Source organism: Aquila chrysaetos, chromosome 4 (genome assembly GCF_900496995.4).
Source record: "Aquila chrysaetos chrysaetos chromosome 4, bAquChr1.4, whole genome shotgun sequence".
In the NCBI taxonomy this organism is placed as follows: Eukaryota; Metazoa; Chordata; class Aves; order Accipitriformes; family Accipitridae; genus Aquila; species Aquila chrysaetos.
The window spans coordinates 7880099-7952187 of NC_044007.1; the positions used below are offsets into that span (position 1 = coordinate 7880099).

The 72089-nt window shown below is 41.2% G+C and overlaps 1 long non-coding RNA gene across 5 annotated transcripts; it reads left to right on the forward strand.

Annotated features, from left to right (window-relative positions):
- Nucleotides 1-29745: 29745 nt before the first annotated feature.
- On the forward strand, nt 29746-54293 carry LOC115340564. 5 transcript variants are annotated; one of them, XR_005932218.1, is made up of 4 exons: nt 29746-32519; nt 34740-41666; nt 46651-46834; nt 49154-50596. It is a non-coding gene; the product is annotated as an uncharacterized LOC115340564 (long non-coding RNA). The 5 variants fall into 5 exon arrangements; XR_005932220.1 differs by having other exon boundaries at nt 29746-30371; XR_005932219.1 differs by lacking the exon at nt 29746-32519 and adding an exon at nt 52258-54293 and having other exon boundaries at nt 33060-41666; nt 49154-49219.
- Nucleotides 54294-72089: the final 17796 nt, after the last annotated feature.

A 72089-nucleotide genomic window follows, 5' to 3' on the forward strand; every position in this document is an offset into this window, starting at 1 on the left:
AACAAAGCTGCTACTCAAAAGGAGAATTGGAATGAGGGTGAAAGACTGGAGCGTGTTTCCAAAAATTGAAAAGGGACATGTGCCAAAAGCTATCAAAAGGTGGGTCCTTGCCGTCAAAGAGGTGGTCCGTCTGGAAAAGCCTGCCAATTGGGGCTCTTTTCCTAAGATATTGAGGCTCATGCAACACTTATACAAAAAGAAAGACCCCAAAAGGTTTCCCCAAAAAGACAGCACAAACCAGAAGAACCAGCCAATGGGTTCATGAATCTTGAACTTCGAGTTAAGTTTCACACAGAAATGGTAGGTGGTGTGGAGCTCCCTTTCTCCACGGCTAAGGGGAGCTTCCAGCTGCCTGTTAGGACCATGACAGGGTACAGACTAGGGCTAGGTGTGTTTCCTTATCTTTAGGTCAATGTCCTTGTAGAAAGTTGCAACACTCTCTAGCTGAATGGTAGAAGAAGGAGAGGACAGGTGCGTGCCACGATCCGGTTGTGTCCCTGTCTAAGGATTTAGCTGTCAAAGACAGGAACATCAAAGAACAGAGCAGCCACCCCCCATTGCCACAGGCAGCCGCTGCCTTCCTTCCCAGGGCTCTCCCAGCCTCACATCAAGGCTGTCTATCCCATGTCTCCCTGATGGAAAGGAGACACTTGTCCTGGGCCAACCATGTCACCAACCCCACTGCAACATGGGCTACCACCAGTGTTTTCCCTGCTGTAACCTGGACGCTAGGGCTGGTGCCAGGAGCTCACGTGTGGCCAAGCCCTTGGCTACCTGGGGAAAAAGGTTACGTGGCTTTGCCATGGCTGGAGGGAGCTCCCAGCAAGGGAGCAGGGTATAGGTTGAGGTTATCTTATCTGTCCTGTAGCATGCTGGCAGCTCTCTGGCTGAGTGTTGGAGGAGGGAGAGAACGGGAATGTGCCATGGTCTGGTCAGGTCCCTATCCAGGCGTCCGGCTGTAATAGACAGGAGAAGCAACAGAGAAGGAGCAGCCACCCTCCATCGCCATGGACAGCCCCTGCCCTCCCCTCTCAGCCCTTGGTCATCTGGCTTCTTGTATGCCAGCCTGGTCTGGAGCAGCCCTTTTTACACCTATCCTGCACCACCCATATCACCAACTCACCCTGTGACACGGCCACCACCAATATTCTCTCTTCTGCAACATAGCCATGACATCATCAGGGCTGGTGCCTGGAGTTAGTGCTGTATTACTGTGACATGGCTATTATCTTCCACCATTCAGCACAGAAGAAAAAAATAAATAATAAAAATTAATTAATTTAATTCAATAAAGAACAACTGGCAATACTGGGGTGGGAAATTAGGTACTTGTAGCAGCTATTTAAATAACAGGACTTCAGCAAAGGTTAGAAAAGAATTAAAAGCAGCAAGTCCTACCTAATTTTAAAGATTGTGTGGTACTTTGTGCTGAGATTTGTGGGTCTGAAGACTAAATTCTGGAAGAAAAATGCTTGTCAAGTTGACTGAAGGCAATATTTCATACCTTTGGAATTAAAGACATGTCTGGTGCCAAACCATGCATCCACAAGTGGCTGACAGTGCTGAGCATGGTTCAGCATGAACTGCAAGACTCACATCTTTCTTGCTCTGAAACAAACCAAAGATTTTGCCAGGGACTGTCCTGTGCTACACACTTCAGTTGGACACTAGAATGAAATACATGAATTAGCTTCTATCATCTGCTTGGTTCGCTGCAGGCTGTTACATACAATCTCTTTAACTGACAGCACCAGAGGCAGTGGGCACAAACTGAAACACAGGAGTTCAGTTCCAGCTGAACATCAGGAAACGCTTTTTTACTGGGAGGGTGGCTGAGCACTGGCACAGGTTGCCCAGGGAGGTTGTGGAGTCTCCATCCCTGGAGATATTCCAAAGCCATCTGGACATCGTCCTGGGCAACCAGTTTTAGGTGGCGCTGCTTGAGCAGGGGGATTGGACCAGATGACCTCCAGAAGTCACGTCCAACCTCAACCATTCTGTGATTCTGTGATTAAGGCACATGGAGACTTACTGCAAATCAGCTGACACACGGTAACTGGTTAAACCCCATTAACCTTCTTTCAAGTTTGGCCCAAATACAGCCACTCCAGTAACTGACTGATACAGTCAGTTTGCACGATGCCACAGCTAGTGGGCTCACGATGAGCAGTCAGGGACCACATCCTCTGTGTGCAAACCTTCCTTTGGAGACCACCAAAATGGCAGATAATTTACAGTTATCAGATTATCAGATTATAATTTTCCAGGCAAGTGGACCTGTTAGCTGTGTAGTCTTCAACTGGGAGAAATTAAGATCCCAAAAGGTTCACTGGTTCTATATGTTTTGGACTTAAACCAAGAAAGTTGTCTAAGGCAGCTCATCTGCTGCCTTCAGTAGCCATATTGCCCTCGAGGAAAGCAGGTGTTTTCTAGACATTGGTAAAGCTGCTGGGATGAGAACCAGACTGCGCAGCTCTGAACAGTTCGTTATCCATTTCTGTGCCTGTGTGTGAAAGAAGGTGCTGAAATGCTGTAATCCTCTAGCATTTTGCACCTTCTTTGCTTTCAGGCTTTGCAGAGAGAAGTGGTTAGATGGGGTGCAAAGCAGTGATGACTCAAGCCTGCGGTGTTTCCAGGTAGGATGAGCAGCACCGGTGCCTGGGAGACCTCATGAGAGCCCCTGCCTGCATTTGCAGACACTAGGAGTTCATATACCTCAGCTAAGCTCCAGATAAGCATGTGGACTTTGTGATGCTCTTCTGAATCCAGCACAAGTTCTGAACTATTTAAAGCTTTTGTTCACTCATCGTTTCTTATTTCCTCCTTTTACCCAGAAATCTTAATCCCTTTGAGAAGATACTGTTTAAACTCTCTCAGCAACTAAACACATACAATGTAAGAAAAGGAGTAAGCGTACCTTGGCCAGGTTTACATGCTGCAGGAGGTGCTGCAGTTTAGAGATGACAGAGCAAGTCAATAGTAAATAAATCCTGGCTGCATGGTTTTTTTCACCTGTTTCCTCTATAATGAATCCTTTGGAAATCTGGCACAGCTGGGACTTGAGTAGGGGGCTCTTTGGCTCCCTGTTTAGCTGCTCCATCATGAAATGTAGTGATAGTCAGAAAAATAACTGCGTAAAAATGGCACCTAGGTGCTGTAAATATGTGTTCTCTGTGGGTCTCCTGGGGCATATGTGCCGAGTTTAAGGACTGTTTGTTTTCTTACTCTTTCTCTTTTTCCTGTAGGTAGGGATGTGCTAGCCATGTCATGCCCAGCCCTCCTGCCTCTCCCACAGTATTGCCAGTTAATGTCTGATTCCAGAAGCTTTGCAGTTAGCAATGTTTTAATAAGCAGAAAGAACACAGCTTGATTCTCAGGTAACAGGCTGAGCTAGCTGTGCTGGCAGTCAGAGAAAAAAACATGGTATTGACTTGAAGACTGAGTGAATTTGGAATAGAAATTGCGGAGGAGGAATAAATGTGGCATACCAGGATGTCACTTTTACACTTTCCAGATGATAACTGCACTTTAAAGTGGAGAATCTCTGACAGTGACATCCTCTTTTAAGCATCCAACATCTATGCCCGTACTTGGTCCTCCTGCAAAACCCCCTGCTTTTCCAGCTCTGTCTGACTCATATTGTGTATTTTTCACAAAATGTACTGACATAGGCTCTGTTTATGAGAGTTACTCAAGTTTGTTTCCAAGTTAGAATTACCGTTTTATGAGGAGGTGGCTGGGTTAAGAGAGGAGAAGTCTGCACTTGTTGGGCAAGGACATTGAAAAGCACTCACCGGGAATAAAAGTTGCAAGCTAAGTAGCACACATCTGACTGCGTTGCATAAAAAAGTGCCTGGAAACTCTTTTCTTGCCCCTCACTGCAATATCTTTCAGGGCACCCGTGAAATGAGCATCCAAGAGAAGTTTATTTCATCACCTTCTGCTACACCATTGGCCAGGGTATTTATTCCTAGGAAATTAGTAGATCACCTGGAATCTGTCAATTGGCTGAGATATTTGGGATGTCACCAAGTGGTACCACAGAGGGAACAGATGCCTTCGGCAGGGCAAGGCCACATCTGGGCGTGTGACAGCAGCGTGCCCACAGTGCCCTGGTACAGAGGGGAAGGGGAGCCGTGGCAAAAAGGCAAGCCAAAGGCTAAAAGTAGCTAGTGTCCTTTTGCGTGGCAGGATCACTCCTTGCTGGCAGACCCTGTGGCACTGAAATATCTAATTTATTTTCAGAAAAGTGTGAAAAAGGATTAAAAGCAAGAAATCAGGCTTTTTACTTTTCTGGAAGAGAGAGGCAGTTTGATAATAAGCCGCTTTCCTGTCGGCAGCTTGGGGTGATGCACTTCCAAGAGCCACATCCCTCAGGACAACACCCTTGGTGAGTGTGGTCGACCCTCTAGAAATCTTGTTAGAGTGTGAAAGCGAATGTCTGTGTGCGAAGGATGCTAAAGCCTCTTTCAGAGGGCGAGGAGCTGACCCTGCAGGGATGGATGTTTCACAAACCGACCTGCACCGGGATGCTTCCACCCCCACGAGAAAAACACGCTCCCCTCTGTCCACTGCATCTGCTCCCAGAGGCAACCTCTCTCTTCCAGGGCTCCAAAGACATGTCAGAAGAAGTGTCTCTAAAATCCATCAAATCACTGTTTTGTCGGGACACATTTGGCACCAAAGATCAAAATCAAGCCCACGTAAAAATCATTAGCAATATGTGATTCAGGGAAAAGTCAAAAGCACAGTGAAAACAGTCATTTGTTTGCCTCTCAAAAGTATGTTTGCAGCCTGATTATAATAGTCCTGGAGAACCAAAATATGAAAATAACTATAAAGAAAGCTCTGAATATCATACTCCACTGTCCAGACCTTGCATAATGTAAACAGTGAATAAATGTTCCTAATGGAAAAAAGGTAAATGAGTTATTTTTAAAATTTATTTTAATGGTTACTGTGTTATTAATAATATATTTAGAGAATTATTTTCAGCTATGTCCCTAGATCCAGTAGAATAATTACATGCTCCAGGATAGCAGTAGAGATGAGGAACTACATATATCTTAGTGACCAGTTCTATAAATATGCTACTAAAAATTAGTAATCATTGTCATAGCTGGCTCAAGAGAGACTTGTTAACTAATTATAGATCAAGCTGTGCATTAAAATTAAAGCCATTTGCAAGATATTAGAGCAAATGTAATGTTCCCGAGAGATAATAAATTGACAATCTTGGAACCTTAAGTGCTGCATAACCTCTGCAGCTTGGTCAGCGCAAAAACAAGTTTTCAAACATTATTCCCCTGTCACACCTCAAATCAGACTAGGTAGAAATACTACCTAGGATGGGTCATTCCTTGGCCATGGAGCCTGTGACCTCTCGAGACACTGCCAGCTGGGGTGAACACGTGTCTGGTGAGGTCTGGTCTGAGATCACACCACATGCTGCAGAGTCCACCAGGACGTTTTCACATTTTAACAGCCCTGGACTAGTTGCCAGATTGAAAAAGCACTTAGGCACTCTTTTCAGCCAGTCCTGTTTGGGATCTCACTCAAGATAATGCCTGTCCTAACCCATTTCAGAATTTCTTGATCTGAAGACCCTATAGAAGATGTACTAATCACAACACAAACCGCCCTAGTAAACTACTTAGATATTGTAAGATCTTGGCCGTTATTGTCTGGTTTTGTGTTTTACAGTACTTTATGTGATGGGATCTCGGTTCATGATTAGTAGCCCTGCCATAATATAAAACACACAGAATACCAGAGGCATTATGTTCCTCAAAGCTGTATTTCAAGAATGTGAAATTTATTTCTTGCTTTCATGCTGCCACAGTCAAGCAGATTTGGTGCATTACATGGGCCTAATAAGAAGACTTCGTAAGTGTTTTAAAATTGTGGATAACTTGAGAAAGAGGAGAAAGTATATTGGCAAGTAAACCACACTTTCTTGTAAATCATACACAGAATTTCCAGGATTTTATCCTGTAACAAAATCTGGGGCTGAGCGGCTAACAAAAGCTAAAGCTGAATGAGCACAGACAGGGAGTCTTTACCACCTTGCACTGCAGCTTGATCACTGAAAATAAAAAAAAAAAAGAAAAAAAAAGAAAAAAGCAATACACAGTGCAACCTTGAATATCAAAAGGACCAAGCAGGCTGCCAGAGAGGAGTGGGTTACTTCCACTTGCTTGATCTTTTTGCTCTGGCTAAAGTATTATTAATATTTCAGTATATTGACTGCTGCATACTTTTCTGGAGCAACACCTTTAAAAACCAAGCCTGTGCAATACAGAGATGAACCTGGATGCTCACTGACTGAGATCAACTGCAAGAGACAACACTGTAAAAAAATGGACAAAAATATAGACTGAAGCTAAGCCTTCTTTTTTTTTAATTTCGATTAAATTTTCCATTTACCTGTACAGAACAGAGCATCTAGTTGCAAAGAAGCTGGTAGGTGGACTGCAGCATTCAATTATAAGTAATCTGCATCACTAGATACTTTTAATGTGCCTGAAAACTATTTTGATCCAACCGTAATTGGTTTACTGTATGCATTTACAGGTACACAAAGAAAACAAAGATTATGACTGAGCTAAAATTCAGCTCATTATTTGCTATTATGGCATTAATTATTGACCAGATTCTTATATTACTCTACAATTTAAATCTGCCACTAGCAGTAGCCATTCTTCTGAACAACATGTTGGAAGCTGGGGTATGAGACAAGAAACCTTAAAAAGTAGAGTAATAGCACAGCCCAGTGGCTTAGCAAAGAATAAACCATCACTTAGAGATCTAGTGATCTGGACAAAGTACTGTTGTATTTTATTAAAAAGTCTGGAAAATGTGAAGACGGGAAATTATTCTAGGGTCGGGTAGAAGTAAGAAGTCTTTATTCAAATCCCTTTTCTTTATCCAAAATCACTCTGAAAAACTACTTTCGGTTATGCTGGCTATAAAGCCCAGCTGTCACTCTCATGCCATTTTATGTAGAATTATTTAAGATTATTATTCAAAACCATATTTAGAGTAATATTTTTATTTAGAATAATTTATACTCTAAATTATTTTATTATTATAATTCTATTGTTATAAAGAATTATTCTGTATCTCATTATTCCCTTACATACTTGCTTGGATTTGCTTTTATTCTCTCGTACAATTCGCATATATCCCAGCAGTCATCGGAAATCTACCTACACTGGCTTATGTCCACCTATTTATTCCAGGAGATAGTTGGTGTCTGACAAAAACATACCCACCACCACCCCCAGATTAGTCCTGGGTGTCTTATACTGTGTTACAGCAACAGGTTAGAGGAAGGGAGCGACTTTTTGTTGCTGCATGGGCACCAGTTTGTACGCTGGGAGTTTCAAAAACACCCACAGACCAATGCACGGTACGTGGTGGGGAGGTATCTTGTAGGACCAGTTGCAGCTCTGGTCTTCGGCTGTGCAACCTGAGGGTCTTCTTGGTGCCCTTCTGGCCCACACACGCAGGTTTCCTCCCATGAGCAGGAGGGGTGGGAGGATGTTGTGTGCCCATGTCTCATCCCATTAGGAAGATGGGATGCATTTGGGGGTACCATGGACACAGGCCAGGGAAGGGGTCTCCAATTCCTCACAAACAGTGCTTGGCTGGCCCAGTCCATGGGAGAAGGGTCCAAACAGGGCTGTTGGACACCTGAAAATGGAGCTTATGCACATGGGGAAGGGAAATATCTGGCCAAGTCACCAGGAAATACAGTGGAAAGTGCTGTGCTTTAGGTCTGGCTCCCCTAAGTAAACAGAAATACCTTAATGTAGGAAGCGCTGCTCTTTCACCTGGGATGAAGTACTGACCCCATCCCTTCACAGGCAACACAGCTTATCGCAAAACCTGAACAGAGTCCGGAGCTGGAGTATGGATATGCCGGCTGGGAGAGGGGATGGGAACCCATATTGTTAGTGAAAACTTTTGAAAGGAAAAAAAAAAAAAATATCATGTAGCGATCAAACAAGATAAAAAACCCTGCCAGAGAAGTGGCAAATGAAAAACAATGAGAAAAAGCCTTTGAGGTATGCCACTTGAACCAGAAGTCAGGTCAAAGAGCCCGTGTTGATAGTGAGCAAACATGGGTCTCCAGTAGCTAGACAGGCATAGATTTCCCTGTATTGACTGGGGGAAACAATGTACCTGTCCTAGATAATTCCCTAAATTAATTCTACCAGAAGATGCTACAGATAAGAGGTGACCTTGCACACTGAATCAGTTTGTTAGACAGGGTATAGCTGACATAGCTAAGTCCTGCATACCACAAGTCTCTGAATCTGAATTTTAGCATTGTGTGTGGTTTAGATATGTCAATTCAAGTTTCTATCATCGCTAGTCCCATGGGTAGCAAAGAACGGGATTAAAATAATAATTACTAATAAAGCTAAAAAAAAAAAAAGAGTCAGACTCTGAGCTGTATTTAGTGCTTTTAAATTTCTGTACAGCCTCAGAGAAAAAGAAATGTAATCTGCTGGCATTTTGTCCAGCAAAAAAACCAAAGGTACACCTCGCTAGTAACAAAGTCCCTGGGGGATTTAAGGATGCATGAAGAGACAGATACAGTCAAAGGAAAAACTCAGCACCACTCTGGGCTCCAGGTGCTGATGACTGCAAGCAGCGTTGGTTTCACAAGGTGTAACCTAAAGGCCACATGACATTGTAACTCTGGAAGAGTGATATCACCTCTGAATTGTGGTATGGTGCTAGCAAAGAGAGTCTCAGCTGCACATTATGCATGAGAAATTCCCAGACAGTGACCCAGCAGCTGGAGAAATGAGTACGTCAGAATTTATAACATCTTTGATGGTGGTGATGGTGACATGAGTCAGAGAGAACTTCAGAATGAGGGAAATGTCAGAGATCAGCTGGACACCGAACCCTGGATGGTTTCCAGTTGGTAAGCTGGATGTGGTCCCCTGTTTTGAAGGTGTGTGGGGATGCTTATCTGTATTAATGTTGCCATGACACTTGCCTTCGGGACCAAAGTGTGGTTCCTGAATGGTTTTAGTTGTTAGGAAAGCCATGAAGCAGTAACCTGGTGCACTGCCCTTGCATGGAGGTGATACAATCCAAAACTGGAGACCTGGCAGACAGTTGCTTAGAAATCCCTCGGGACTGGAAGGCAGTCAAGTACGAAAGTGCCTACTGTAGGGCTTCAGCTCAATGTAGCCACCTAAAATCAGGGGCAAAGATAAAGGGAAGAAGTTCTTATCACACACATGTCCTTGGCAGCACCGTTTTCAGACTGTGTGAAGCAGCCATGCCATGCACATTCTTTTACTCGTCTAAAGCCCTAATGTTGCCTTGCCCAAAATCCAAAGAAGTGTGGTTCCCAGCAATCCTTCTTAGTTACAACCAAATGTCAAAGATGCCTAAATTTGGTGCGCCTTATTGCTTGAATTTACAATCCTCCAGGAGGCTGCAGTGACACCTCATGCTGCCGAAAACTTCCCCAGACGCAGCACGGTTTAGCAGAGCATCCTTCCAAAAGCAGGATCTCTTTCACCTATTTTCTCTTAGACCCAATCCAGTAGGTGCTGCCAGAGGATCTCTTGCATGCATGTTCCCTGGGTGACAGAGAAGGGACCTCAAAAACTGGAGAAAGTCCACAAGTGTGGAGCCCAGCTCCATCGAGATGCTTCCCAGCAAGCCTTCATGTGGCACTGTGTGCTGCAATGGAGGACTTGCCCTGTCCTAAGTATTGTCCTGTTGATCAGCTGTGGGCAAAATCTTACTGAGTAGGATAATTTTTTGTGGCTCTCTGTTCAGCAGCTCTCGTTTTCTTCTGTGTATCACATTCTCACTGTAGGTCTCAGTGTCTGATTAGGGTTGATGTTGTCTCTTCTCCTCTTTTGGCAGGGCACAGTGTTAGTTTTCCTTCTCCAACCTTTCAGGCACCAAGTCTGTTTGTCTATCCATGTTTTCCCACTTGGGTTTGTCTCTGCAAACTCTTGAGTTGTCTGTACAGCCTTCCCTCATTCTGGAATCCACCTCTGGACCCCGTGTTTTCTCCACTTGCTTCCCTGTAACCTCTTCCATGAGTTCTCTTAACCTTCCCTTTGGGCAGAGAAAGCCACCACCAGGAACCTCCTCAAGAATCATGTCCACAATTTAAGCACCCATACACAGATCACAACCAAAGCCCAGAGCCTCCAAACCAGTCACCAAATGACAAGAAAACAAACATTCCACTCACCTTTTAAGGAGTTAGGGATCTTCTTTCATCAACACCACAAACCATCCTGTATATTTTTCTCTGTTTAGCGGCTGTGGGATGTTAGCAGTGCACGCGGCTCTGCTACACTTGAACGATGTTTCCACTGATACTATCTTCTTGGTCCCAGTTGAATATGGGATTTTTCAGAGGGTCCTGTACACTGGAACAAAGCCATCAATGCTCTTCTAGAAAATTAAACATGTGAAGATCTTTTGATCCAAAATCCCAAGGGATTCACCTAAGCATTCACATTCCACCTTATAAATTAATTGTTCTTGATGAAATATAGGTTAAAACACCAATATTTTTATGTGTAAATTTGATAACTATTATAATATCATCCCTTCTCAGAGACTTCATAGAGGAAATATGCAGAACATCTTTGCTTATTGTTTGTGCATTGTTCTGCTATTGTAGACTATTTCCATTCTCTTATTTATGATAAACTCATTCAAAGTTGTCACTAAAGCATTGCCATATGTTGTCCTTTGTCTTGGGAGGACTGTTACCTGAAGGTCTTATTTTACAAAGTAATATCGTATCTGTGCTTCTCCTGCCTAATTTTAGCATTTGCTATAGTTTCTTGAAGAATGTCGTGATTTCCGATGGTGAGTGTGTGGTGCTGGAAGTTGCAGATCCCAGAAGCTTTTTCTACTCAGGAAAAACAGCAGGATGTCCTTCAAAATACAGTTCAGCTTCTCAGAGATCTAATCCCGTTCCTTGTTTTTTCTTCCTTTTCCTTTTGCCCAACCACTTATCACAGGAAGGAAGATTATTTCACTCTATTCCTTGCTTCATCCTCATGAACTTTGTCTTTTCCATGTGTATATTATGCTCGATTTTTGTCTTCCTCTCTCAGCATCTGAATTTATACAATTGAGGGCTTGTAATAGTTTCAGATGGATAGAATATGTCATTCACGAACGGCTTGGACTGGTCTTGATGTGCTTCCCTTCCTCACTCGGAAGGTGAAGAGTTTCAATAAAATGATGTCCTTTTTGTCTAATTTCCTGCTTTGACTTGGTCTTTTCACTCTCCTTGAAAGCAGAGTGAGTAAGTACTTGGGGACTATGTAATTCACTTATAATTGAAACAATAGACCATAAAGGCTCCTTGAGAGCAATTACATCTATCGAGCCAACAAGTCGGTTGTGCATTTGCACTAAGTCCAAGTAGTAAAATATATTTATGATTTTTTTTTTAATGAAAGTTACTGCTCACTTAGTCTTTAGAGGCAGCACAATGCATCATGAGACAGGGAGGCTTAAATGTGAATCTACATGAGCAGTGTGCGTGACCCATCATGAAAAAAGAGAGCAATATGCTTTGTCTGGGCATGCTGCATCCAACCAAAGAGTTAGTACGTGTGTGATTAGAACCAGCCTGAGACATAATAGTTGATCTATAAAAACTAAAGTAAAAATTAAAGTAAATTTGAGATCACGGTGCTCAAGACTAGATAGTGAGAAGGGGATAAACTGCATATTACTAAAATTAGAAGTGCCTCAATTCCTTTGTTTGCTTTTATCCTCAACTACATCATAGGCTGACTCTGCTAACAAGCTTAGTTGAGGGCAGAAAAAAGCAATTAGACTGTATTAAGCCATCCATCCAAGAAGGATTCTTGACAAATCAAATCCCATGCAAGGCACTGGACTACAAATGAAGGAGCCTGGGATCAGCTGCTAACTGTGTCAGAAACACAGTTGTGTGTATGCTCCAGCTGTGTCTGTGCCCTGTAACCCTCTGTGATCCTGGGCAAGCCACTTTTAGTGGGTACCAATACCCAAATGATGTTCTCCACAAAATGGAGAGCAAAGTGCTCTTTTTTTTCCCTCTGCCTTTTTTGGGGTCACCAATAGGACACCTGCTCCTTCATTAGGCAGTGCAGAGACTGTAAACTCCATGGGGGCTTTGCACAGGTCTAGCAGCCCAACCCAACCACAATCTGTAGGAATTTAGCCTTAGGCTGAAGGAATACATCCCCCCCGTGCAAGACAGAGCCAAGGAAAAAACATATTCAGGGCCTCACTGAGCTGGGGTCTAGCAGCTGTATGGTCTCACCAGCTTGAAATCTACCCAAACTAGGTAGCTCCATGGAGTACCTGCGGATTAGTGTAGTAAGAGTTTTGCACTAACATGGCTGCGCTGCTTCCAGCATCTGAGCCAACAGCCCGTGTCTTCAGCACCATATAAACACAGCAGCCCATCTGAAAGCTGCTCAGATATCTCTGCTGTACCTCTACAGTGTGGCTTTGCAAGAAATACGTGCTTTATATGCTTTATGTGATGAGGCTTGTTCTCTGCTCTGCAAATATGCTCTTTCCCACGGCGAGTGTTTCAGCTCCCTTTTAAAAGTAAGCATGCGTTAAAGTGCTTTTCACAATGGAGATAATTGAGTACATGTACGACATCTATCACAATAAAAGCCAAATCTCAGACAGATACTAGGGCACTGTCAAAGACAAAAAAATAATAAATAAGAATTGATAAGGCTTTCAGTCCAACACTTTCTCCCAGCACTAAATCCATTTAAAAAGATTCAAGTGTTTGTACAGCACCTAATTCTACAGAGTATATGGGCACTACTGCAATACAAATAAAACTTACAGCTATTACTACTAAAAATAATTAACAGTCTTGCCATTTGTAGATTATTCCCTCTTTTTTAAAACTGCCTTTCTTTTTTGCTTTCTGAAACCTTTTATATTTTTCTATTTTAAAAATTATCAAGTCATTAAAAAGAAAATTCAATGTTTTTATAAGAAATGCCAAGTAACAGCAAATGTGCACATCCAGGTTATAAAAATGAGGTTTATAATGGCAATGCTGATAGATCGTTCCTGTTACCACATCAGCAGGGCATCACCAGAACATAGTGCTCCACAAAAATGACATACCGAGCAGTACTGAAAATAACAAGAAATTTCTCAGTAGGTCCGATTTTTTTTTACTGTTACATCAATGAGCCAGCAACCTTGGTTTTCTTAGTTTGCTTTTTTGGTTTGGTTGGTTTGTTTGGTGATTTTTCAGAGGTGGGGAGGAGGTTCTAGAAAATGTGGCTGCTTTTATCTGCACCATTTTAATTTTTATATTTCCCCTGAATTGTCAGGGAGAAAATACTATTTAAATACCAGTTTTACAATACTGGTAACAAAGAGAAGAGAGACTATAACTTTCCTTTCATGAGGTCAGATATTCTTTAGGAAAAACATAGGCTTTTTACAACCTTTTGCAGTTTCTTTCTGCTTCTTCACAGAATAGCAAATTGTCGAAAGGACAGACCACCTGCAACTCCAGCTTCATTGAAAAAGGGATGGAGGTACTTAGCACTTTGCCGGATTCAGGCCAGATGCTGTATTTACAGTGACATTTATTTAAAACTGATTAATGGGTTTGTGCTGACAGAGCTAATACTCAGGAAGAAAACCACCTGTCACCAAGCTGGGCACCTCATCCAAGCTCGTGTGCCAGGTGGTCAACCTCATCAACCGTCAGTTACTGAATCCTCCAAGCCATTACTTCTATGAGCATCCCTGGCATGAGCATCCCTGGCTCCTCCAAGCTTCAGTACCCCTTCCTGTACTGGCTGCTCCTTTGCAGGCATTCCCAGAAAGTTTATGAACTTTTTGCTAAGACATAGCTCTGCTGAATTTTAAAAATAACAATAAAACCCCTTAGAACTCAAAATTTCCTAATTTGGAGTACGCATGAGGGCTCCCTCTTAGCTTTTGAATTACACAAATCTTAAGATACCTCATACAGTTTTTGGATAATTGCCTCAAAGACGTGCAAATGCCTCCCCCTCTGCTTCTGAAGAGCTCCATTCATTAATAAAGTGTACAAAGCAACTTGGCTGCAAAAAAGAACGCAGTGCAATACAATACAGCTATTCCACATCCAGTATAGGATGGAAAACACAGGAAGAATAATTTTCATAAGCTTTTTAAGAGAAAAATCTGGGGTGCATTGCAAGGAGCAAGAGTCTTGCACAGCTTGAGCTCATGTTGAATGGCTTTTCAATCTATGGCATAATGAAAATATATCTGTGAAATCTGCCAGCGTGATACATCTGTGTCTGCTTGTATCTGTCCTGAGCACTCATGCAGCATCACTAGTATGCACACCACTTACACGCACAGAGTGCATGACATGCTACGACTGAACAAAAAGTTGGATTTCGTACAACTGATGCAAACCTTAAAGCCAACTGCAAGATGCCACAAATGACTTCCAAAGGTCACATTCCCTTCTCTTTAGGCTTAAACAAAGCTTAGGTTGGGAAGGTCATGTGCCTGTTGACCACAACCCCACTTCCACTCTCCTGCAGGGCACAGAGGAAACAAATACAAGAAGGTGCAGATTGACACAGTTCAGAAAACATCAATGACTGTTTTGACAACTCCTGACTGCTTGGGCATGAGTTGATAGGATTTTCCTCGGCTTTAAAACCGTAGTTGCGAAACTCATCATGCCTAAAATGACTGTGCTAACAAGTTAATGTAATTTCAGACATGGGGGAGAACAGCTAATCAAAGTAGGTGGGTAGAGGAGCTGAGAGATCTTAAGATCTTCTTAAGAAGAATATCCCGAAGGAAGAAATTGCTGCCCTTTCTTCCGGATACCGTTGTGTTTGCTTTCTTGTTGCTCTTATATGTTCTTCACACTCATTTGATAAAAGATGTTAAAAAATATAACAAAGAAATAGGCAAACCCTGAAAATACAATGTATCTGCCAGAGGAGATCTAGAATTAGGGAGAGAGTCTATGCATTCACTTCTTATTGCCTTTTCTTTAGGATGGGGAAATGGTGTGAGCTGCATCTGTCCTTCAGGACTTCTGCTTCTCCAGCCACCCATCTCTGCCTCGCCGAGCTGCTTTGTGTTTGTGAGCCCTCCTCAGAGAAACTGTTGCTGACCTGGCAGCTCCTACCTGAGAGTGTAGGACTGCAGAGAAAACACTGTTTTTCTGTTCTCTCACCCTGTCTGATCCCCTTAGCCTGCAGATGTGGATCTGGCCAACTTCCAGAGAGTGAATATGGTGAAGGCAGAAAGGATTTGGAAGGCAAAGACATAGCATTACACTGGCCACCAACAAGGAAGGTAATGTTATTACCCTGATGCTGGCATGCAATACTAAAGGGCAACGTAGCGCAACCTCAACCATACAGTCACAATTTATCCCGACTTTTGGAAATGACTGAACTAAATATTCGGGGGGGGGGGGGGAAGAAAAAAATTGTCATTTATAATAGTACCAAGTGAAAAAAAAGTAGCAATTCTTGCTTTAAAAACATCAATGCAAATTCAATGGAAAGTTTAAGAATATCCTAAGGGATAGGAACAGAGAACAGATATCAAAAAAACCCAAAGCCACCTCCTGTTTGTTGCCACTGGAAATGTCTCCTGACCTGCTGCGGAGGCTGGCAGAAAGCAGGGAAACAGGCAGGCTCCTTTCCTGGGAACCATAGTGCAAGAGGGGAACTCAAATCACACCACTTCCTCACTCCAAGGTGTGATGAAAGGTACCTACACCCTCCAAAGATGCCTGCTGCCTCCGTCCTGGGCTTTCATAGCCTTCCCAGTAACGTGTCCCAGTATGTGATTATCCTCCTAAATGCTAAGTGTTTCCTAGTGTCTAAGCAAGGTTGCTCTTAGTGTCTAATAAATGCCTCTTTAGTCCTGTCCTCGGACTGGGGAACAAATGGTGAGTATCCCCTTTGTAGCACTGTTCTCTGTTTGAAGCCTATTTCCACATCCACATTTGATGCTCTCTTTATTAAACTAAACAACACCCCTTTGGTCACCCTTTCTTGATAGGTCACGCTGTCTAAATCTCTTAGCACTCCTGTCGCTCTCGCTGAGCTCTCCCCTATATACACAGACGTACGCATGCACATATGCACACCCTGCTTCTTAAAGTCTGTGTGCCCAAAACGGGACACATACCTCAGGAAAGGTCTTGCCCCTGCTAAATAGAGTGGAATAATAGCCTTTCATCTCTTACATGTGACATACACGAGAATGGCTCAACGGCATCTTATTTGCTGGCTTGTATTCAGCCTCTGGTCTAATACAGCCCTGTACTCTTTTTTTACTATACTGGGGCGTACACCAATATTCACCATTTTGGGGTGGTTTTTTTTTAATTTCATTTTTCTTTCAAAGGTGAAACACTTTGCATTCGCTGTTGTTGAATTTTACTTTATCAATTATAGGTTATTTCTCAAAGTTATCACAATTACTTGAATTCTAACGCTGTCTTCCAAAACACTTGCATCTCTTCCCAGAATGTTATCTTCTGCAAATTGTATAAGAGTATGCTCTATATCACCCAGAAACTTGGCAACAAGAACATCCAACCATTCTGGAATTGGGGCAGACCTGTCAGCCCCAAATGACCTCGGTAGTGGAAAGTGAATAATTTATAAGTTCTTTCTGAGCATGACTTTTTCAGGCAGTTGTTCTCTCCACCTTGTAGCAATTTCCTCTGAACGAGGATGTTCCTCCTTCTCAGACATTTTAGTTCATGCCTTCCTCCAGCCAGTGGAGGCTTCCTCATGCCTCATCACAGAAAGTGACCTCGGGGACTTGATGTACTGGACTTTGCTGATGTGGGGTATCATCTGGGTTCAGCAGTGATCATCTAGACCAGTTTTCTTTGTCTGTCAGTGAGAACATTTTACAGGGCTATGCCAAGAGTTTCACTACAGCCAAGACAAAACTGTTTTGCCTTTATCCACTGGGTTAAAGAACTAAACTGAATTCATGTGATATGCTTTATTCTTAACAAATCCACATTGGCTGCTTCTCATAGGCTTATAATCCTCTAGGGATGAGCAAATAATTTGTTTCAGTATCTTTCCAAGTATCAGAGCTGCAATGTTTGATTTACAGTTGTGGGTCCTCCCTTCCCCTGTTTTTTAAAGACATAATTTATTTTAACATAAATCAGCAAAGCTGCCATGCAGGCTACACCCATACAAATGGATGGAACAATGCAGGGAAAGTTCCTGGGCACTGGGACTGAATCCTCCCTATCTTACACTGCAAGAAGAGTGATGGTTTTATCTTAGCCAGCTAGCATTTTCCCAAACAATGCCTGCACACCATGCAAGAGCTGGTACAGTCTGGATGAGGCCATCCTGTTTCGGATGGTAGAATTTTAAAAATATAGCTGTAGCCAACCATGCCAGTGAGCCCTGAGCAAGGTAATGGCCTCAATGTTGTTTATTTTGTAGATTTTGCCTCACTGATCACTGTAGGAAAAAAACAACAGAATACTTTCAGATAGCTGAAATAATTAACAAAGTAGGTAAATGAAGGAATATGATCCACTTCCTACAAAAGAAAGAGACTGTGGGGAAATGGCTGACACCAAAAATTTTTGTATATTTGCTATATCCCCATCAGCAGGGGTATGACACACTAAAACAGAGCATCACGCATCGCCCTTGAGGACTGCAGCTCAGCTGCTGGGGCTGGATCACTCCCTCTGCTCACCATCCAGTCTGTCTTCAGCACCTGAGGTTTATCAGAAGAAATTTTGGATGGGGTCGAGTTAGCCATAGTAATTAATTCACAGCCAGCCTCTGGAGCTACATTAAGCAATGTTTCAATAATGTTTCCAATTAATTTTTAGGTAATAGTGGTGCATGGCATTCTGCAAGGAACACTGAAGGTTGGTAGAGGTCCATTCATCAAAAAATGATGGGAACCATGGCCTCCGTGGTGTACACAGATGTTATTCTGATCTAGGGAAACATTAGAGAGAAAAGTTAACACAGCAAGACAAAAGATATATCACAGTAAAAGATTTCTAGCCTTATAGTTAAAAAGAGAAGACGGTAAAAGCATATCTATTCAACAGAGAGAGTGGAGTAATAACTAAAGATAATCTAATTACGGTCTAAAATGAGAAAGAACACTTTTTTTCAGTTTTCAGTGAGACAGATGACTCTGTATTGTGGAGGGGACTCAGAAGTGAGCAGAGACTATAATGATCTCCAGGAAAATCCTTCTGGCACGGGTAGCAGGAGAGCAGAGGTGTGACAAGGGTGAGACGTGATGGCAGGTTTGACACTCTGTGATGGGACCAGAGCAGAGCCAAAGCCTTAGTGCAGATCCACTTGCAAATTGTCCTCAAAGTGAGCACATCAAACCACAAAAAGAGAGTTGACTATGAAGAGTTTGTTTTTATTAGAAGGCAAATTAGAACAATCAATTTTTAAAATAGAGAAAATTGGATGTTCTGGGTGAGAGACTTCAGTGTTAAAGATTTTCTAAGTAAATTTTCCTCCATATGCTCTCCACTTGTGAAATAGTCAATGAAAACTTCTCAAGGGCAGATCTTGCCTCACCAGCCTCACCGTGATGAGCTGAGGGGCAGCTTCCATGAAAGTTGAACCGCCCAGCATGTTGCTTTTAGCAGGTTTTGGCCATGCCCAGGCGCCGTCAGCGGGGCTGCAGGGCGGCCTGTGTGAGGAGAGGCCGGGGCTGCCCCGTGCCGGACACAGCCGGATCCAGCCGGTCCCAGCCGGCTCCAACGGCCCCACCGCAGGACACGGCTGAGCCCCTCAGCCAAGCTGGGGGAAAACAGGTTCCAGAAAGGGCCGAAGGCGGCACAGGCAGAGGAGGAGGAGGAAGCCGAGGAGGGAGCAGCAGCAGCAGCAGCAGCAGCAGCAGGAGGAGGAGGAGGAGGAGGAGGAGGAGGAGGAGGGCGGGAGGCGGTGCAGGCCCGCAGCAGGGATCCCCTGCAGCCCTGGAGAGACCCCGCTGGAGCAGAGACCCACCCTGCAGCCCGGGGAGGGCCCCACGCCGCAGCAGGGGGATCTTTCCTGCAGGAGCTGCGGCCGTGGAGAGCCCGGGCGGGAGCAGGTTGTCCCTGAAGGACTGCAGCCCGGGGAAGGGCCCGCGCTGGAGCAGGGAGACGTGTGAGGAGGGAGGAGCGGCCGAGAGGGGCTGGGGGGGACGGACTTCATCACTGTCTACAACTTCCTCAAGGGGGGCACTGGAGGGGGACGTGCTGATCTCCTTTCTCTGGTGACCAGCGATAGAACATGAGGAAATGGAATGAAGCGGAGTCGGAGGAAGTTCAGGCTGGACATTAGGAAAAGGTTCTTCACTTGAGAGGGTGGTCGGTCACTGGAACAGGCTCCCCAGGGAAGTGGTCATGGCACCAAGTCTGTCAGAGTTCAAGGAGCATCTGGACAACACTCTTAGTTATATGGATTAGTTTTAGGTATTCCTGCAAGGAGCAGGGACTTGGACTTGATGGTCCTTATGGGTCCCTTCCAACTTGAGATGTTCTGTGATTCTCTGACTGTAACCCCCATTCCCACCTTTTGCACCACATGGGTAGAGAGGGTTTAAAGGAGTGAAGCCGGGCCTGGGAAAGGTGAGGGTGGGAAAGTGTCATTTTAATTTTTTCTCTTTGTTTCTCACTACCTGAGTCTATTTTAATTGGCAACAAATGAAATTAATTTTCCCCAAGTCAAATCTGTTTTGCCTGTGACGGTACTTGGTAAAAGATCTCCCTGTCTTTATCTCACACTTTTTCATCCTCCTTTCTCCCCCTGTCCTGTTAAGGAGAGGGAGTGAGAGAGCAGCTGAAGGAGTGGCTACTGGCCAAGGTTAACCCACCGCACCCAGATAAGATTGACTTTAGGACAGCTTTCGAGACCGTCTCCCACCACAGTCTCACCTGGGAGCTGAGGAAGCCCAAGCTCAACAAACAGAAGGGAAGCCGAGCTGGAAAACTGGCCGGATCTGCGGTTCCCTGGGCTGCAAGCAATGGCTGAACGTCCAGCTGCAAGCTGGCAAGGGAGGATCCCGGCGGCCAACACGGGGCTCCAAACACACTCAGCAGCAGCCGGGAAGATGACACAGACTGCACCCTCAGCAAACTGGCAGGTGATAGTAAAGTAGAGGGGGGCAAGGAAGAAGAGGGGGCTGACACAGTGAATGGCAGCGCTTCTACCAACAGACAGACCACGACAGACCCGAGGACGGGGCCAAAAGAAACCTCATCGGGTTCAAGAAGGAAAAGCGCAAAGCTCTGCACCCAGGGCAGAAGAACCCTGTGCATCAGCACAGGCTGGGGAGAGCTGGCTGACTAACAGCCCTGCTGGAAAGGGCCCAGGGGCTGGGGCAGAAGCCAGCTGAAACGGGAGCCAACATCTCACTGCAGAGAAGGCAAACTGCAGAGGACTGCAGCTAAGGGATGTTATCCCTTCTCTGCCGGACACTGGCAAGGCCACTCTGCAGATGCCGGGTGAGAACCCTCACTTCAAGGAGGTTCCTGAGGAAACAAGGAGGGTCCAGCCCTGGGCCACCAAGGTGGTCAGGAGCCTCAAGGGAGAGGGAGAGGCTGAGGGAGATGGGCCTGTTTTCCCTGGCAAAGAGAAGGCTGGGACCATCTAGGAGCTCTTTACAGCTACCCAGATGGGAACTATAAAGACAGTCGGCCCAAACTCTCTCAGCACGAGCAGACGGGATAAGAAAGAGCAATGGCCACAAAAGGCAGCATGGAAAATGCGGGTTGCACATCACGACAAACTTTGTCGCTAGGAGGGTGGTGAAGCCCAGGAACAGACTTCCCAGAGAGGCTGTGGATTGTCTGTTCTTGGGGGTTTTCATGGCTTCGTAGGACAAAGCCATGGCTGACCCCACCAAGTGCTAGTTAGAGCCCTGCTTTGAACAAGTGCTTGGACCAGAGACCTCCAGAAGTCTCCTCTGACCAGCACTTCAATGACTCTGTGTTTTAACAGGTGTAAAACAAAAATGTGGTAGAGAAGTTTTGATAAGTAAGGAAAGTAATATAAGTCAGGAAGAATATTTGCAGTCTCTGCAAAAGAGCTCCCATGCTCAGAATAAGGAGTTTGATGGTTAAGTCCTCTTGAGGAAAAACTGCAATAAAGATAAAGGTGGTATAAAGAAAGTTGTTGAGATCATAAAGATAGATCACCTGGAGGATCACACCTTCTTTATTTTGAACATTTGTTGTTGCTGTTATTCTGATTTTCAGAAAAAAACCTGCTTCTGTCTTTTCAAGGAATCATAGCAGGGCATGCTCTTTGCAGCAAACATATAGCTGAGCAACTACTGCTATGTTCCTGAAATTGCTGGAGGGCTGGTGGGCCTGGAATTCCTCACAGAGCCCTGAAAATGCTGCTCAGCTGTGTGGCAGCATCTTTTCCCCGTGCACTCCAAGCTTTTGGGGCTTGGACGCTGGTGGCGGATCCAAAACTAAGCAGAAGCTGAGAGCTGCCATCTTAAATACAGGTACAAATCCAACTCATCTTGTGCAAAGGGTTTCCGCAGTTCTCGAAGTGAGGAGGAGTGGGAATCACTGCCTCCCTGGAGGCAAGTTACCACCAGCCAGAGGATCTGTGGGGTCCTGCCTCTGTTGGGGGGAACGGCTGAGTCTGAAAACCCACATCCCCTCAAGTACTCCATTGGGAGGAGCAGAAATGGGATGTAGGGACCATGACGGACAGACGCTATGGATGCTGTAAGTGCGTAATGACTGGCAAGGCTGAAAGCAGGTCTCTGTGGTGTGCCGCTATGGTCCTAAGCAAATGCTGCCATCCAGCCAGCCTTTCTGAAAAACTGTGATCACATCTGACTGACCGACTTCAGAAAAGACAAATTCAGTGCGGACTAGGTGAAAGGAAGGGCTTTTTGAAGGACCATGGGCATGGAAAGCCTATTTTATAATGTCCTGTTTCATAACAAGTCTTGTTTAGTCTGGCAGAAGATTGGCTGCAAGGGAACATGACTGCTTTCTATAAATACAGCAGGGAGGGAAACACTGGGGAGAACTATTTAAGTGAAAAGCCAGTTCTGGTGCAAAAACAAGTGGTATAAATTGTCTCAGAAAAAAATTAGTCCAGATTTCTAACCAGCCGAATAGGGTTGTCCTAAGGCTGCCTAATAGCTGCAGTGTGTTGAGGGGGGGCATCCAAACTATTTTTCTGACAGAGTTTGACAGGTTTTGAACCAGATTATGTGGCTGTTTATAATAACAGATGATGGGACTCAGTCACCCAGGAACTGCTCTGCCTCTGGCCCTGCAGGGCTGGTGCGTCGGGGGGGAGAGATGCTGCATCCCCCATGCCGTTCTGCCATCAGGGCAAAACTACACTGCTCTTTAAATTGCCTTAGTAAAAACAGCCTAAATGTTTTCTTTTGCTTTCACAAATTTCTTGTTAATCTCAACACTTTGATCCCCTGCTGTCCTGGGGAGATACTGTAGTCCAGCCAAAGGACCAACGCCTTCTGTGCTTTATCCTCTATTTTTTCCAGCATTGTCTGACACTGCCTCTCAAGCAGCATACCTGTTATTCCCTCTTCTCCTTTATCTCCATGTTCTCCCATCTCTCTCACTCTTCCTCCTTATTTCTTTTCTTCTGCCCTGTGCTACACCTGCTTGATCTTCCCTATCATCCTGGATCTCTGATTTCAACTCCCAGCTCTTCTTCCACCACCATTCACCACTTGCCTCCCACGTCTTCCTGAAGAGGGGTTGATATTACTTACCTGCAAATTGATATTACATGGCAATCTATACCTACTAGATTCTGTATGAAGTGTGTGTCTAACAAGAGTATCGCATGATGGAGAACATAAATTAAACAAGAGCAGATGTACATTGATATAAAGTGTGGCTTGAGGGACTACAACTGCTCATTTCTATGAATGGCCCATCAAAGACTCCAGAAGTTTGGAAGGCATGTGTTGGGGGACAGAGAAGCAGCACAGATAGGTTAAGGAAAATTTTTTGCTTGGGAATTTGCCTTCCTTTTTGAGGTGTCAGCCTTCTAGCTGGAAAGAAAGTCCCGGATCCCCAGTCCCTTGCTATATGGCTCCTTCTACATGTGACTGTTGTCTGGTGTGCAGAGTGTTTAAATTAGTTGCCAGTGTGCTTACTAAAAAGCAAAACATGTCCTGCTCTGAAAAATGTGTCATCTGAAAGTCAAGCAGAAAGGCATGATGATTACATACCCTAAAGTGGACACTTACGGTCTGGTCAGCTGCACACTCGCTAGGCTCTACTAACTGGATCTCTTTTGACTCTACTGGGAACGTAGACACTCAGCTCAGAGGTAGATGCCCACACACAGACACTTACATTTAACCAATTGATAAGCAAGTATCAAGCATCATTGGAGGTGCCTCAGGGTATCTCAGATGTATTTATGGGACTGGCAGAAATTACACAGGATCTACAGTGGACTTGTGGCCTTCTGAAGCAGGAGCTGGAGGTTAGGCAAGTCATGTAGGACATCTTAAATCACAATGAAGTTCTACGTGTGGGCAACTGAATCAAGCTCTGTGTGTCTTAATTTGGAACTGGATCGCCCCGAGAAGGCTTACAGCTAAAATAAAAATTTTCATGTGCAGCTGAAGAAACCAAATAAGCTGGTTTTGCAAGCCCAGAGTTTCAGTGCAACACTTGCAACTCGGTATTGATTATCCACTAAGAACAACAAAGACCTAGAAAAAAAGAAAACACTCATGTCTCCAAAGAGGAGCAAAAGAAAAGTCTGAGTGAAAAATGATAAAGGCAGGCGATTGTTAATTGATTTATATCACAGGATACAGTGGCTGAAGCCTTCGATACTGTAAATAAGAAAACAGTGTTAGAAATGGCCTAAACTGAAATAAGACCAACTTTGAATGAAAACAAAGTGTTCACTGGCTCAGAGATGTGAGATTAACTTGGCTGCTGATTCAATGGATCAAAAATTGCATTGATCTAATGCCTCTGACTTTCCACATTATGTCCAAAAAATGTAACCTAAGTACAGCTAGACTGGAAGATTGCTGCCGGACAAATGCTTTGTTTTCTCTTAACGGAAAATTTCAGCTCCATTTTTCTAGCGGTCCAAAACATCCTCTGCTTCCCACATTGTGAGATGACAACAATGCTCAGCTGTCTTTGGCCTGAGTTACGGTGCCATGCCAGAAAGCCTCTCAAGTTGTGAAAAGTCTTAAATCAACACATTTTGCCACCGAAGAGTGAGAAAAAACAGTTTCTAAACCATATGAAATATTCATGTCTAGCATCTTGTGAGATACCATCTGGTTAGATCAAACCAAAGCAGAGCTGATAGTGACATAGAAACACACTGGATGGAAAGTAGGATGATGTGTCTTGAAGATTCATTGTTTCATGACCTACAAAAGACCACTGCAAAACCAGCAAGCATTACTTCAGGAACAACTAACTTTTCAAACAAAGAAAAACCCAAAAGAGAAATGTTGATCCTTTGGGTCTGTTATTAGGAAAATCGTAACGTACTTCAGATAAAATCACGCTTCTCATGAAGGCACTGACAATTTCATTGCAATTTAATATTTCCCTAAATATTAAAGTGTCTAAAAAAACCCAAACAAACCAATCCCAAAACTACCAAACAAGCATTTCTACAGCCAGAAGAATAAACAAAGGGCAAATCCTGCTGCAAACATTGTGATCTCCCAGCATTTTATATTTCTGTTCCTAGAAGTAAATATGTCCTTTTTTCCCTAAAAGTCATTGTTCACAGGGCATAGTACTGGGACTTGGGAGACCTAAGTTTTTCTCCTGCCAGAGCTACTTTTCTGATATATGACCTTGAGACAAACCTTTTGCTTCTGTTCCTGCTTCCCCTCCCACTTTCAGTCTCCTCCAGGCAGAGACAGTTTTACTGTGCCTTATACAATGGGGCCTCTAGGTGCTATTGCAATGTAAATAGTGGCAGCACAGGTGCAATTGCGAGTGGAATATGGCTTTTATTATCCAGTTACAAGGTCACCGTTGGGTGAAAGGATTGCTGCATAAAACATTACTGAGCCATCAGCCTATGGCTGCCTCCCGGTTATATAATAATGTTATTTTAAACGCAGGGAAAGTATTTGAGGCTCTCTCAAGCTTGCCAAGTTTGCAGTGCTGTGGAGCATCAGTGGTAAAATGGCCCCACGCAGGTGACTATGAACATGGAGATGCTTAAACCGCCAGGGCCTTCCCCACTCTGTCCCTGTTGTTTGCAATTTACCCATTCCTTTTCTCAAGGTTAATTAAGCTTCGTGACACCTTGGAGGATAAGGAAATATTGTATCCAGCTCCGCAGAAGGAAAGGATGAAGGAGGCAGAAATGAAACGGCTGCCTTGGAGTGGCAGAGCCAGAATCAGGACCAGGGTAATCTCCGTTCCCTCACCACACTGTGTACCTTGTGATAAAACTAAAATGCTACCACTTTAACAGCAGTGTCAGTCACACAGTATGGGCTCTGCACAGGCTTTGAAAACCAGGGAAGAGAGCATCAAATGTTCCAGCCCACTTAATTTGAAAGCTGCCTATAATAAACCCTTGGGAACATGTAAAACAGACAGGTCAAATTACATAGTTACACAAATATCACTGGATTTCTGGCATTTAGGAATAAAAGGCTTTGATCTGTTCAATTTAAAAGTACCTAAAACATGCACGCACTATGTTAAAATCTAATATTAAATGCTTTTCTTTTTGTATTTTCCAAAAGCCTAGCTAGAGACAATTTGTACACAGCATGACAAAACTCTGCCTTAATAACATAAATATCTATGCACAAGTAATTTGGCATAGTGTGCCACTGCAAAATATTTTACATTCAGTAAAATGACAGTTCTTATCTAGTTCTTATACACAGAAACCCTTAAAGAAACAATCTATTGCCCTTTAAAAGCCCCTCTCTATTCCTCACTTTCCCATCTGTCTTATTTATAGCTCTCTCCTTTGTAAAGCCCTCCAAGATCTACGAATGAAAAGTACTCATAAAAACTCCGTGTGAGCCGGGATTTGAAATCAGCAGCAGTTATGGATGTTATGCATATGAAGGAAAGACTTCTATGTTACACTCCAGTATTCAAAATCAACCCTAAATCAGTGTCCTCGCCAACAATTTCGCTTTAAACCAGCGCTCACTTGAAGTCTGTCTAAACATATCAAAATACCTCTTAGCCCTCCTCCCACTTATTTTCGGCGGGCTTTTCACTGTGTCTATGAGCAGGGATCCTCTCTCCCCGTTTTCCCTCATTGCACAATTGGCTTTCCACGGGCCTCTTTGGCAGCTCCAGCCCTTTTGGAAAGCAGAGTTTATTCCTCCCCTCCTCTTTCAGCCTCCTGTTGAGGAGGAGGTCTGTGGCGGGGACTTGATGCCACAGAATGTCAATGCCAGAAGTGGCCTTTCTCATGGAAATCAGGCGCGGGAGTCCGGCATTGTCCGTGCAAGAACGAGAGAGACGTTGCTTTTTTTTTTTTTTCCTCTCCCTTTCTGGGAGATTATATTTGAACCGATGACCTCTGGCTCTCTCAGGCTTCGCAAGTGCCAGATCCTTCCTCAGGATTGATTTCTCCATCTCCTCCCTCACCTACATTGTTGCGCCATCTCCTCTTCATCACGTCCAATTAGTCATTACAGGCTTATCTCAGCATTTTTAAGATTTCATGGATAAAAATGCCAAATAAGTGGATTTGACATGAATTTACTCATGCTGAGGACTTTATTTATGCACCTCAATATATGGCACACAAGCACTAATTACACCGTTTGACCCCCTGGGAGAAAGGGGAGTACTCTCCTCGCCGAACTTGGGGGCAACAGGAGATGTGCAGGAAGGAAACGTCTTCCCTGGGGACACGCCGGTGTGTCACATTGATATATCCCTGGTGGCATACTTATTTATGCCCTTCCCAACAGTTTGCTGCTCAAAGTTTTCCTCCTGATTTGACTCAAGAGGGATTTTGGGGGGGGGGATCAGTAACACGTACACTGCAGTTTTCCAGAGTTACAAATATGAAGGCCCAAGTCCTGGTGTCTTAATACGCAGGTCATCGTGGTTGACAGTCACATCGGCCCCAGGTGGTTGTCCGGTACATTAGAATAAGGTCACTCCTGGTTACTGTTGACTGGCCAAACTCATAGCCTTCACAGCCTTGCAAGCCGGCCACAGTCAGGCTCGTGGTTTGGAGACTGGAAGAAAAAAGAGACCCATCAGAAAGCAAGTTCCAGCAGGGCTGGCACCTATCAGAACCGCTGGGCAAAGCCAGCAGATCCACGCACGGGCTCCCCGGGGTGGGCTGGCGTTACCCTCACCGAGCAGGTCAGCACCTAACCCTACACACACCACGCTGCACCCGTGCGAGAGCCAAATGCTCCTGCTCTGAATATCACCAAATTTGAGTGTTTTGCTGGCAGTCAGTAATACAACACTAAATCCAGTTGGGCTGATGAGAAATGAGCCATGTCACAAATTCAGCGATAGTTAAAAAGCTCTCTTTAAAATAATTTCCTTATTAAATCTCTGCCTTCAAATGAGCAAGAGCCAGACCGTGTATGAATTCCCACTGCAGATCCTGCTCTCGCCGTGATAGGTTTTAAAGTGGTTTGTTAATACTCTGGGAGAAAGGTATCATGCATTTCAAAGACAGGGAAACTGTATCTGCATCCTTTTATCCACCTTCTGGAAGGGTTTTTTGAATACATCTCAGTATGTATTTCTGATGAATATTGGATTGTATTTCTGAATGAATATTTCTGATTAAAAATCATTTTGAAACTGTCATTTTGGAGCTACGACAGATATGTGGCACATATAAAATACGCAGTGTGCTCTGCATGCAGGGTAGATGAAAGACACAGTGTAGTTGCTAATTGATATTTAAATATCATGCCTGTGTACGTCTCTCAACTTCGAGCCTACGATACATAACGTGTTGTTAATGCACACACCTTTCACGAAACAAGGTACAAACCCAAAGAGTCTTAACACACAGACCCTGCACAGGTTGCATGCTGTGTGTGCGTAACCTTTTCACAGCTGGCAGTATTTGAAGCAAAGTACTTACACATGAAAAATTTATGCCCACATTGTGCACTGAGGCATTGAGATATGCAGCCTCCCGTATGTTATACATATTACATAGATGATATTTACGCCAAATATTTTGGAGGAAGTAAATGCGATTGCCCATATGCTCCCCAAACAATGGGAATGTGCTGCAAGTTGTGGGACGGGGGAAGCAGCTTGATCCTCGGGGAATACTGAAGCACCGCGGGATAAGGAAGAACACTAGAGATGGAAAGGAACAGGCAAACCGGGACAGCACTAGCTTGGCTTGCGTATGTGCGTGCAGAGCAAAGGCAGCGCTTGAATTCCTGCGTTAAGATTTCCTTTCTCCCTCTGGAGAGGCGGGAAGGGCTCGCTCCGTGACGGAGCGTGAGCGAACGCGTCCTCCCTCTTTCGCCCTTGTCTTTCCACTGAAGGACCAGAGGCCTTCACTCCGACACACCGCCCTGCCCCAGGCTCCGCACCAGCCGCGTCCAGCATTCCTCCCGCTCCTGCCCCACGTCCTTCTGCTCCCGCCGCGACATCTCCCTCGCAAGAACTTCGTTTTCCCTGTGACGTGGGGAAACACCTCCCCTTTCTCCCGCGCGCTCCACCGCCGAATCCTCCCTGCTACGTCGCCGACAGGCGTCGCCAGGGCTTGCGGGCTGGAAGCGGTGAAGCCCACGCTGGCGGCAGCCCCAGCGCAGCATACACGGCACAGCATACACGGCACAGCGCGAGCGAGACCCCACGCCTCGCCACGCGCGCGTGCGACGCACGCCACGAAGGCGACGCGCTCCCTGCGTCGCGCACTGCGCACGCGCGCACGACTCCCCACGCCCGCTGCGCCCCGCCCCAGCTCGGCGGGGGAGGGGGGGGGCGGGGTGGAAGCGGCCCGGGCGCGCTTTCATTGGCCACGAGGGAGGCGGCCCCGCCTCTGCCGGCGGCGCGTGCGCGGGTGCCCGCCCGCCCGCGTGCGTTACGTCCGGGGAGATAGGCGGAGGGGGGAGCGGGGGCGGGCAGCGCGCGCGCGAGGCGGGAGGGGGCGGGGCTGGTTGCCATGGGAGTGACGTCAAAGTGTGTCGGGGACAGGGAGCGGAGACACGGAAAAGGTCAAACTAAAGGCGAGGAGGAGACGCGGCCGCCGCCGGGCCGGGGCCGAGCCCGAGCCCGAGCCCAGCCGGGGCCGAGCCGAGCCGAGCACGGGCGGCTACCGCAGGACCCGCCGGCCGAGCGAGGGCGGCGGCCGCCGCCAGCGGGGGGCCGCGAAGCGGGGGCCGGGCGCAGGCGGCCCGGTCCCCGCGGCGGAGCCGACCGCCGCCGCCGCCGCCTCCCCTCACAGGTACGGACGGGGGAGCAGCGCCCCGGCGGGGCCGCCCCGCTGTGGGGACGGGCGGGCCGCCGCCTCGGGCGGGGAGGGGGCCGGGGCCGGGGCCGTGCCGGCGGCCCTGGGGCGGGGGAGCGCCCTTAACTGGGCCGAGGGGTGCCCGGGTTGGCGGGGGGGGGGGGGGGGGGGTTTGCAGCCTGCCGACCCCCGGCGGTCGGGGGTGAGCCTGGGGAGGGGGCTCCGCGCCCCCTCGCACTTTGCGGGGTGGGACGGGGTTCTTGCGGGGGGGGGGAGAGGAGCCCCGCAACCTTCACCGTGCCCCCCCGCCTCCCTGTGCCGGGGGTCCCGTTCCTAGCGCAGAGCCCCCCCCCCCCCCGCCGCGTTTTGACCTCGTTGACCTGCGAACAGAAGTTGGCCGCGGTTTTTTTGGTTTTTGGGGTTTTTTTTGTTGGTGTTTTTTTTTTTTTTTTTTTGTGGGCCGTGGGACTTCTGCCCCCCGCCCCGGCCCCTAGCTTTGCATAACTTGTCTCCCGAGTTGACTGTCCCTTCCTCCCTGCACTTTGCCCTTGCCCGGTGGTCTGTAGCGTAAGGGAGTAAAACTATTCAAGGGCTGTTTTTTGTTTCTCTAGTGAGAGAGCTGGATCACAAACAAGGCAAACTACCTAATTTTTTATCTCTCTCTCTCTCTCTCCTTTTTTCCCCACAGCAGCCCAGCACTGAAGTAGGATTCTGTCATAGTATAGAACAAGGGCCTTGGGCGTGATTTTTTTTTTTTTTTTTTTTTTAGAAAACCCTGGAGTGAAGCTGCTATTAGCATGTAGAGTTTGCATGCCACAGGCAGTCTGTTGTCTCTTCACGCTCAAAGAATAATTTAGAGGAGCAGCAATGACTCATTAACAGAAAGTATTAGTTGCATGAAGGCAAAACCAGGTGAAGTTTCCTACTTTACCACAGACTTACTCTGTGACCTTGGATCAGTCTTTCCGCATCAGTCCTCTGTTTGCTTATGAATCAGGAATAGTGGTGCTTTCCAAAAACGTACTGTGAATAAATATACTAATGACTGTGAAATGCTTATCTGCTTTAGTAATAACAGGCAGATATCAATATTATTTCTACTATAGAAGCATAGAGGCTCTAGCCAAGATGCGAGTGGTTTGCTTGCAGAATTTTCCTGTAGTAGCTACACTTTGATGAAAATAGGCACTTGTTTAAAAAGATGTTTAATAACCTGTGTCGTCATCTTACACTTCATATTTTTATGGACAGTGTGCACTGATATGCTTTCAAAGAACAGCCATTCCACAGTGCAAACAGTTTGTGGGTGTGTTTTCCCCTCCTCTTTGCCTAGAACAAAGCTGGTGTCCTCTTCCACTGCTAAGGAAACCTTGTGAATTTCTAATGTGGCTGATTATCTCTGATAGTTGGCATCTCTGAGCTACATGGTGTTAGATTTGGTGTTTTGGTAGGGAACTGGAAAAGAGGTATTCTGATATACTTGATCTGATAAAGAAATTACTTCTGGTATTGGTTTTTAACTTACTGTGATACCATTCAGTTGTACTTGCCACAGTTGGGTAGTTGCATTAACTTGATGCTATCTCAGGGTGCCTCTGTATTTGCAAGAAAATACTAAAGGGAGTCACAGTAAGTTCATTACATGTGTAATGACAGATAAACTAAGTAGTTCAGTTTCAGGAACAGTATTTTCCCTTTCACCTTGTATGATGCTCTCTAGAAAATCAAATGCCTTAAGTATGTCATAGGCAAAAACTTTGATACAGGAATCCTAGAACTGTGAAAGAATTACCTGTCATGGTTCACACACTGCTCTGAAGCGGTGTGCAGCCACTGCAGTAACAGGTGAAAGCAGCGAAGCACAGAGCTGGGAGTTGTTGCTGCTGCTGTGAATACTGGCCTGCGTGAGCTAAGTTTTCCCTCTTTACAGTTTTGCTTTATGCTAACTTGTGCAGCTAGATTACTTGTGTGTGCCTTTTTTTTTTTTTTCCTTTTTAAATCTATTGTAGAAGAATACACCAGGAAGAAGCACTATCTGACTGAGATCTTAGGGGCTTTTTTAAAGTAATTTGATCTGTAGGTTCTCACTTGTGTACTCAAGTTAATATGAAACTTCTATAATCAGTTTTAACATTAAATAGGAAAGCTTTTATGAGTTGAGGAAGAGGCAAGCTCAACACAGTTGGGGTTGTTTGATTTTTTTTTTTTTAATTTTTTTTTTTTTTTTTTTTTTTCCTCCTTAACAAAACTGAAAGCTGCTCTGGTAAAATGGCAATTCATTGTTAATTCATAATATGTAGGTGCCCTGGAAAAATCAAATACCTGGTTTCATAGCTACCCTTAGGCGTCCTTAATTTATGCAAGCAGGGCTCACTGAGTAACTACTCTAAGTCTCATTGACCTTAGTAGGTTTGCAGAGGTCATATTTTAAAACAGATAAGTTGTGCCTGAACTATTTTTTCAGTAAGTATTAGGAACAAGTATTTGTGTACATAATTACATGCTTTTTCCCGTTCTCCATTACGTTTTCTGTTTTTCTTTAGATTCTAAGTGCTACAGTAAATCTAGAGTCTTCTTGGATTTTATTTTATCTCTGTTCTTAATACTAGGAAGAAACATGGGTTTTTGAAAACAAGCTCTTTTTCAAGATCTCAGTAAAACAAAGCAAACTGTGAGGTTTTACAAACAGCTAGAAAGGCTAGTTTTAGGATCAGAGAAACTTGGCTGGCGCAACCCAAACGTATACGAGTGACATCAGCATTTTCCTGAGCCATTTATGCTATTCACTTCTGTTGGTTCCCAGCAGTGCCTTGTGTCTTATGTAAGCTTGCACTGTACATCCTGTCCTGCTGTTCTCATGCATGAAAATTCATTGGCGTTATCTTACTGTAGGGTTTGAGAGCTGAATAGTTACTGGCTGCTTGTTGTCTCAAATGTCTACATGCAAATTTCTTATGAGCATGCCGAAGAGATCTATGCCAGGAGCATAATGCTGTCTTCCTAGGAGACATCAGAGGAGTAACTTGGAGTGAGACCCAGCTTGTCCCCCTGCTCCTTTTGGTAATGGGAACTGTAACCACTGTGAAGTAATGTGGCTGTGGAGATTAATAGTGAGAGGTTTTACTGGACAGAAGCCGTGATCTGTATCATACATAGATGGACCACTAATGCAGTTTTGATGTCTGGTGATAAAACAGCCATAAAAACCAAAGGACTAAAGTTTCAACAGAAGCTTTGATAATATTAAGACTGGAAGATAAAGGTTTTTATATACTATTACTGTGCACTCCTTGTTACAAGGTCTTCAAGAGGAATTGTGCCTTCAGATACTGATGCTTTAAACTTGTTGTAGTTAGCATTTAGTCATGCATAAGGAAGTTACTGTCACTTGATGGGTGAAATTGAAGCAAACCCTCTGTTACAAGCTCTCGAAAACAAACATTCCTTCTGTTTTTCTTGCTTGTTAAATCTAGCTGAAACTTGCTGCATAAAATCCTGCAGTAACAGTGTTTATAGTTTAATTCTAAGTAAATTGGGCACCTTCTTTGAATAGTACCTAATGTTTCAGTTAAAAAAAAAAAAAAAAAAAGTGTTTCTTAAATATACTCTAGTCCCTTTTGTAAGTATTCTAGTAGTTTGAGGGAGCCAAATTCCTGCTTACCTGTCTTGGTGAATGTGGTTGTCCTTGTCTGGCTCCATGGCTTGTTTTGAACAGCTGGAAGGTTTCGCTATGAGCGCTGATGTAGCACAGTCATGTACAGGACTATACAAGATGTATAGCTCTGCAGTGGAACCATATACAGTAGGGAAGAAGGGTTGATGTGAAAGAGAAGCACACCTGGAGAGGAGTGCTGATGTGGCCTGTAGAAGTAACGAAGAAATCTTCCTTGTGACTTTCCACAAGTGATATGTTCCATGCTGCACGAAACAATTTCTCATTCTAATGGAGAATCAAGAGGAATATAAGACTTGACAAGGAGACTGGTTATCTGAAAAGGAACAGGTGCAGTGCTTTGACGCTTAAAAGCTAAACAAATTCCTGTACGTGAACTGTTCTTGCAGAGTTTAAGGAGATTTCTTGGCAAAACATCTAAGAGGGACTTGAATTTTCATTTTCAGTAGGGAATTGAATTATCACTATTGCTTTTATCACACAAATCTAGGAATGCACGGGCTTTTTCTAGTGCTTTTGTTATTTTTGGAGAATATGCAAATGTGTTTTAAAACCATATGCAGGAAAATGGACAGCAATGCAGTTATATGCATTTTAGAGAGTTTTAGCAACTGTAAGAGTAAACCTCATTAAAAAAAAAAAGCTTCAAAAACACCTGCATGTAGCACATTCAAGATTCCATTACATTATATTTTATTGCTTTACAGATACTTATATGAATATGAAAGTCCACGTATATGTTGTCATTATTCAATAGCCTTTTCATTCTGTAGATGTAGGCAAATAAAATGTAGTCTGGATGCTTAAATCTGCTAAAATATTTATAAGAAAGTTGGCTCTTGGAAAAAATTTCCCACAGGATACAGTGGGTGTCAGGTCTAAAGGTCAGTGGCAGACAAAGTAAAGTCAAGGCTCTTTTGGATTTATTTTTCCACTTTTTTTTTTTTTTAAACAAACCCTTCTTATGTAAAGAAGCACAGAATCTTTCTTTGTTACTTCCTAAATTTCCAAATGCTAACAGGCATTTACATGTTCGTTCGTATTTAAGCATTTTGTTGAAAACTTTATTTTTTTACTTTAGCAGAGGAGAAAAAAATAATCAGTGCAGTTAATATACTCACAAACGCTTAGCACGGAAGTTCCTGGTGTAAATCAAAAAAGCCAGATGGAGTTTTAAGCAACTGTCATGTACAACTTAGGAAACGAACACTCCTGATACTAATAAAAGGGGCAGACTGGAACTACATAACTAATCCCAGCATCCTTTTCAACACAAGATAAGATTTGGCTACAACAGCCATAGAGTTAATGGAGACAACTGTCAAGTTCTATGAAGCAGTGGATTGTTTGCCTAAAATAAAAATACCTGCATGCTTATTCTTGTACGTATCTACTGGTGATTGGTGCTCATCCTGCAGTTTAAATGGGAAAATAAGTGTGAGTAGTGGCTGACTTGGTCTTGAATCTATTTCCTGTCTTAAATATGTGTGTAAATATATTTATATGCATATTTAACAGTAGAATTTATCTGCATACATATTTTGTGTATAAAAATATATTTAAAGATAGGAAATAAGTATATATGGTTTTTTAAATGTGTTACACAGCAAAACCTTCTCTCCATTGGAGTCGATTTGGAATGTCATGATTGGGGAGCCCCAGGAAACAGTCTTGCAATTAAGTTTATTCACTGGATGTATCAGTGACCTGAAAGAAGTGTGCAGGAAGGTGCTATAAAAAACCCCAAACACTTACAAGATGGCACAAAGTCTGTGTCAGAGACAGACAGGAGGAGGAGTGGGCAGATGGCAGTCAGTACAAAACAGGTGAATAATCAGATTGAGAACAAGCTGAATAGACTGTGCAAGTGAGTACGCTGTTTGCATGCTGCTTGTGTTTTTGGTTTAGTTAACATGATGGGGACTTTTCCTGTTGTGATCTATGGAACAACGAGGTAAAAATCTTGTAGCTGGAAGCATATATAATGGTGAAAGCATGTCTGCCATTGTCAGAGGGAACTTCTGGCATGAGTAAAAAGATCAGTACTTTCAGACCTATCTGGACTGGAAAACCTTAAAAAAAACTGTTCAGTTTTATAGACTTCACCTGCAAGTTTTTCAGATCTATCTTTGGCATGCGTAACATGGAATAATATTAAAATGATCTAAAAATGTTAGTGCCTGGAAAATACGGATGTGCTGTGTGACAATATATGTTTGGTGGGTTTTTTTTAAATGGTCTAGAAGGTAGCAAGACGTATTTGTGATAATTTGTTTACATAATTCATTTTATCTAGTTTGTTTGAAAACTTTTTGGATAGCTGTCTAGCCTAACTGTTCATTGCCTGGCTTAGTGATCTTTTCCAGATTGATGCTTGGATGCACTATTAGAGTGATGAAGGTAAAGAACAAAGGGATGGTTGTACTGATGAATGATTGATCCCTAGCACAATGCTAAGGATTATTAAAAAAAAAAAAAAAAAAAAGGCCAGAAATGGAAAAACTCCTCCCCCACTGATTCATGCTTCAAAAAGGTTATAATACCAATTTATAATAATAATAAGGTGTACATGGAAGAGAGTATATTGAGATCCTGTTGATCAGCCTGTTGGTAACTTCATCAACACACTAGCAATCTCAGTCTTTCCTGTTTATATTTGTTTCAAAATGTTCCTACTTTTTCTTTTTTAGGGAGTTCCATAAGTTACAACAGCAATGAACTGGTCTAACTGGAGAATGCCCTACTACCCAATAAAGAGGCATTGCTTTGTCTGAGCAGGCACTTAATGAGAAGAAGCACAACCCACCCTGCAGTTTAAAATTTATGTAGTACAGATAAGTTTTCTGTGCCTGAAGTTACCCTTCAGTAATATCGGTTTGCTCCTTGTATACTGTTGTCTTAGGATGCCTCAGTCTGAACAACACCAGTAAAGAGTTCTAACAGCACAAGAAGGTTGAGGGAATTAGGTCTATACTTCTGCAGAAATGAAGGTTAGACAGATAAAGGAAAAAAGATTAAAATATTCACAAGAAGTGCCCCAGATAAGATTGTTTCATGTCTGAGGGCATGTTGAATCCTGTGGGAATGAGGAAGCTAAACTACTAAAAGGCTGTTTAATTCTTGTGTTTCACACTGAATCAACACAATGTTAGATATCAAAGTGGTATTAGCGGAATTTGTAAGAACATGGACATTTTATATAAAGAATATAGAAATAAAATAAGTTAGTCCAAAACAAATCTTTCACTGTGTCAGAGCTGTGTACAGAATGAACGTTGGAGACTTAACATGAGTATAATAAATCAAAATGTCAGATGAGCCTCAGAGGACTTTCTTCATTCACTTCATTGTTTTCTCCGCAGATACAGCATGGTTCAGCCAAATACAGGGTCGTCATTCTTCTGATGTTCAAAGTGTTCATAAGTGTTCCTGAAGACTGAGCTCTTCTCTATGCATTATCTTAAACTGCTCAGTTCATCATTTGGAGTGTTCAGTGCACTGGCTGAGTACTTCTATATGCAGAAATCACAGTGTGAGTTCGTAGTTTTGGGTGACTGGTGAGGTGTGTTGTGTACTGTTGATAACCTACAGAAAAAGCTCAAATTTGTGCCTTCTGGAAAGTACTGTTTCCCAAAGCTGATGCTTGGCAACAGAAGATGCCCTGCTGACCCTCTGCTGCTTGGCAGAAAATGCTCCTAATGCATGCACTTCCTAAGCATATATCCCAGAGTACATACTGCTTGGGGCTTCTGGCACAGGGTATTTTTTCTTAACTTTCACTAAACTGTCTCCTTTCCCCATATCCTCAGCAGTACCAGACAAACGGAATAGTAAAATAGAGGACAGAGTTATTTAGTAAGATAGAAATTGGAAACGAAAGGGTAAAACTAGAACAGTCTGCAAACTCTGTTCTGGTTTAAGCAAATGGTCACCTGTCTAGCTGTTTAGCTGCTGTTAGCTAGAATTTCTAATGCATGTCTCAGCTGTTGGACCCCGAGAGTCAGTACTCATAGCAATAGTCTTGCTAGGCTAATCAGTGTTAGCTTTGATGAAGTATTTAAAGTTGAAATTGCTGTGAGTTTTCCATCATGTCTTCCTTTCTTTTGCCTCATCCTTACTAGCATTGTGGCTGGGGGCATGAAAGTTGTGTGTTGTTTGTGGCTCTTCCTAGAGATGGGCACCTTTGTGCTTAAAGACTGTTGCTTTTTGTTTTTATCCATGTTCGTTCTGCTGGCTGACTGGTCCATATTTGATAGGCATCATTATTTTAACTTAACATTTTTACAACATACTCATATGCTTAGTGTAATGTGTATTGTTAATCATGTTTTCTGAGGGTATCTTTAGCTTTTTAGAGAGACCACGTGATATATTATCATCACTGCTGATAAACTTGGTAACTAAATGATCTGATTATGTATGGATCGTGCTTGTAAATAAATATTCTTTCTCAGCATTGCTCCTCAATCTACTTCTTTTGGAGTTTTGCTCATCTTTAAATTATTGTTCAGAAAACTTAATCAGTAAAACTTTAACTTAAGAGTAATCAATATTGCCCGTGCTTCTAGAAGGATAAGTAAACACATTTTTTCCATCAAATTAGGTTAAGACAAGAAATAGTACTGCTAACTAATTTTTAATATTAGTTTGACAGGTGTGTACTTTATCCCAGTAAGACAAAGGCAGTGTTTTCAGCAATGTTTTTCTTGATGGTGGTTCTATGAGCCTAACTCTCTGACCTCCCTGTAGGTCAAGGACATCTTTTTCACAGCCCTTTGCTGTGGGATAACTAAGCTGTCTGCTGACAGGATGAGGCACTTTGAGGTCACTGGAACACTGGGAATGTTCTGGTATCAGGGAAGCTAGGTCTTCTGCAACCTGTCCCTTATCTGTTCTGAATATATCAAGGGAGTATTTCAAGGAAATATCAAGGAAAATTAAGGTGACTTCTAGAGCTTTATGAAGATTGGTATGCTGTATCTCTAGCCTTTATAGCAGAAAATAAAAATATAATACTAAACAGGGCTTGCCATGTTCAAAACTTGAATCAGCTGTGATATAAGATGGATTCTTTAACAAGGAAACTAGTGATGTTTTCTTTGCTTAAAATACACATCTATCTATTTTGACTCTTTCCTCTGATTTTTTTCAATTACTCTGTAACTTGAAAAATGAGTTGCCACATCTGATCCAATGCTTCTAATATTATTAATTACAAAATAAATGTAGTTGTTGATATCCACAGATATTATGTGATTAGGCATGATTGTCTGGTCTTGTATTCTTCGTTTGATTTCAGCCTGTATGATTGCTTTGAGTTCAAAAGCCTTATCAAAATTTTACAATGAGTTTTTTCCACTTTGAATACGGTGATTAAATGACTTGTCTTGATAAACACACTAGCTGGATCAGGAACTGCTAAGCTGGTGGTTCAGTTAAAAGTCAGGTTATGCCAAATATTAACTAGAAGCAGTAAAATCTCAGGAAAGTGAAATGAATCTATGTAGTTAACATTCCTTGGTTCTAACAAACTGATTGAAGCTGTATGTTAATGTGAAGTTGTGTACTACAGTATCAGGGAGTAGTACTGGTTTATTTGTTGCTCTTTCTTACACAACACAAATTTTCATGTGAAGTTCCTTGTTGTTGTGGTTAATGATACCTGTCTTCTTGCTTACATGTAAATTAAGAAACAAGACCTTTATTTACACAGCTTGAATTGCTGTTACGCATAGTATTACTTTTAAATTTCTCCTAAGAATACCAGGCATCCCAATAAAACCAAACCTCTGCTGCAGTTCTCAAAGATTATTAATCGTTAATTATTTTTCTTTTTGTGAAAAGGGGGATGTTTTTCCTAAGTCACCTGCTTTAAATGAAAAGGTGAATACTGGTTTTCTGTCAATTTACTGGTACACTACAAATCTACTATTGCAGAATTTTCCTTAATAGTTTAGCCCATTTATAATATGCTGTTAACTTGAATTATGTGGGTGTCTGCTTCAGTCATTCCTTCACACGCTGTAGAGTCAAGTTATTTTAGCTGTGAGGTTAATCTTTGCACATATAGGACTTTCAGCTCATTGGAGACTGAAGCACTGTGTTTATTGGTAACTCTGTGATGTTTCCTGTCTTTTAAGTTGGAGAATAATTAGTTTGAGGTGTTCTACTTTTAAATAGTATTGTAGTTAAGTTGGAATTTGAAAGATTAAATGTGAGATTGCATTTGCATACAGAGCTTGACAAATATCGTCAACTATGATACTCTATTGCATTAAAGTGGAGCCTAAGGCAGCTGCCTTTTTGTGGCCTTGTGGAAGGGCGGTAAGTTTTGGTCTGTTGTTGGTGCTTCAGTTTATTTTATACAATGACTGGAAGCCTGTATTTGCAGCATTTCCTTAAGTGTACCGTCACTGGTCCCGTTGTACAGCTTAATTTTTATTTAACTATTTTCACAGTACGTATTTGTTCTAGAAGTGCCATGGCTGATGCTTATTATTCTAGTACAAGTTACATTTTAATTCTTCATGTTGAAAGAAGATTACAGACTGCACATGAAATTGATTTTTTTAATTTTTTTTTTTTAATTGAATTGATTCTTTAGAAGAATTTCTTGATGTTTCTACAAGATTTCTGTTGAGCTACTATGGTCTCCACTGACTTCTGCTTGAAATACAACAGTTCTGCAAAACTGACTTGAGAATTTGCTGTTGGTCACTCAAATAAAGAAGTAGTGGGTGTCTGTAAAAAGTGCTTTCAGTAACTTGTCTCAGACTTGCAGGTAAACAACGTAGGAGAGGTTGAAGAAAATAGCTGATTTACAAGTTAAGTCAGTCTCCAAGCACCTTGAGAGTTTTCTTCAGTTACCTATCCTGGTTTCTTTGGATTATAAAAAAACAATTGAAACAGATGATAGCTGTTGTGGAAAGCTGAATGAAGATATATTTCAGTGCTTTCAACAGGTGAAATAAGTCTTAAGGACTGCAGCATCCTTGCTTTTCAAAACGCTTTCAGGGAACACCATCTGGTTTATGAAGTGAGTATGGCAGGATTCCTATGAAGAGCCACACGTTTGCTTATTTTGTATTTTTGTAAACACATTATTTTTCATATGTAAATGTGGTGAAATGAGGTGGGCACCGTTTGTTGGTTTGGGGTTTTTTTGGCTCATTTGTTTTGGGGAGATGCCTGGCTTTAATGATATTTTATTTTGGGCTCTAGTAAAGTTCACTTTAAAATCCTGATAAAATCAAATTCATGTAGAAACTCCAGCCTTAATGATGTTTTTGTGTGGGAGCTCCACTTTTGGGCTTGGCTTGCATCTCTCATGCAAACTTTTCTGCAGAGCTGTACCCTTGACCTAATGAAGTAAATAATGTTCATGTGTTAGTAGATGGCCAGCCATCAAAGGAGGATTGAACCACATCCTTGATTAGAGGTTTTCTCAAATGTTGCGAATACTAATATTCCTGAAAAAATGTATTATACTACCAAGTTCTTCAGGGGAGGTTTTGCCTTGGGTGCTTTAGATGCTACCGACTACTTGGAAATATTTTTGTTTATTCTTGCATTCTTTTGGTTTGTCTTTGCCTCTTCAAGGTCAGGATGTTTTCTGGACTAATCTGTACTGTCCACATACCAGCAGGTGGAGCATTGGTAATGTAAGACAGACTTCTAACTCCCTCCAGCATTTAGGAAAAGTGATTGCCCTGTAAGTCCTGCTCAGTTGATTTCCGTGGAGGTGGAGTCTGCTGACTGTTTGGCATAGAAGTCTGTGGGAACAGCTCCATGTTAACATGCAGTGTTAACAAAAAATGCCAAAGGATGGCTTTCAGATTTGCAGTTGGGGTGAACTTTGATGCACAGAGTGAAAGGCAACTTGGTGTTCCTCTGCTGGTTTGGGTGGTTTTTTTTTTTTTTTCAAATGTCAGTTTCCTGTTGCAAGGAATGGAAGTATTGAAGCTACATCTAAATGGTTGTAAAGTTGATGCTACCTTTAAGGGAGCATGATTTTGCCAAATTAATTTTTGTTGTTGTTTACTGTGTCTGTGACATACACAGCTTGCTCATGTTACTGTTCCCTACTCAAAATGTTGATATCGGAGGTCGTAAGAATTGCTGTCTTTTTTCTTGCGGGGGGGGTGTGGGTAGGGAAAGGTTCCTGTTGTGGTTAAACAATTCACCTGTATGGATTTAGCACTCTATTACCACCAAAAGAGGCAGTCCTGCCCTACACAGTACCTTCTTCCTGTCGGTGCTAAGGATTGTACTGCCATCCATTAACTGAGATCAGCAACCTTACTCTAGCAGAAAACTGATCTTTTTTTTTTTTTTTTTTTTTTTTTCCAGGATTAGTTTGCAGCTAATATAGTGGTAACTTGCATCATGAAATCATAAAATTCCTGTAACAGTGGAGGAAGCAGGAATCCCTCAGCAGGAAGGCAGAGAGAGCAGGACTACTCTTCTGCCACAGTGCTCTTACCAAGTTCAATTTAAACCATCCTGAAAGTGCACCACTAGTCAGGCTCTGTGGCGTGAGTATTCTCTCATGTTTTTGGAATGGTCATTGTGCAACAGCCTCTCTCATTAAGATAATTATAAAGCAGTACTAAATTGCACTAAATTATGTTGTTATTACGCAGGTGTTTTCTATTTGAGGTGTGATGAAGATCTTGGCTGCATGTAATTGTTGCATTCATGCATTACCTGTATTTTGCAGGCATGCATAAAATTTAAGTGTTTAGGTTCTGTGACTTAAAATGCAGCTAATAAAAATTGCTTTGGGATTAACTTTGGAATAACTGTGCATTATCTCCAGAATGCCTATCACTATAGGCTGGATAATGGCATTCTTTGCTGCTGATACTGCTGAACATGCAAATCAACTATTTTGGATGAAACAAAATTGCAGGGTCTGCTTCTGGACTCAGCTAATGCATTTGGTTAAGGGTATTTAGACCATAGGGAGGACTAGAGCTTATTCTGAAGTGAGATCCCCTGGAATACATGTAGCTTGAATATTGTCTTCAGCACAAACTATTTTGTTTTGCAGATTTCCTCCTCTTGCAGCACACTAACCACTAATGTGGGTGTAGGTTTTTGGGTTTTTTTAGATGAATACATTGGTTAGTTAACCAAAGGGTGTGAAAAACACCAGTCAGTGCAAGGAAGAGAGTTCATTTCAGCTACTGGTCTTATTGATTAAATTGAGTACCTCTTGTTCTTATTTTGAAACTCAGTGACAGTATGAGATAATTCAAGGTTCGCTGGACCAAAAGTACCCCAAAAGCAGCATTTTAATGTCAGATAATGACGTAGGTTTCCCCTTCACTAAGTTGTTTTCTCTATTGCATTGAATTGTTGCTTGATCTGTGTGGTCCTAGGAGTGAGTTGTAAGAACCAGTCCGACTCCTAAATTACTGTCAAACTGTTTGTTTACTGTAATTGCTTTAATTCTGATTATCACTAATGCTTTGCATTTGTAGTGTAACAAAAGAACCGTTTGGGTCATACTGTCCATCTTCTGTATTTGGTTTATTAGGATTTGAAAAGCTATATTTAATACTGGGAGGAAACAAAATTGAGACTTGCTAGAGAAAAATAGAGACTTAAAATCTGTAGGCTATCCTTAAATGTAAAGCATCTTTGTGTATTGCTCAAGAGTGACATTTTAAAAATTTCATGTTCAAAATTATGCCTTGTTGGAAACATTCTACTGCCTTTTTCAAATTTGAGGGAGCTTCTACAAGCAAGCTAAGTGAAAATAATGTTTCATATTGGCTGTTCTTAAAGATACTGGCATAAGATTACAATATTGAAGGGGTTTTTTTCTGGAAGAACATTATTAGTGAATCTACGAAGGTGACCATGGGATAGTGTTTGGCAGCATATTTAAATTCAGTAAGCTTAGGTATGCAATTTCTGTTTTCTCTGTAGTTCATTTTTTAAAATATTTGGCACCAGCTGATTAAAATAGTTTTAACATTAAATATTTGTGATTTCAGAACTGTTGGAGCTGCTAGCACTGTAGTCTATTGATAACACCTGTCTATTTATAGGAAAGTCTGTACTAATGTCATCTATGGATCATTATTTTTCCAAAGACTTATTGACTTCATCATGTCTGAGGATAATTTTATAAACAAGGCTATAGTTGCTGGAAGCATATCACAGGAATTAATGAGATCATGGAGTTTTAAGTATAATGGTCAGAGGGGACTTCTGGAGGTCTCTGGTCCAAGCACTTGTTCAAAGCAGGGCTCTAACTAGCACTTGGTGGGGTAAGCCATGGCTTTCTTTGTCCTACGAAGCCATGAAAACCCCCAAGAACAGACAATCCACAGCCTCTCTGGGAAGTCTGTTCCTGGGCTTCACCACCCTCCTAGCGACAAAGTTTGTCGTGATGTGCAACCCGCATTTTCCATGCTGCCTTTTGTGGCCATTGCTCTTTCTTATCCCGTCTGCTAGTGCTGAGAGAGTTTGGGCCGACTGTCTGTATAGTTCCCATCTGGGTAGCTGTAAAGAGCTCCTAGATGGTCCCAGCCTTCTCTTTGCCAGAGAAAACAGGCCCATCTCCCTCAGCCTCTCCCTCTCCCTTGAGGCTCCTGACCACCTTGGTAGCCCAGGGCTGGACCCTCCTTGTTTCCTCAGGAACCTCCTTGAAGTGAGGGTTCTCACCCGGCATCTGCAGAGTGGCCTTGCCAGTGTCCGGCAGAGAAGGAATAACATCCCTTAGCTGCAGTCCTCTGCAGTTTGCCTTCTCTGCAGTGAGATGTTGGCTCCCGTTTCAGCTGGCTTCTGCCCCAGCCCCTGGGCCCTTTCCAGCAGGGCTGTTAGTCAGCCAGCTCTCCCCAGCCTGTGCTGATGCACAGGGTTCTTCTGCCCTGGGTGCAGAGCTTTGCGCTTTTCCTTCTTGAACCCGATGAGGTTTCTTTTGGCCCCGTCCTCGGGTCTGTCGTGGTCTGTCTGTTGGTAGAAGCGCTGCCATTCACTGTGTCAGCCCCCTCTTCTTCCTTGCCCCCCTCTACTTTACTATCACCTGCCAGTTTGCTGAGGGTGCAGTCTGTGTCATCTTCCCGGCTGCTGCTGAGTGTGTTTGGAGCCCCGTGTTGGCCGCCGGGATCCTCCCTTGCCAGCTTGCAGCTGGACGTTCAGCCATTGCTTGCAGCCCAGGGAACCGCAGATCCGGCCAGTTTTCCAGCTCGGCTTCCCTTCTGTTTGTTGAGCTTGGGCTTCCTCAGCTCCCAGGTGAGACTGTGGTGGGAGACGGTCTCGAAAGCTGTCCTAAAGTCAAAGTATGTTACATGGGCTATTCAACTTTCATCAGAGCCCCCCAGCTCTTTGCATGAGGTTGGTTGTGTATGTTCTGCCTTGGATAAATCTTTTTTAACTCTTCATGATTATCTTTTTGTCCACATCTTCAAAAATGAATTCCAAATGGATGTGTTCCATGTGCCTTCCAGAATTTGGTGGGACTCTCTACCTCCCCTTTTGACTTTCTCAGCCATGAGTATGGTAGGTTTTGTGCTTGTCAGGAACCTTCTGTGAATGCCATGATACTTTTTTAGATTACATTGGTAAGTCTGTATAGAACACAGCAAAAGACGACTAATGCATTTGGTAGTTGGTAAGCGAAATTTTTAACAGTCTGTATGAAAATCAAAGATTATTTTCATGATGTAGAAAAAAAATTCCTGCTAAAAGTCACTTCTGTGTTCTCCCCCAAAAAAATTGAGTACCTTCTCTTTTTACTGTATTCAGATAGCTAAATTTTAAATGTTACATTGCTCCAAGTAGGGAAACATGACTCAAATTAGTCAGATATGCTCCTGGCATATTTGCAGACTAGAAAAGTATTTTATTTCCTGTTGTGTTATAAATTATTGAAGGAGGCGGCTTGATTCTAGAGGAGAGGGTGTTTTAGAGACTATGAGAGTAGTAATTTTCTAAGTATATTTGTCAGATCCTATGTAAGATTGATTTGAGAATATGGATTAATATTTTCAAAATGAACTGTTTTGCCAGTGCATTATGCCTGTTTCCAATTACTGTCACTAAATCCTGAAAATTATTTTCTGAAAAGACCTTGGTGAAATCTACATTTTAAATAGAGATGATAATTCTGAGAGTAGTTGAAAGGTATTTTGTATTATTTTTTTATGTTGTATGTTTTTCTGTTTTGTTTTTGAGATTGTTGATCCTGAACTGGATGCCATGACTGCATGCTGTTCTTGTGTGGACTGTTTCCTCTGTGGAAGCAGGCTGTATATGTGTACTTAAAAGAATGAGTCTCTTGGGTATTATTGCAAAACAAATAATTAACTTTTTTTTAAACTTGCGCATAACGACAAAGATGCTTTGTAAAACCAAGTGCCATGCACTTATCTGATATTCGTGACTTGTGTGCTTGCTGGGTCGAGCTTATTTTATTTGAAGTAATTAAAATTGTATGTACTCTGGGAGCAAGGTTAGGATTGGTACTGGTGTACAGATCACTTCTCAGTCTGATATCCTTCAGGATTTTATTGCAATGGAGGAGTTGAGCTCACTTTATACAGTGGGGGAAATATGTTTTTGAGACACTGTACTTTCACCAAAGTCTGCAGGCTGCAGTAACAATCTCCAGACTCTGCTTACCAAAATTAAGTGTATTATGAGAATGCCAGGATATGTCATATTTGCAACTATACTCCTTTGCAAGGATTGGAATATGTTCACACAGGATTACCCTTAAAATGGGAACATTTGCCTTGTATTGCCTGTAAATCTCTTGGTGCCCGGGCCCTTACCAGCTTCTCCAGCAATCTAGTAATGTGGTGTAGACTTAATTGTTGAACTGCTGATATTAGCAGACTATCCAAGTGTGTCCTTGTTCAGCAAAGGTAAGTAAAGGGACTTTGCAGTATGAATGTCTCCTTGCAATTCTCAACTTGTTTCCATCACAGTGTTACAGAGAACTATTGTTGGCAGCTGATATCACCAGAGAATTATAATTGCAAATGTGAGTGAAAACTCATTAAGTGAAGGAGTGTGCTAAATGTGTCTTTGATTCAAGTCTGCTACACCAGACTCAATTGATATCCACTCAAATAAACCAACCAACCAAAAAAAAAAAACTAAACCAAAAAACCCCACTAAACCAAAAACCAACCCAGTCTAACAAATGACATATTTATATAGCTCTTTTGTTCTCGATCTTTTTAGGAAGGTTTTTCTGTTCATGCTTGGCCATATTTGAGTCGGCAGGCACGGAGGGCTTCAACATTTTAGGAAACTTGTTAGGGGAAGTAGTAAAGACTGAATTATTTGTGGTTTAGGTTTTGTTTTTTTTTTAATGGGTAGAGCTCTCTGATACTACTGCAAAAAAACATGTATTAAATGTATTCTTTGTTTCTATTTCTTGTCAAGTGTTAGGGTTGGTTTTTGCCCTCCTGCTTCTGTCTTCCATTCTCTTAAGGAGAGAGTGATCAGATCAGTTATTGTATATTCAGTAGTGTGAACTTTCTTTGTATTTTTCAGGTTGGAGGATCTTCTGAATCTTACACTTAAAGATGCCTTTAAAAAGGAAGAGCTCATTTTCTACAGACAGCTTTGTCATCTTGGACCAGAGATATTGGTTACCTTGAAAGAAGAAGAGGCAGACTATGGGCCCATATTAGAAATTGGAAGACTTCAGGATAACATGGAGGCATGTCATGTAGAGGTAGCTGTGAAATATTTACAGTGATTTGTTTTAATAGTTTGTAACTGAGTATTTCCAAGAATCTACTCCAGAATAAACAATCTACTTTCAGTGTAGCTCTTTACCAGGAATGAGGCAAAAATGCCCTTCCTGTAAGAGGGACCAAAAGAGAAAGGTAAATAGCTGAAACCATGAAATTAGAACTATAGTGTGGACAGCAATACTGAGTTACGTTTTAAACCCATTGAGTTTGTATAATCAAAATTTCTTGATAAATCTAAAGAAGGAATACTTTTATGGGAACATAAGGAAAGGGATTGATTGCTGCCATCATTCTTAGCTATAGCAGACTAAACTTATGACTTTGTTCCAACTTTGTTCAGACTCAGCTGTGGGGCAATTTTGAATCAGGATTTGAACTTTATTTTGGCTCACACCATCATCCTTTTTCTGTAGTTTGTCCTCCTTAGATCTCCTTCTGTCAGATAAGAATATTATTTTACAACACAGACTTCTAGGTGTTGGTTTTTCTGAAATAATTATATATGGCATATGCATCCAGCCCTCACTTAAATTCAGTCTCAGCTATGTTAGTAACATTCTACTTTCATGCTCTCCCATACATTTTTAAAATATCAAGATGCTTTTTTTGCTTCTTTCTTTACAATTGGTAATGTTAGATTCAATCTCTTGCATTGTTTTAGAATTCACTCCCCAATTTAAAAAAATCCTTCCACTTCTTGTACCAAAATTGCCAGTTGTACTGCACATGTATTAGTGATCAAAAGAAGCAGAGCGTGTGCTTTCCTGAAAATACATAGGAAATGCAGTGTTAAAACTACTTATGTATGCTTCCTACTTCATCATAATTCATCATGCATTGTTAACTTCTAGTGCTACAGTGAACTCTCTGTGGGTGTTAGAAGCTTGCTACAACATACAATCAATATTCAAGGCAGTAACACATGTGAATCACTGCCTGACATAAGTGCTGTTGGAGGTGATGTGATTTGGATTACGTACGAGCTGCAAGCTACGGTTCTTAAAACGTAATGCTGATTCAGACACACTGCTTGAACCAGGGCAAATAGCTTAATTTATTCTTTATGATCCCTGAAAAAGTGGAATAAAAATGCTTGTGAACTATAAGGCTAGTTAAAAATGTATTAAAATGGTGAAAATTTAATCACTTAATATTTCAGAGTTGGATAAATTTCTTTGAGCATTTATTTTAGAAATAAACTGTCTAGTGAAAAGAAGTTGTTCTCCCCTCCCTGGCCCCCTTCTCCCCACCAAAGCAAGAAGGAAAATTTAAAAAAAAAAAAAAAAAAAAAAAAAAAAAAAAAGGGACTTCAATATAAAATCTGTTCTGGCTACTTTACTATAGTAATCAGAGGAATGGATTTGTATTTAAATAGTTTGGTATAATTACATTACTACAAGGTAAAAAGGGAGAGAATCTATTAAAAACAAATGTCTGGATTTATATTAATTTTTTTGCCTAGATTTACACTTAGGAGGAGTTTGTGAGGGTGGGGAAAAGAGCATATTGAGAGTATATCAATTCATGTAGCATTAGTCTTTAAACAGACTATACCATAGTATACTATTGAATTTTAAAATCCAGATTTAACTAATACAAAATTGGTGAATGCTGGCTGTTGACTTCCATTGTGCAGTTCTTCCTACTATTTTTTAAATGTGTGCAGTTCAAGAATCCCTTTTATATTAAGGATTTAATGTTTAATTCTCAATTCTCTTTTGGTCGATATAAATGACTTTAAAAAAACAATCATAGCAATAGTGAGCATCTGTCTCCCTCTGTCAGTTCTAGTCACTTTTTTGCTTGCACCAGGCATCTGTGGCTAAACTGCTTTGACTGAGAGACAAGACCTTGACTCCAAAACCCACATACAAGAGTGCATGCATAGACAGACCTCTCTGACTCCATTTACATTTAACTATTTCTATGTGACAACGGAGGTCTTCAAATTCAGTGAGGTATTGTGGTCATGCTGGTTGTAGCATGAGGACGTCTTAAGATGTGAGGAGAAGAGAATGAAGAAGTTCTCTTTGGCTGTTTGCCTCTTCACCCTCCTTCTTTCTCCTTCCTCCCCTCCTTCCTCCTATCTCGTTGAACTCTTTGCTCAAGGTGCTCGTGTAAGGTGCAGTAAACTTTGGTGTGATTGGTAAAATAATGCTTGAGGCTTGGGAAATTGCAGTAAATCTCTGTGGCCTGCATGCCTTTGATTTGGAAATTGTGAATGAATGCAAACTTCAGGTATCATAATGGTATCCCTTTTTTAGTATTAAACTTTTTTTTTTTTTTTTATTCTGCAGTGTTGACACCTGAAGAACTGTTCCTAGGCAGGTGATCCTACATTGCTGTTGGAAAATGACAAATAGGTAAATTTCCTGTGTTACAAGGACTTTATGTAGTCTTAAAGACTTGCATTGTTCTGTACATGTGGAGTTAGGAGGGGATTTCACACTGCAAAGAATGGTATCTTTATTGCTGTTCTTAAGAAAAACCATTAAAGGCATTAACAGAAGCCAGCAGTCAATATTCTTCAGTTTTTGATGACATTAGAATAAATCCTGTTTGTTTTCAGTGCTTTTAAGCTTTACGAAAATGAGGGCAGTGGCTTTAGTGAAAGCTGGAGTATGCTGTCTACTCTTATTTGTTTAAAAAAAAAGAAAGTGTTGGGGAGAATAGTTGAAGATGCTTCTTAATAAATACACAGCTTCAATTTTGATTGAACTTTTATAAAAGTTGCATCTTTCAAGCATGTAGTTGTACAAAATGGTCTGGAACGCCTCTACCTTTTTTAACACCACATTTGGAAATGAAAATTTCAACTCCTTTTATACAAATATAATCACTTTGTAAGATGCTGTGTAAGTATTTGTAATTGACAGCTGAGTTTGATAAAGCAGCAAGAGACTTAATTGTCACGTATATGGACTGTTTTGTGATGATTTACATGTTAAAACAAAAGGAGGTTGTGGGGAGTTTGTTCTTTTTGGGCAGGTGACATTGTAGTAACCTTCATTATTCCTTAAGAAGTAAGTGTTAAGGGAAAGAAGTGTAAGAAATGGTTCACTGCAACTTAATGCTCAGCAGCCTAATTAGTCAAATACCATGTGCCTACCTCTGCATGAAATAGTCTATTTCTTTCCACTGTAAAATAGGAATTTTCAGTTTTGGAACAGCCTGAAGAGGCCTTTGTTGCAAATGACCACTGGCTTTTTAACTATTTATTCTCAAAAATAATGAAGGTCAGCATGGTATCCATAGTGACTGCATGCAGCTTCCTCGTTAATCTTGGCATACTGCTGTAATAACTAAATTGACTTACTTCTAAGTGTTCATGTTTCCAGAGGAAACCTTTATTTGAAAATTGGATGTGATTGGGTTTCTGTAACAGAAATCTTGATTGTTGTTGGTTTTTTTCACTTTTAAACTCTGTCATAAGTTCTTTTTTTTATGAGTTGCTGTGGAGGCCTAAACAGAACCCCCCAGAACAAGCGACCTTAATTGCTGAAGTCTACATATAATCTGGAAGTAGAAAACTTTTTACTTGCAAATTTCTTTTCTTGCTGAAGGGATAAAGACTGCTAAATGGGAATATATCAGTCTGCTTTCAGCTCTGTTAGTAAAAGGAAGACATTCCACTATAAACTACAAAATTAAAGCATATAAGTATTATGTGAATATGATCAAGCCAGAATTCTATGGTTTTAAAAAAAAAAACAACCCTGCCGATAGCAGTTTCAGACCCTTCACATCCATTGCAAAGACGGTGGAAACCTTTGCGACAGGAGAACCACAGGAGTCCTTTTAATGTTGACTTCTGGATTACTTCTGTGCACAACAGTGTGGAATCAGAGTGCTAGGAGAATATGCAACAACTAACTCAGTGAAATGCACTTAATAAATTATTTTGGTTTAAATTAAATTATTTCCTCTTTAAGTGTTATACATTGTAGATATTAATTTTTAATATTATAAAGGCTCTTTTAACTTAGAGGAAATTGTTGCAGAACAGAATGCAGTCTTGTGGGAGTTTTGATAGTAACATGTTGAAGATGGGAAATAAAATGGTACCATCCTGAGGCTGTTACTGTTTTCCCTCCCACCCTGTCCCTCTCCTTTAATGCTTACCCGAAGATAAGTGGTTTTGGGTTTGGTTGGGGTTTCTTGTGTTTTGGGGGTTTTTTTTGTGTTTTTTTTTTTTTAATTAGTTGGTTGTAATAGAGCATTAAACTGATGAGGTAGGATTCTGACACTGAATGTAAACGTCTTCAGAATTCTGTCAAGTTTCTGTTTCTGATATTTTCTTTATTATGAACATGGCTTGTTTTGCTACTGTCTTTAATTTTGCATATAGCTTTATTTAAAAATATAAATAATTATAAAAGGATAGCTATCTGCAAAATTCATAGGATGTTCAAAGTGGAAGTTGTCGTGGTTTAATCCCAGCCGCCAGCACCACACAGCCACTCAGTCATTCCCCCCTATGCAGTGGGATGGGGGAGAGAATTGGGGAAGAAAAAAAAAAAAAAGGTAGAACTCATGGGTAGAGATAAGAACAGTTTAGTAGAACAGAAAGGAAGAAACCAATAATAATGATGATAACAATAATAAAATGACAATAATAATAATAAAAAGATTGGAACGTACAAAAACAAGTGATGCACAATGCAATTGCTCACCACCTGCCGACCGATGCCTAGTTCCTGAGCAGCCATCCCTCCCAGGCCAACTCCCCCTAGTTTATATGCTAGACATGACATCACATGGTATGGAATACCTTTTTGGCCACTTTGGGTCAGCTGCCCTGGCTGTGTTCCCTCCCAATTTCTTGTGCCCCTCCAGCCTTCTTGCTGGTTGGGCATGAGAAGCTGAAAAAATCCTTGACTTAGTCTAAACACTACTTAGCAACAACTGAAAACATCAGTGTGTTATCAACATTCTTCTCATACTGAATCCAAAACATAACACTATACCAGCTACTAGAAAGAAAATTAACTCTATCCCAGCCAAAACCAGGACAGAAGTTCGTGTATTTTTGAGAGCTCCAGGAATAAGGGTATAGGGAAGTAAAATCAAGGGATCTCTAAAAAAATAATAATCTATTTTATTTTTATATATATAAAATGTATAAATAAGTATTTATAAATAAATATAAAATAAAATGTATTTACTTTTATTTATATGTATTTGAACATAAATGGGTCTTAAAATGTATATTAAAATTTCAGAATTTGTGTTCTAATATGTTGCATTTAAAACTTTGTTAATTTAAGTTGAGAATGTAGAACTGTATTTTTAACAAATGTGAAAATAAGGTTTTCTTCAGAATTAGCTGAACAGTAGTTGGTTGGAATGTTATAGAAGCATGTCTTAAATATTTTTCTTTTTTATTTCCCTTCCTCTAAAGGTGACCGGCTGCTTTGTACTGTTAGACAGTTGCAGTGATGTATAGTAGTCTGTTGCTGTAAACATCCCCGACTGGAAGCTGTACCACTTCTAGCTTTCAGTCAGATGTTTGCTGCACCTGGCTATTCTTGGACAACATCAGAAGGAAAACTTGTCGTAAATACATATGCGCATATGTATATCTCTAACACTGTTTCTATAGACACAGTTGAATTGCCTTCAAATGAATTAATGTGGTTGTTACTAGTAGAGTAGGTATGTTTTCTTGAAATCTAGTCTGAAATGGAGATATAAAGCTGTTGGATATATATCACTTGGAACAGAGTTCTTTGTTGCTTTGTGGTCTGAGTTATGGAATGTTTTACTGGAATGTAATGGCAAGTGGTGGTTAATTTCTTGTGCAATTATCCATAAACCAGACTTGCTTTATGAATTGTCTGTTTTAGCAGCTTCTGTTACTTATGACTCTTACGAAAAATTATTATAAATCCTGTCATTACTTAGCAGGCATTTTATCTGATGTGCCTTGCGTTTTATTGTTTTTTTTCTGAAATTCCACGTTCTGAGTCTCCTATGAGTGGGTGGTGTTCTTATTGTTAGTAAGCTGGACATAACCCAAGGCCAAAATAAAGGTTAAAAAAATACAACAGAGGATGTATTTTTGTGCTAACAATGCATAGCATATACACTTGTTTGTGGTATGGTCAGCATGGTTTGTGCTACCCCCCACCATGGCACTACAAAGGGTTATTTTTCATGTAAATAACAGCTTTGGAAAGTACTTCTGCAGAATTAACTCTTCACTGATTCAATTCCAAAACAACTTGAAGCAATCATGTCAACAGGAGCAGCTATCTGCAAAGAACTTCAGCGCTTTCCACTTTTCTCAGAGTGGGAGAAATGTGCATGCTGTTTCCTGGATCTTGTCTGGGATTTGTTTTCTCCTTTGTTTCTTGCTAGTCTATTTCTAAAGGAATGGCCTATGCAAGTAATTTCTGCTGCTAAGACAGAAAATATTCCTGCATGGTGTTAGCTCTCCATTCTTCCTCTTCCCAAAATGTTATCTTCTTATTCCCTAACACTTAAAAGAAAAACTGTTTATTTGTTAGTATAGTAAACCTAGGTATAATTTGTTCAACTTTGCTATAGTGATTCTGTAAGAGATTATTTCCAAAGATACAAATACTTAGAAAAGTGAAAGATTTTCTCTTTAATTTATCAGAATTAAAATTACTAGGATTTCTTGCTCCTGGGAAAACTAGACTAATAAGTATTAGAAAGATCGTGATTTTCGAGCAGTCAGTGAATGACCAAGCGTGAACCAAGGTCAGCCATTCTTCTTCTGTGATGGTCCCATGACCGTAACTATTTTGTTTCTGTTACCTGGGTGTTCTGTCTGGTGACATAGGAACACGTGTGGTGATAGAAGGTACTGAACTAATTTATTGATCGAATTCATTGCTAGCACTTTTACAAAGATTTGTTTTTAAAGCAACTTGCACACTTAATACAATCTCAGTTAAAATCACATTTTTAAAATATTATCTGTTCAGCTTGATAATTCATGTAGGAGCATTTTTAAAAAGGACTTTGAAGCAGAATCTACAGATCTTGATTTCTTAAAAAAAAAAAAAAAAAGTGCTGGTAGTTGTTTTCCAACCTTTTTTTGCTGTAAATATTTAGCATTTCCTAGTTGTATATAGTATTTGGACTTAGAAGAAAGGAAGTGTTCTCTGTTAACAAACTTCTGTGAAATGATCAAAGTAAACATGTTATCTCATAATTAATCTAGTAGACATTTTGGTTAGTGCTGTCTTAGCCTTTCCACATGCAAGATAACAGCAGTGCTTTTTTTTTTTTTATAAGCTTAGTTCATGTGCAGTTTGTCAGTCCGGTCTTGTGGAATTTTACTTATGCGTACATTTATATTGTACTAGTATCTAATATGTGTACTCAAACACAGCTGTCATATGTCTGCACATGAAAACAAATTGAAGTGGCTTGTAACTGTAGGAAATAAATAAATTTTAAAAACCACACTGCGTTTTTTGTTTGAGGTTTTTTTCGCCAAGTGCTTGAAATACAAGATTCTCCTTTTTCTATGCATGAAATACAAAAGTACTGAACATCTTAACATCTCAAACGCGGCAGCTGTTTGCAACTGAAGAAGGTGGGGTCTCTTAAAGTGTGTGTATATTTATGCTGTGATTCCAGGTGAGCTCATAGTACTGGGATTGCTGGGAAGGGATGATGGGAATTTGGCACGCTAGCTGTGCAGCTCTGCTGGTGGCGAGGAGGAGTTGCTTCAACTGTTGCAGAATTAGGCACCTCAGGGCCACAAATATAACAATGAATTTTGGGAATGGAAGAGGCAGGTTTGACATGTCAGCCTGGTGATCAACAAGCGAGTTAACCCACCTCGTTAATGTGAAGCCTGCGACTATCGCTTATATTATAGAGAGTCATGGATCAGTTTCTGATGTTTTGCAGTGCACTAATTTTGAAGCGGAGGAAGGTACCTGAATGAAAACCAGGTTGGTGGGCCACAGGCCAGCACTGAAATTGTGGACACACAGCTAGCAATTTTGGGTGCCTGTCATATGCTGTATATGCAGGTGCAATGTACAGTTCCATCTCCTTTGGAGATGCAAGCTAGGGAGGAATACAAAGGTTCTCACTGGCTGAGCAGGTGGAGTGCCTGTGAAGACTGGTGTTTGGGGTCTGGATTAGTTGTCTGTGATTTTCCTCTGAGTGGTTTTTATGTCTGCTTAAAAGCAATACATCAAAGTCCTCAGTGACTTTAGACTGGCCTCTGTGAAGCACTGTCTTCTCTTGCTGCGAACTCGCAGCTGTGTTCGGCAGAAACGCTTGAGCTCATGTTTTTCTTCATACAAAGAACAACTGTTATACATTTGGAGGGCTTCTCCCTGCTCCCTGCCATGTATGAAATAATCTGCATCTGTGATTCCTTCTCCCCAGTAAATCTGCAAAACACCTGTTCGGACAAGAGCTTTGAGAAGGCTGAGGCTTGGCCTCTTGGCTGATTGAGTTTTTTGAAGCCTTCTCCTGGACTGCTGAGATCTTGTTTGTTTGAGACTGTAGATATTAAATTAAACATACCTGTAAAAAATCTAAGATGTTGAAGCTAAAATAATAGTGTTCTGCTCTCTTGCTGTTATAATGACTTGTATTTCTGAGTAGCTAAATCCATGTGGAGGAAAATAAAAATGAAAAAGATTGAAATAATGGGAGTACCTTGAAAAGTTCTGGAGGAGGAATGGGAATTAGTTTAAGAAAATACAACACAAATAGGAAGACATAATGTATTAACAAAAGCTGTAAAACTTGGCACACTGAGAGAACTTGAAATGTTCAACACCACAAAGATTTATTTTTGCAGAAACAGTTTGAGATAGACTTCTTTGAGGACAGTTACCCAGTTTGTACCATCCCATTTGAAAATTATTTGAATTTGAGATTTTTAGAAGGTGTCTACTCGGAGCATCAAGGGTTTTGGCAGGTAAGTGCAACAATGCTGATCTCCATGGGCTGTGAGAAACTTTTCTCCTATTTTCCTTCTTGTACCTCTACAGCATCAGGGACTGTACATGTGTATTATTGTGTTCTGATATTTAAAAGATTAAATGTTAAAAATGTGTTCCAACTTCATAATGATAGTAAGGCTTAATAAGTGTTGCATGTGCCTTACGAGTTGCACAAATTGTAGCTCACATAATACATTGAAATATGTCTGTGTGATTCGGTTTTGGATATCTTGAAAGCCAATGCTGTATTTATATTGTTAAGCTAATTTTTAGTTCCTGTAAACATCCTACACTCAGCTATAACAAGTGGTAGGGCTGGGGGGTGGATGTTTACTTCAACTGACTTGGAAAGGCAGCTTTCCCCAATGATCAAGTGACTTATTGGCAAGAACAGAATACTATTTTTCAGTAGTATTCAAATAAGCTTATTGTGTTGTAAATACTCTTTAATTTCTGTGGAAGTAGTGTGTATTTCTATAAATGTCTTAATACTCAAATTATGATTTATATTGGCTGTATAAAGGCATACCTGTTCATTGTGAAGCAGTCTTTTAACTGATGAAATCTGTATCTTTCTAATTGCAAATAAACTGTGATAATATATCTTTGCTTGAAAAGTAGCTTCTGATACCCTGATGATAGAGAAATAATCTAAAATCTGAGATTTATTGTTCCAATTCTCAGTTTCAGCAGTGATTTCTTACTTGTTTATCTACTTGCTCATTGTCATAGAAGGAATAGATATATTGGGTAATGCTCAAAAAAAAAAAAAAAAAAAAAAAAAAACCACAACAGCAACAACAAAAAACCCCAGATCATTAAAGTAGTAAAACTACTAATATTTAACTCCTTCTGTTGCCCTTTTTATCTAACAAAATGAGAAACATCTCATTGTGGAGCGGTTCATCTTGAGTGCGCTCACACGGCATGTGCAGGACAACCAGGGGATCAGGCCCAGCCAGCATGGGTTCATGAAAGGCAGGTCCTGCTTCACCAACCTGATCTCCTTCTATGACCAAGTGACCCGCCTAGTGGATGAGGGGAAGGCTGTGGGTGTTGTCTACGCGGACTTTAGTAAGGCCTTTGACACTGTCTCTCACGGCATAGTCCTCGAGAAGCTGGTGGCTCATGGCTTAGACAGGTGTACTCTTCGCTGGGTAAAAAACTGGCTGGATGGCCGAGCCCAGAGGGTTGTGGTGAATGGGGTGAAATCCAGGTGGCAGCCGGTCACAAGTGGTGTTCCCCAGGGCTCAGTATTGGGCCCCGTTCTGTTTAATATCTTTATCAGTGATCTGGACGAGGGGATTGAGTGCACGGTCAGTAAGTTTGCAGATGACACCAAGTTGGGAGGCAGGGTTGATCTGCTCAAGGGTAGGAAGGCTCTACAGAGGGATCTGGACAGGCTGGATCGATGGGCTGAGGCCAACTGTATGAGGTTCAACAAGGCCAAGTGCCGGGTCCTGCGCTTGGGTCACAACAACCCCATGCAGCGCTACAGGCTTGGGGAAGAGTGGCTGGAAAGCTGCCCGGCAGAAGAAAACCTGGGGGTGCTGGTCGACAGCCGGCTGAATATGAGCCAGCAGTGTGCCCAGGTGGCCAAGAAGGCCAACGGCATCCTGGCCTGTATCAGAAATAGTGTGGCCAGCAGGAGCAGGGAGGTGATTGTTCCCCTGTACTCGGCACTGGTGAGGCTGCACCTCGAGTCCTGTGTTCAGTTTTGGGCCCCTCACTACAGGAAAGACATGGAGGTGCTGGAGCGTGTCCAGAGAAGGGCAACCGAGCTGGTGAGGGGCCTGGAGCACAAGTCTTATGAGGAGCGGCTGAGGGAACTGGGGCTGTTAGTCTGGAGAAAAGGAGGCTGAGGGGAGACCTTATCGCTCTCTGCAACTACCTGAAGGGGGGTTGTAGTGAGGTGGGTGCTGGTCTCGTCTGTCAGGTGGCTGGAGATAGGACGAGAGGAAATGGCCTCAAGTTGCAGCAAGGGAGGTTTAGGTTGGATATTAGGAAAAAATTCTTTACTGAGAGGGTTGTCAAGCATTGGAACAGGTTGCCCAGGGAGGTGGTGGAGTCACCATCCCTGGAGGCGTTCAAAAAACGTGTAGATGAGGCACTCAGGACACAGTTTAGTAGGCACGTTGGTGTTGGTTACGGTTGGACTTGAAGATCTTAAAGGTCTCTTCCAACCTAAACAATTCTATCATTCTATTCTATGATTCTATGATTTTGACAGGGAAAATCTGGATAGGAGAACAAGGAAGGAGATGAGCATGTTTTACTTTCCATGTAACTCTTCTTGCATCCCGTCTTATTTCCTGGAATCCCATATCTAGTAGTGGCGTATGTGTTGTTAAATGAAGTATCACTCCAGCATTTGGAGGATATTAAGTACTAAATTTAATTGTTCAAAAAGAACTCAAATATTTTTTTTAAATGGAAGAATGTAGGACATGGGGTTCATCATCATTGTGAAGCATAACCTGGTTTCTTGAGCATCATTTTTACAATTTTGTATCCCCATGAATATTTGAAAGGCTCAGACTGAGATGCAACGTATTTCTTATAAGGCAAATACATTATCAAAATTATCAAGATAATTTCTTGACAGCAGGACAAGCACGGAGAATGCAGTGAGAGGCGAGAAGGATATACCTGTGAAGCCGTAACATGTTGCAGCTTTGCTGTTGTGCGTTATGGAGTGATTAATGTTGACGTGCTCTTGACCTATTTCAGTAATGATTTCTGCCCTTGCTCATATAAAGGAACATGCAGTGTGTACGCATCTCGGTATTGCATCGCTGAGAGGGCAGTGAAATGTAGTTGCTGTTCTTTCTCAATCCCGATCAGTTCCCTTGCTTGGTGTATTCTGTGGCACCACATGCTGATGTAGCCATGGGATAATGCAGTGACAAAAAAAAAGGGGTTGATGTCAAGAAAGAATCCTCAAATCAACATTATCGCCAACCAAAAGGTGTAAAGATTAATCTTTTCAGTAAGTGCCTCTGTCTGGAAGTAATTGGTAGCGTGGATAATGAGTAAACAATCTGAGCGGATGTGGATGTGTATTTGCTGTTTCAGCAGGTTTGTTTTAAATGCATTTGAGATCTAGAATTCATACTGCAGAAATATAAATATGACCAAAACTAGAGTCTTACAGGGGTTTTTTTGCTAGAGAAAGAACAGTTGTGACTGCTTTTCATGGGACACTTAAATATTAAGTAGGAGTAAAATGTTAGAAGTAAAAACAAAGAGCCTATTGAAGCTTGAAATTTAATTTCACATATTTTGAATATTTGGGGTTTGCAGTAGCATGAGTTCTATAGTGGTTTCAGGTTTGGGGGGGTTACATTTTTTTTTTTAGCTACTCTTTGGATAAAGGGGCAGTAGAGTAGGTTATAATGATATTCTCGTCAAACAATTTCAAGTAGTTTGGCTCCTCCTAAAGAAGACAGCACACTTACTGAGAAGTGTCAGGACCAGTATCATGAGACGAAATTTCTAAAGGTAAGCCAAACTATTGGGGTTTTTTTGTTGTTTCTTTTAGTAAGGATTTGATAAGAGATTGAGTATTGTGCCTGTGTGCATCCTTCCATGTGCTTGGCTGCACGTGCAGATGTTGTAAAAGTGTAAGCTGCTAACTTGTTTTATGTTCTGTGAAAATCTTAATTTGAGAATTAGACTAATTCTTGTACTGTTTCTCCTCAGCTGTATTTATTGGGTAATGTTTGTCATTCTAGTTTGTGCTAAAGTAAAACAAAAAGTTAAGCTTCCAACCTCAATGCCAACCATAAAATAACACTGCAGAATTTGAAGCTCTGTGTTAAATCATGTAGTTCACTTTTTTCTTCCATTGCGTTGGTGCTTTTTAAACAGATAAGTCATAATCCCATGGCGCCAGTGATGGCATAAAACAAAGTTGGATAAATAGCTGGGAAAAGGATACAGTGTGCATGATTTATAAGATTTTCTGGAAGTTTTACATAGATACTGTGGCAACAGTAAGTCACTTAACATTAGTCAAAAATTGGATTTCTCTTGAAAAACAAATAGGCATAGTTAATGGGGGTTTTTTATGGCAATTTTGAAAATACGCATTTACTCTTCTGTTTAGTGCCTCTTGTTTTTTGTCTTATGCTAAAAATCCAAATGCTTATTTACATAAAAGTACATTGATACCCACGTTTCTTGTCTGTTGTGGTGTTCACTAAGATTGTTCTTCCCGTAATTCACTGCGCTCCCTCTTAACCAGCTATGCCAGTTCTAACCAGCTTAGTTCATGGTTCATAGGGGTTCTGTGTGTGTGGCGACTAAGGGCATAGTTAAAACTACTTAAAACTTCCACATAATACTCTTGAATCAGTATTGAATCCCCCTGATTCTGTAGTAGTTGAGTATGAGTAGTAAGAGTTTTAACTCTGATGCTGAAGTCTGAACAGGCAGTTCAGGAAAGCTCTAAGTTGTTTGGCTTTTTTTTTTCCTCTGTTAAGGAACAGCAGAGCCCTAACGTGTGCATCTTTAAAAGAGAGGAAGGCCTAACCCATGAAACCATGCATGGGCCCCGTAAGCAGAATGAAGGAAACTTAGTTTATGTCAGTCTGGATGATTTGCTGCCTGATAACATCACTTTCTCAGTAGAGAAATAATTTCCTGTAAACAATATGGTTTTATCTATCTTAAAAATCTGCCATTTTAATAAAGCGGAAAATTATTTTTCCAAACTTTACACAAGCTTTATCTTTGACAGGAAAAAAGGGAGGTGGCAGGGATGAAAGATGCTTTGTGAACTAAACTTTGTTTACTTAAGGTTATTGGAAACATGCTGAAAACATACATTAAGTGCATAGCTCAGTGTATTTTTTTATAAACACATTTCCCCAAATATTAATAAATTAGTTGAACTGACTATCTACTGACTAGTAGAAAATGTGATATATTGGTAATCTCTTTTGGAGATGTTTTACACTTAAAATCTAAGGAGTTTGTAAGCTAGCAAATCTCTCCTTAACCTGGATTCCAATTTACTATTAATAGTCAACAGAAATGTTATAGCTGAGTGTGATTTCAGGAAATATGATCTCTTTTGTGCCCACTACACGTGAAGTCTTGTCCAGCCTATCAAGCTGTCTGCTGTAGCTGTTGTAGGTTGCTCCCTTCCTCCTATCTGCAATGGAGACATGACATCTATCTGGTATTTCCACTTTTCACAGCTACTCTGGTTCTGCAGGCATCGGCACTTCTCGGTTGCATCACGTGCCAAGGGTTTTACTGGTCTAGCTCTGTCAGCTAGGAGACACAAACTTCATACAGTCACCTTCAGAGAGGTGTTAATGAAATCCTGCTTGCTATTAAACAAAGAAACATCCCTGACCCCTCCTTGCATAAATTACAGTCTTCTAGAAAAGCTGGTGTTACAGAATAGAGGCAGGAAAACAAGAAGCAAACTAGATCTTATCAAAAGGAGGAATATTCATGAGGAGGAGGGGGAAAAAAGGTAATTTAATAGAGTTTTCAGGTCAGAGGCACTAGTGTATGTGTGGTGTTGGTGCTAGAGGCCAAGGCCAAGAGAACATCTGTTGGCTTCTGCTTCAAGACACTGAATTAAGTGACGTGAAAGCTGCATGTATGGCTGAGATACAAACTCTGAAAAATCGCTTCATAATTTTTCTTTGAAAAGCCAAAAAAGAAGGGGAAAAAACCTCATCCAAAAATTAACTGAAGTAACCTGTTCTCTTTCAGAGAACTGAGGTATTCTCCTTTGTATCTTAAATTTACTGCTGCTTCACGTTTTTAATTTGCTAAAGCTGATTAAAAAAATCAAAGAACACCACTAAAAAAAAAAAAAAAACCCACCAAAAAAATCTGTCATTTTTAAATATGCAGAGACTTGTTTTCTAGAAAAGTTACTTCCAAATAAGAAACCTAGAGAAGGGAAGGAGAAGTGTTAAAATTCAGAACTAAATTTTTTTAGAAGATTGTAAATACAATATCAGTTTCAATTCAGAGGACACTTGCACAGTTTGAGATTTTTCAGTCAACTGTTTAACTCTGAGTAGTTTTTAAATGACAGCTATATGCTAATAACAGAAGCTGCACTTTGCATAAAAAAGTTCCATACAGGACTGTTTGCCACTGCACCTATGTAGTTAGACCGTATCATTTAGAAGGTCTAATGGTTAATCCTTAAGATGCTAGATTTGCATTAGAGATGACAAAATTTTTATGCTCATTTTGGTGTGTGTTAATAAACTTCAACTTTTTAATAATAAAATAGGTTGTTTATAATTCCAATCAAGGAGTGTTCAGAATATGCTCAATTTTGGTTAATATACCTGCTCTGTATTTTCAATAATGTGATAAATTCTTATTTTCTACAGGGGAGTTAAGCATAAGTGGGATTTATACTTACAATATTAGTATATTATCCATGTAAACAAAGCTGCTGAAGCCAGTTTAAGCTCCAGGGAGAGCAGGATTGGACTTCTGTGTTTGTCTTAACTTCTTGGGATGACATTAAAATGCAGAGGCATCTTTAATTTTGCTGAATTCTGCCACATAAACTTTCTTTTCCATTCTTAATGCCTAAATACCACAGTATGTGCAATATGTGCTGCTAGAGAATAAGTGGGTGGTAGTATGATAAGAACACTTTCCATTATTTTACTTGTACATCGTGCTTTATATTGAACTGTGGTCCAAAAATGGCTCCAGATTAATTTCATATGCATTTATGCCAGAACAAGTGGAAGTGTTTTAAGCTAAATGGAAACAAGATACTTGCTTTCTTATGTGGAGTTAATCAGGAACAGCTAGGGGTTTTTTCAGCTACTAGAATATATGCTTTTAAATGCTACTACTGATACTTATGTTCTTGTGTTACTTGTTTGAAAAGAGCTGAATTTTTCACACTCTGCTTCATATTCTGCTGCTTGGTATTGAATTTCTGGAAGTGTGGACTGGTTAGTTTTGGAGTTGCAGGTGAGTGACGGTGTCACTAGTCCGTTGCATCTGTTTGACCTGTTCTGGGCATTGTTAGCTTTTGCCTCCACAACTTCCATCGTACCTTGGGGGAAGCTTCTGTGCAGAACCAAGCCTATCAATGCCTCTTACCCCTTCAGCGGGGGCGATAATCATTTCATTCAGCTGCAGAATGCTTGCCTGTATACTTGTGAGGTTCTTTTCACATTGTATTTTAAAGACATGTTTTAATTCAGTTTGCAGTGTTGAAGAGAAACTTCCAAGAACCTGTTTGCATCTACCTAAGAAAGTAACATTGCTTACTGAAGGATTCCACATTTCAGTGAAGTGCTGCTTTCTTCCACTGGGGTCTTTCTTTGTTCTCTCAAGTAGTCCAGGCTCCTACAGAGTTTGGGGTCCAAAATTTAAATTCTAATGATGAAGCATATGTCTCCCTACCCCAAACTATTTTGATACAATTAATATAAATGCTGTTTAAAGCAAGGTTACTTAAATGAAAGAACTGATTATTGAAAGGTGTCATCCTTCCTCCATTTCTGGTGGTAGGATGTTCTCGCAGCGTTGTAGGGTCATACCAGGCTTGTGTTGTGTTTGTCTTGGTTCGTACAGAACAAAAAAGTCTGAAGCTTCACCCACTTGTATTGAGCCGTAGCCGTTCTGGCTCGCATGTGCTGTCCAGAGCATTGCTGGTGCTCAGGAACATGCCAGCTGGCTGCATGGTTGGAACAAAGAACTGGTTTGACATAACCATCACTGATTTCCCTTCTTGAAGATTGCTCCTGTAGCCACAAGGGCTAGTTCTTTTCTAATGAATAATTAAAAACAAAACAAAACAAAAACAGAGTAAGCAGAACACATTTTAGTGTGGTCCTAATCACAAAATGGTGTTCCTCACAGTTTGAGATTACTGTGCAATGAATTTACGTGCAGGAATTTAGTATGGCTATTTCTGTAATAAAGTTTTATGTACTCCCATAAAGACTGATTAATAAAGCCTGCAGTAGTAAGTCATGTTATCAGACACACATGCACATACAGATCTCTCCATCTATCTGTACAGGAAATATTGGCATGTCACTGTCTCCGTTGTGTCTTCCCTTTTTCTGAAGCTTGTGGTCCCTACTATGTATACCTGAGTGTCAGAAAATGAGAATTACTAGGCTTACGAATTTTTTGGTGATGTAGTTTTTTTTAACTGGACGCTGTCAATTTTTTTCCAGGAATAAAAACACTTTGGCACTTATATTGTTAGGAACAGATGTTTTGGGACTTTCTAGATTGCCATGTTTAAATAGACCCTGAAAGCAAATAGAAGAATGTGTTTATAACAAATTTATTTTGTGTGGTGTACTATTGGTCCTTGAGATTTTTTTTTAATCCACTCACAATATTAAGGTTCAAAGCTTTGTCCAAACTTAGAAATTGTGGAGTGTTCCAGACAAAACCAAATGCAGAGTTCTTTTGATTTCAATAAAGGAATTCTTTGTCTTTCACTCCTACTTGTCTCCTCAGAAGTAAAGGAAGAGTTCTTCCTCCCAAGGAAAGAGAATAGGGAAGCAAGTGCCAGTAAGGCAAAAGCAGAGAGAGTGCCTTTGGTGGCCTTAGTTTGAGAATACAGAAAAGGAAGGAGTGAATCCTCCAAGTTTAACAAAGACAGAGGTATGAAGGACTTTTTTGCCAGAGTTCCCAGAATACAAACCTTATTTGTAGACAGTAAACTGAAGAAGGGATTATCCAGTGAACCAGGTTCACTGGATAATGTTCACAAGGATCCCTCTCCTTTTTTGTTTGTTTTATAGGAGGTGGCTTTTTGCTTGGTAGTTAAATTTGTTAGATGCACCTGCCTGAATGCAGTTTTGAAGAGTTGCTGTGGCCTAACAAGGGTTATTGTAAGACTGCCTTGATCTCTAAGGGATGAGTAAATTCAGGCTCCCTTTGTGTAGATCTAGTATCAGGAACAGCTACGTAATTTTTCACTGCTTTAAACAGAGCCTGTTCTTCACTCTGAGCTGTAAACGTGTGGAGTAGGGAATACCGTGCTGGTTTGTGTGTTTAGGAATTTGCATCACCAGGGTTAGTTGCAGCTAGGAATATTTCACAAGGTTATCTAGGGGATTCACAAGGTGGCGTTTTCTTAGGTGTGGAAACATACCAGGCAAGTCTTACAGATGATATTGTCCAGGGAAAAAGGATTCACCAGATCCTCTAATTTGGAGAATGCTTCTGTGAAGGCCCAAAAGCTTAATTGATATTATGAAGATAAACTGTCCATCTCTGATAACTAAATTGTTATGACAAACATTACATAGGACAGAGCCCTATCTCAGAGGTTTCTGGACACGTGGCCATCAGTCTTCATATTCTATGTAGAATAGGAAAGCTTCACAGAGCATAAGAATCCAAACTTCTTGACATTGAGTTAAAAAAAAAAAAATCAAAAATATGAAAGTGACTCGGGTGAGAATATCCCACTTACAAATGATTTTCTAATTCTCAAGGATTACAAAGTAATTAGGTGCTTAAGTAGCCCTGAAAACAGTATCTCCCAAAGTCAGCATGCTATGTTAAAATTTTATCTTCTGCTATGTGAAGGTTTGCCAATGTGTGGTGTTCTTATGACTTCTATCACACAGATACAAAAAATATTAAGCAGGAGGAAGTATTCTGAGTACTGTTTTATCACTCTTGGGTTTAAGTACATTAGACGCACACTATGACACAGACCTACTCGACTGGTAAATACGAGAATGCAGGGAAGCTTGTTCCTAATTTATTCTTAGTGTTACAAGAACACTTTAACATTTTATAAGGATTTTAAGTGCTTTGTAGGAATAGTTTAAATTGCACTGTTGGTAACTCTAATCCTGAGAATTTTTTTTTTGCTAGTTGAATTTTTGCTGGCTAGCAATACTTAAACACAGAGTTGGTAGGGACAGAACAAGTAATATGTCTCTTTACTGTAAAATGGAATAAAACTTCATTCTTCAAGATATCTAAGAATCAATATTTGACCATACTATAAACTGATTTTTCTGAGCAAAAATGGGATCTAATTTTACTGAAATATATTAAATATAAATAGACTAAAAAAAAAAAAAAAAGGTATTGGAGTGGTAGACTTTGCCCATTTCTTTTTAACTAAGATACTAAAAAATGGCAAAAATACCTAAACCCCCCCCCCCCCCAAAAAAAAAGAGAGCTTCATGCCCAAACTGAAACTCTATATTTATTTTCTAGTAAATCATGATGTGACAACATACACAAGCAGCCCATCTGTATAATGTCATCTATTTACTGCCACTGTCCTGAGCACAGCTGCTGTTTGGAGTCGCTCCTTCTGAACATCTGTTAAAAATGAACTCAGTGCCCTTGGAAACCTTCATTAAAACTCTCTTCTTGTGTCAGATCTGATAAGGTTGGATTTTTCATCAGGGTTAGGTGCTCTTCTGAGACAGCTGCCTGCCATACTGAGCAGTATACTGGTTGACTCTAGTATTTTTATTGACGTTGTTTCTCTAATGCCTTACTGTAAACACAGTGGGCTAAGGACCTTTTCACTTGTTTATTTATATTTCTTCTGCAGGAATTCTAACAGTGATGTTACATCTCCCACTAGTAAATATATTTACATCTATGTTTAGCTTTGGCTTCCTCTCATTAGAAAACAGTGAAAACTAAGTTAAGTTGTGAGGAATCTTTTCCACATATGTTCTCTACCTTATGATTATATGCTTCTTGATCAACTAAATTGATTGGTCTTCTGTGCTTCACTGAAAGCCTACAGATTTCCCAGCTTTCTAAATTTTTTGCCCCTTTCTGAAACTTTTTAAGTTTTTGCTACTGCACTTAAAGGTTCCTATTTTTAATCAGTGAATTCAGGAAATGGAAACTTTGGCTATTTCACATGTTTAGTAGCAGACAATATATATTCAAATAATTTATGGATGGTGTTTCATGGTAAGAGTAAAGTTTTGGATATAGTTTTTCATCTTAATTTTTTAAAACTAGAAAAATCTATTACATGTTGAACAATCAGAAATAATTTCCATACAGATCTTCATCTTAAAACTTTTTTTCTACTTATTTTGACTGCTTAAATTTGCACTTTAAGGTATTGTACCATAAAGACTGTATATATAATAGTGGTAAGAAAAATCAAGATCTAGTGAAGTTTTCTCTAGGGCTACTCTGGTAAGAATGTTAGCTTATTACTACTTCAGCTGACGAAGCAGTAGTTAGTGTTGCGGGATGTACAACCAAGTCTGCAATACCTTATTAAAACAGCCCCTTTTGATGTAGAAGCATTTAAATTAAACAGCATATCTCTCTTTTTTGATAAATACCTTTTTTTTATTTTACAAGCAGGCAAATAGATTTTGTGCGTCTGTGAACTGTTGTATAAAGTTAGGAGGAGTTTATGCTTTTTGGTTTAGGGATAAAAAAGTTTCCTCCCATAAATAAGATGTAGGCTAAGACTCGAATCTGTCCAACATACAGGCTACATATATACTGATTAATACACTTGCTCCAGGGAGTGGTTCCTTCCCCCTGGCTCTTTTCCCACCACCACCCCAAAGATTGCTCCTGCAGTGCTCAGAGCTGTCCCCTCTAGACTGGCTGGATCTGCACTACGTAGCATTTGACTTTGGATCTCCTCCATCACCTGCGTAGTGCCCCTGCCATAAGACAAACACACGGGTGTGTGTTCTCCCCTTTCCTTTTTGGAAGTGTCTGATACCAGGGGGCTGTGCTGTCGCTCACTGGAGTAGTGTTCTCAGGGTGGGAAACCGAGGAACTTGTTGCATGCCTCGGGGTGATGGTGGGGGTGTATTCTGGTGACCGAGGGTGCATTCTGGTGACCGAGGGTGCAATGGTAGCATTGCTTGGGTGGTGTTAGAGGACTCTGAGGCAGGAGGAGTCCACTTGGTGGGCTAGTAGAAGGTGTTCCTGAAGCAAAATAGTCTCAAAACTCAGGGATGACTGTTTTGGAAGGAATCAGTTCTGCACACTCCAAAAGAAAGCTCAGGGATGCATATAATCAATCTTAAGAAGCTATTTGATGGCATGGATTTACTCCTTCAATTCCTACTTTGCTCTAGTCTGTTTCTTGCCCTGCTTCCACTAACAGTGCCATTCAGCTGCCCTGTTTTGCCACCAGTGTATCGTAGGTAGGTATGTCCATGGTTGTAATCATCATCATACCTCAGTGTGGAGGGATTAGGGAAGACGCTCAGCTGCTTGCTGTTGCTCTCTGATACACCTCGGTGAATGAGGACAATACCTTCTGCAGACTCCACGGCCATGTTACGGCTCTCTCCTGGACCACTGATGGCACTGCTTCCCTCCAGGAGTAGAGGAACAGGAGAATCTCTAGGGCATTACGTGTACTTTGTGAGAGGTGACTGAGAAAGGTTGTCCAGGGATCTGTATGGGCTTGTAGATGGTGGAAAGAAAAGTTGAGTTTCCACAGTTCCAAACTGGTTGTTGGGGGAAGGGAGGAAGTGTGCGTCAGAGAGGCTAAGAAGTTGGTGGGAGAGGCAGACAAGATAGGACAGGAAGGGCTACAGACCTTCGTTGCCAGGCTGGTAGCTTTTAGGTAGGCATCAGCTCTTTTTGGGGGGGGAGAGGGAGATACAGTGATATTTCAAGCCTTCCCCAAAGCCATAGATGGCAAGCTTCAGTTTTCCCTTGTGGACAAAAGATCAGTATCTGGGCTTCCCCAGTGATAGGGGTGAGAAGCTTGCTTTGCCTCTCAGGAGTCAGAGAGAGGACTGAAATGCGTATTTCTGTGTGACAGTGGGCACGTGAAGGTTTGCACTCTGCCACTCTGACCTTTCACTGACAGCTTCGGTACCGAAGCTCTCGCAGACATGGCCTGCGCACATGGGAAGCGCAAGGTACGCGAAGCTTCTGCTGGTCCTCGGACAGATTCCTCCAGTACATCCAGATGGGATACTGGAAAATCCTAGAGTACCGAAATTCCCTGAAGTTTTGTTTGAGCTGCAGCATTTCTGCTAGAAAACTAGGTAAGTGAGGTCACACTAAACTAATGGCTTCCAATGCCTTGATCTCAGTGATAGCTCACATCTACTAATTAGATGTGATGGTTGTTTGTATAGCAGAATAGTAGTGCTGACTTGAGAGCATTTAATCAACCTGTAGTTGTTGTGACTGAAAGCCAGATTCTGAGTCCATTAAATTCCATTACGTCTGGGTGACTTCACTGATTTCTAAGGTATTTTCTTCTGGCTTTCATTAATATGAATGAGAGTATAATCAGGCTTCAGTTATGGTTCAGAATATATCAGGAGATACTAAATATGAGCAAAAGTAAACAGTCATGTAAAGCATGTGAAGTGTACACGATACATAAGTGGGTTTAATCATAAACAAGTTTTGCAAAATTGACAGCTGAGATATGACAGGGATGGCTAATTTATTAGCATAGCTTCCCTGCACAAACATGAAAACTGAACTTCTGTGTTTTTGTTAGATGTTTAAGTAATGGTGTCTGTGTTACAAAAATAAACTCCAAAAAAACCCCAAACCCTTGATGTGATGTACTAATGAAAGTAGACTGAGCAGATGGTTTTTAGGGACTGCACTTCACATATTATGCAACTGTGCTGTTATTTCAGAGAAAGAGAAGTGAGGCAGAAAGAAATACAGCTAAACCTTTAAAGCTTAATTTTTCACTCATTGTTAAAATAACACAGAAAATGACCTGAAGAACACTCCAAAAATAGGGGAAATATTCAGGTGTGCAAGCTACAAAACTTATTTTCTTTTAGCTTCCAATTTGAGCTATTATCTCATTAAAGCACTGGAGTTAAAAACTTGTCGAGTGTGTTTAATTTGTATCAGGGAGGAGGTGGACATAAGAAAAAAAATCATTCTTGGATCAGGAGCACCCTCGTAGCACGGCCAAGAGAACAATCTCAGATAGAACATACTGTTGCTTGGTTTTGAGATATTGCAGAATGAAACCTGAACATACTAGCTTAAACTGAGGGAGTAATAAAAAAAGGAAATTCAAACAGCTTATACCAAGTAAGGAGTTTAACTGGAGCCTCTAGATGGAGTTTAGAGAAATGAAGTCATCTTCTCATACATGGACTTTCTGTAGACTTTCCAATTCAGTGTTGTTAACATTACATTTGAGTAGCTGGAGTAATCAAAAGATGAGCAATATTTGTGATTTTGGGAAAAGTGTAAAATCACAAATTTTTCTTAAAACATTTTGTGGTCCAATCTCTATACTGCCTTCAAAATTCACCTGTAAGAGAGATGGAGGGGTTTTGGTTAAAATACCCACACTGTGCAGTGCATGTGTTTTCCTCCTTGTAAGGAGCAAAGAACAGATAGGTGGTGATATGACTTTTTGCCAGTCAAGCAATATTACTCTGAAAAAGGACTTATTTACAGCTCTTCACTTTTTAAGGATTTTTTTTCTGTCATCAATATTTATTACGTCAAAGAGTGAATTATCGGGCTGTGATAATTGTGGAAATTGCAGTGTTAATATGCAACGACTAATAAGCAAATCAATGATATCAACACTGCACAAGTTAGATACCTTAACTTTTTTTTTTTTTACCTTGTTTCATAAGTAGGCATGTGCTCCTTTAAAGTGCTGTTTAACTGGTCACAGTAGTCCTGTAGTAGTCACTGCAGTCAGTGGGAAAGTCTGGATGCTTCTGAAGACCTCTAGAAGCTGTAGGCAGACAGGCTCTGAAGAATTTAGCTGCAGATTTTTTTCCATGTATCAGCATGCTTATGCATACAGAGCCAGGAGAGGAAAGTACGCCCATGCCTCAGTCACTCCTGCTGGAAGCCCAGCATCGTGACTTCAAATGCTAGTGAAAGTGGGTTTGGAGTTGCCTGTGAGCTGAGGACGCTGAAAGGTGCCATCTCCAATCCCCAAGAATGGGAAATTCTTTACTTAATTACCGTGTCGTGTAAAAAATATAGCTAAAAGAATAGGGATAGCGAATGTTACGCTTTCAGACTGCCTGAATTCTGTGGTGATTCTGTATGAGAAGGAACAGTGGTCTTTGATTTTAAAGACATTCAGTTGCAAGCACTTAATAGACAAATGTCAGAGTTTGTAACTAACAATGGTATTTCTTGCTACATTTTCATAACTAACAGTGGTATATTTTACCAGACAAGGAGATCTTTCAGCAAACAGAAGAAACAGACTACCTTTTATTTGCTTATAAGGAAATCCCCATTACTATTCCTTTTTCCTTCTCTGGGTGAAAGTCCTCAGGATACAGTAATGTATGTGTACTGTTTCTTGTAATTTTAAAACGTTTTTAGTAATGAAGCAATGAGTTCTGAACAAACTTGTGGTTGCCTTACCCGTTGAGCTTGATGGATAGTTGAAGGCATATCATATTCTATTTAAGCTTACTGGGATAAAAAAAAAAAAAGCACTAGCCATAAATAAAATCTGAGACATGCATTTTAGTAGCACAAATAAAGTGTATATAGAAAAGAGAATGTGGGAAATCGGGTGTGCATATAAAATATATACATATATATATATATATGTATGTAGTATTTAATTGGAGGAACTAAAACTATTTAGGTAGGTAGTGGTGGTGGTTCTCACTTTCCTAGGAGGGAACTTAAGGTATGAAGTATTTAATGACATGCTAATCTCGCAGAAAACTAATGAAGATTAAGAACAGAACAGTCATCTGCTGAAGCCAAACATATGATGCAATGTCTAATCAAATCAAAATCATACCAATCATGTAGGAACTGTCAGATTTGTATAGTTTGCAGTTTGGGTATATCATGGTTGTCAAATTCCTACTGTAGAGTTAATCATGCTGGTTTTGATTTATTGGTGCTGTTTCTCCTCTCTGCTCTACTATCCTATAAATAGCTCAATGTTCAGCGAGAGCTGTGGCAACTTTCCCAGTAGGAATACGATAACAAAGATGTCTGTCTTCTACACCTGTCTTTGTGCCTTTTTCAGTACCGCTGTCTCTTAGTGGTTTTGAGAATATGCTATTTGTACTATGAATTACTTTTTTTTATTTGGTACATATATATTTCCTCGTTCCCTGAATTACAGTAAAGGTGAAGAGAACAAAATCAGGGAGCTGTTTAGATGTTGCACTGTATTTTTTATATATCATCACAAATATAAATAATCTCCTATTTTGATGGTGCTACATTTTGAAAAGCTTCTGGCAAAGTTTGCTTTCTCACATGCATTTCTATATCAGTCCAGCTATGTGCTGTTCATTTTGTACTAGTCTGAAGAAACAGCACATAATAACATTTCTTCTTGACTTTCATT